The following is a 72,089-nucleotide window of genomic DNA, read 5'->3' on the forward strand; positions in this document are numbered from 1 at the left end:
AAAATGAACAAATCCCGACGATATAAACATCCCATAGAAGAAAAAATACCTATCCTAGGTGGGACCCTAAAGCGAATGAACTTGAAGGCCCTGCGCACCAAGGAGTACACATCCACTGCCTCACCATTAACGACATGTCCCGCTGAGACAGAGGCAGTTAAATGCATTCATCAACATGTAAATGTCATCTTTTTTAAACGACTCCACCAGAAGTTAACAATCTCTACAGAACTGAAAATTGAGCCACACGCTGACTAACCCAGTGGTTCCAAAGTGAAGGGCCCACTGACTTACTAGAGGTTGCCCGGAATTCCTTAATGGTACAGAAAGAGTCCTGCAAAAGCCTTTGGAAGCACGAGGAAGAGAAGAAATATTCTAATCAATAAGGGAGATGGGTCCCAGAAGGACCAGCTTGTGAGGAAAACCTGTCGGGACGGAGAGAGGCCACGGGTGGAGAGGGATGAGACAAGGAATATCCACCACCAATTCCAGAAAGGCTGGGAACCACATCTGGGAAGGCCAACCCTAGTGTTGCCGCCAGCCTGCGCATCTGAACCAGGACTCTTGTTACAATGGCAAAGGAGAAAAAAATAAGAAAGAAAATGTACCCGACCAATCCTGGAGGAAAGTGTTGGAAGGCAGCGCACTGGGATCTGGACTGCAGAGCCGGGGAACTTAGCATATAAGTCATGAGGCAAAGAGAACCACTTAATCGGACCCCAAAATACAAGATCTTGGCAAAGAGAGAACCCTGTCTAACATCCAGTTGCTCCTGACCTGGAGATGTCTGGAAAAACCAGGCCGTAACAGAGTTGCCAACTCCCAGAAAATACTCTGCCTTCAACACAATGTCTCAAACCAGACAGAAAACCAATTACCCTTGTTAGAACTGCTAGGGCCTTGGTCCTGGTCCCCCCCAGATGACTGATGTATCGCATAGTCGCATTATTGCCCATCCGGAAAAAGACGCAAAATTGCCTTGATCCTACAGAAGGTTCTTGACCGCAATAGAGATCGCTAACAGCTCCAGACAGCTGACATGCAGTTGCTTCACTAAAGTGGACCACTTTGCTTGTGGAAACTTGCCCTATCCTGGCACCCCAACCCAGTCTACTGGCATCTGACTCCGGAAGAACATCCGGAGAGGAAACGGAAAATGTGCCCTGCCATTCCAGCAATCCATGAGTCTGAGCCACTAAAGGAGCTCCAGCCTGACCTCAAAGGAACAGAACCCTAACTGCGAAGAAGAAAGATTCTAATGAAGATGTTTGGTCTTGAGGCGTTACAACACCCTGTAATGGAGAGGGGAAATATAACTTGGATGGAACTGACCACATCGCCACAACCCAGGCTAGCTGTCTGAGAGGAATCTTCCCTTTCACGGGGAGAAGATGGATTACTTCCTTATCTAGGAGAGCCTCCCGTCCGGAAGGATAAAGATGCAGAGCTTAACCCCTTGTATTTATAGCAAAACAAACCCATGGTTGTAGAAGGAACACCGCAAAGTGCCGTCAAAGAAATATTATCCGAAACACCTTGGATCTGAGGTGATTTATCACCAGCTTCATTAACTTGGAGAAGCACCAGGGGGCTGATGGGAATGACAAAACCGAAAGGAGGGACATTGGTAAGTGCAAGCCCATCGGTGGAACTGAAGAAAAAACTCCTGATAATGAGGAAACACAGGAACCAACCGGCACTCATCCTTGAGGTCTAACTTGATCAAACAATCTGCCGGGAGAAGGGAGCGAATGAGAAGAAGAATCCCTTCCATTTTGAAGTTATTACAAATAGATGTTAGAACTTATAAGTTAATGACTGGGCGGAAAAGAAAAAAAAAACACCTCATGCAACGGGACCAGAGCTATCGTGTTCAAAATTGAGAACCTGTGAAGGACGCTTGTACCGCTGTTCCTTCAAAAATGAGGCCACTGACCTCCACAACTATGAAATTCTGCTTGACTTTAATGGACACTAGGGGAGGAGGTAAGGGAAAAACGGACAAAAGAGGGAAAATACTCAAAATGAACTCCCTTAAACTGACTGCAACCCCTGGGGATCTGAGGTGAATGTCTCTCAAGAAAAAACCTGGTCAGCACATGCAGCATTACTGGAGGTACCCTAGGTCTAGCAGGACCCCTGCTAGCACCACCTCACCAATGGAGTCAAAAAACTGTGTTTGTGCCCCTCGAGCAGAGGAGTAATTGTGCACACCTCTTCATGCTCCTTGTCGGGAATGGGTAAATCCAGAGGAGCGGGCTCTATTCCCCTGAGGGGCAAAGATCTTAATAATAGCAACCTTACCTAATGACAATTTGGGATGAATTCACATGAGAAGGGACTTACACCATTCTGTAGAAATGTAGGCGTTAGTGTTGCTGAGCAGGCAAACCGTTCTCAAAGTCCAGCCCCACATGACTTGCACATCAACAGGCAATCAGTCAGCTCCAAAATCTGGGTGACCTGAAACAACACATTCAATAAGTTGCCTTGGCAACTCCTCAAGGCCTTATCTATCCTCTTTTTGGGGCCTGCCCCTTTGTTTGGGACCAAAAGGATACCATGAAGTGGTTGATTCCTGAAAAGAGAGCCACCTTTATATATCATCTGGTGTTTGCAGTGGGCGTATGATGCAAGACAGCAGCAGAAAGAGGAGTTGAGATTAGAGTAAAGGACATATATAGAGGAGGGTCCCAGCTCATTGGTCATCTGCAGGACAAGACCTGTCCTCCATGTTGGATTGGGGAGTCCCCCCTTGCATTGACTTTGAACTCTATTTAGTTCTGTTATTCAAACATTTTGTTTGTAAACGTGTTTTCTTTGCTGCTGTGGTTTCAGAAGTAAAGATTGAAATGCATAATATGAAGCCTACTGTCTTGACATAGAATTAGCCCCACGGAGTTACTCAACTGCCCTTACCAGCACTCGGAAGCTAGTAGTAATTCAGCCAGACCAAGTGGCAGTAACGTTAATACCGTTTGGTGGTATCCCGGCAGGATTACCAAACTTGTAATGAGGCCCAGTGTTTTCCAAGTGCAATAGTTACTATTTTCATTACCTTCATATTTTTCAAAATCAGCATGAAAAACAAATGCTCATGAATACCAATTTACTCATTCGCTTTGCACGGAGGGCTGATTGTAATTGGCCTTCAGCGGCTGACCTCGCATCACACTCCCAAGAAATAGTGTGGAATGAACAGCGAGTGACATGTTTAGTTTCATGTAATTATATCACTGCTGGAAGATAAATGCCCATTGCTTTCACTGTTCAGTAGACTGTAATATAGCAGTGCTGTGTCTCTTCTTGTGTGAAGCGTTATGGAGCCCGCCCTAATTGCCTTGTTTGGTTGCGGCTAATTCTAGATGACCTTAGATTAACAAAGGCCACACCCGTGAGACACACACACGCACTTAGTATTTCCCCCCACATGCTGCTGCCTAGCAATTGGTATTTAAAATGTGTTTCTAATAGTTATTCTAGTTCATTGTGCTCTGCTCACTGGTCTCGATAAAAACAAAACATGAAACAAATGAAATGGGTTTGAATGGTGTGTTGGAACAATTCAAACTGCGTCACAGCTGCTCAAATTAATGGCACTTGGTAAACACATCCAAATTAGCTTCTGGTACAAATCATGTGGAGTAGACCAAACAATATGTTTGATGTTGATAAGAAATGTTTTCTTTGCACATAATTAGATTTTTATCTTTACGTAATTACCTTTTTTCAGATAATTCTGCCTCGGCTCAAATAAGGTAGCACTTTACAATTTCTTTTCGAAACAATAGAAAAAGGGTGCGCTTAGGAAATCATGCACCTCGCCGCTTTGCGCAGAGCGTGGTCTCGCAAGAGAGGCCTGCAGTGCTGAATGCACCCACAGATTACCTTTGCTTGGACATTAAGGAGCAAATGGAAGAATCATCACTTGTACGAATTGGAAAGTCTTCTTCCTCACTCACTGTTGTCCTACATCCTGTGGTTGATTTGCAGTTCACACTCCAATAGAACAACTTTGGGGCTGAACTGGTTTCATTAGTATTTCAGCCACTCCCTTCTCCATTAGGACTTGTGGTCCTGATGCTTTTACAGCCGCCGCAGAACCCGCACCTTGCATCTGGTCTATGCAGGGTCAGAGGAAGTTTAAGTGTTCTTCGAGGTGCGGGGAGTAGCTATTCCCAGAATGCATTGTGCCACTGTACATTGGGAGCTCAGACACCGCACAAAAGAGCAATTTGATGCAGTAAGACTCACAATGAAAGAAGGACAGGCAAGGCCACTACTTTGTTAATGTGTACTTATGTACGTGCACAGTGTATGACGGTTGTTCCATGCAGGTTGTGGATTGCTTTGTAGCTTCCATTTGTAAAACATGACTCGGGCAGCTGCACGGGGAATTGAGATGTTGTATGTGTAGTCCTACTCGATAGTGCAGGATGCCTTACTTTGACTAGTTGGGCATTACAATCACTGGAACCAATTATTTTACTTTTGCTTCCAGGAATATGCTAATACCATTGTAGTTGGAACGTGAGGCTGTTTGAAAAATCGGAAACTTAAGACCATGGTAGGCATGAAACCTTAGACTCTGCATGGAAGATGTGAAAAAGAATATTTTTTCTTTCACAAACTATGTGCCTTTGAATCTAACGTTTTGGAATTTCTTTACAGTAGCATCACTGCTTTTTTTCATACTGGGTCCCACTTATTAGACTTGTGCTTAGGTATTTGACACAAAAAAATTACATGTAATGCAAAACATTGGGTGAACAACGTGGTTATGCTGCAATTGTAATTTCTGAACGATAAGAACTGTTTGACAGGTTTTGAGTATGTGCTCTGTTTCATTGACCGCTAACACGCAGGGTGATATGATATGATAGTTCATTTATATAGCACCTATAAACAATGTGTTTCAAATCGCTTCAAAACAAGGGCGGGAACAAGGGAAAATACAATGACATTCTTACAGGCAATGAACAGTAAGAATGTGAAATTAACTATCATACTTGGCCTGACAACATTTCAGATAGTGCAAGAGCTAAAACAGAGATAAGGAAAGGAGGGGGAGAGTGGGAAGGAAATGGAAACAGACAGGCGACTACCATACTAGGCCTGACAACATTTCTGGTAGAGCCAGAGAAAAACAAAATGTGAGGGTATGGGGTGCAGAAAAGGAGGGGAGACACCACACAAGCGACTATCGTACTAGACCTGACGACATTTCAGATAGTGCTGGGGGGTGGAGACAGACACGGTTGCTATCATACTAGGTCCAGGGAAGAATCTGATAGAGTACGTGTATAGAAGAAAGTAAGGGGAAGAGGGCAGGAGATGGGAAACAGGAGAAAGGGAGAGGAGGAGAAAACAGAGAGTAAGCAGGCAAACGAGTGGAGAAGCAAGAAGGGAGAGTGAATACAATTGCAGAAATTAGAATTAACACATAATGTTGCAAGCCATGATAAAAGATGAAGATGGGAACTGCATGATTCATGGCCAGCATGAATACAAGATGCAAAGGAAGTCCAGCATGAAAGTTGAGAAAGGGTGACACACCGTGAATCAATGAAGTCCATTAAAGTCAAATCCAGCATTGGCCACAAGATGGTGATGGTGAAACCAGAATGTATCAGGACAGACTCCTGCAGAAGTAGACTGGGGCGGGGGGGGTAGAGAGCAGGGTAAAAGAATCAAGCAAAACAGGGAAAACCTGTGTGCGTGAAGGGGGGCACAAGGGAACATCACGGGGTGGGAAGGCCTGTGGGGATAGAGGAAGTAAACACATGTTGGTGCATGCTTACCTGCTGTCTGAGCAGGGGACCAGGCCCTGGATCCTCCTAGTCCGAACAGGTCCAAACAGGAATTGGCCTTTTCTTCGTCTGTCCTTTGCTGTGGACGCCCTGGCAAGAGATACCCTTGATCTAAGAGTTAAGAGCAGGAAGGAAGAGGCAGGGAAAAGAAGGTGGGTGGTGCTTAGGGCAGGTGACCTAGATCCACTTGCACCTGCTCCCCATCTGCAAAGGAAAAGAGGCTGAAGGACTCCTTAAGTAGGGAAAAAAGAGCAGCAACCAGGAAGGCACTAGGTGGGTGGGGCTTAGGCCAGGTGACCTAGATCCACTTGCACTGCTCCCCATCTGCAAAGGAAATGAGGCTGGAGGGCTCCTTAAGTTTGGAAAAAGAGCAGCAAATAGCAAGGCACCAGATGGGTGGGGCTGAAGCCAGGTGACCTAGATCTACTTGCACCTGCTCCCCATCTGCAAAGGAAAAAACGCTGGAACACTCCTTAAGTGGGGAAAAAGAGCAGCAACCAGGAAGACACCAGGTGGGTGGGGGTTGCCAAGTGTGGGAAAAAGAGCAGCAGTCAGGAAGGCACCAGGTGGGCGGGGCTTAGGCCAGGTGACCTAGATCCACTTGCACTTGCTCCCCATCTGCAAAGGAAAAGAGGCTGGAGGGCTCCTTAAGTGGGGAAAAGAGAGACAAACAGGAAGGCAACAGATGGGCGGGGCTTAGGCCAAGTGACCTATATCCACTTGCACCTGCTCCCCATCTGTAAAGGAAAAACGCTTTAGGGCTCCTTAAGTGGGGAAAAAGAGCAGCAGTCAGGAAGGCAGAAGATGGGTGGGGCTTAAGCCAGGTGACCTAGATCCACTTGAACCTGCTCCTCATCTGCAAAGGAAAAGAGGCAGGAGGGCTCCTTGAGTAGAGAAAAAAGTGGCAACCAGGAAGGCACCAGGTGGGCGGGGCTTGCTAAGTGGGGAAAACGAGCGGCAGCCAGGAAGGCACCAGGTGGGTGGAGTTTAGGCCAGGTGACCTAGATCAACTTGCACCTGCTCTCCATCTGCCGTTGTAACTCCTTGCCTACTTCTCCCTGCCTCCAACAGAGTCAAAAGTAGGAGAATCCCTTATCTTTTTTTCTTTCCATGTAAAAGTGATGTCAAGCTCTGTGGGTGATTTTCATTATTTCTCATTTATAGTGAGACCACTATCTGATGAAAAGTGTCTGGAACGTCGAAAGCTAATTAAACTACCATAAAAGTAGAATATTTTCAGTTAGTCCAACAAAAGATATCACAACTTGTATTTTCTGAGATCTTTAGAAGACAATTCTTCGCCTCATGCTAGTCAGTATTTATATTATAGCCTATAAGGGTACATTTTGCCCCTCCCCAAGAATAACATCTACAGGAGATTTTCCACAACATTTTATCTTATCTAGTCAGTAGAGAGAATAAGCAACAGGCAAGACATTTCTGTCTCTAGAGTTTTGGGACCTTGGGATTGTTAGGTAATATTTTCTTTTAAGTGATACATCTTCCTGAACTTTGTCAACCACAGGACCCTTTGCTGGGCTATGATTATTGTTCCCTTATTCCTAGGTTAGTGGGCATCTTTTTGTCCTTTTACTCGTTTTATGGGTACTCCTTTTATGGGTGACCTTTGTTTGTCTCTCTGTAGTGTTGGATTGGACTCATAGTTTCCTATAATTTGTTGGGCTTAGGCTAGGTTGCCCATTTGAGTTTTCCTTTTTAATTATCTTATTGTTTCTTGGGTGTACTACTGTTCCCAATAAGTAAAGTGGGATTCCCATACTCTTTACACTCTTTTTAGTGTGCCAGCACATCCCACCTCATGTGGAGTGCTGGGAGATACAATGCATACCCTTGCTTACTTCCCTGGTAACATTTGTGTTACAATTACAAGTTAACTGGAATGGTTGGTGGCAGTGTAACTAATGTTATGCCTTTTAGTCATTATTACTAAAAACTATAAAGTAATGCACAGGAGGGCCACCATTCTGCTAGAATTGTGGGTTCCTTATTTTTTCACCATTTCTCATTTTCTTCTTATTTCTGAGGTGTTCTTCTGCCATTTTAGGTGGGAACGTCCTTGGTTGAGGTTTTGCTTCAGCAGGAATCCTTTGTATTCTCTGCCAAGGCTCCAGAGTGGTTAAGAAGGCAGGACATGAGGGAGGAGTCCTTTGTATTTCACCTTGCCTGAAAGGAACCAGTTTCCACTGGGGGGGGACTGGCTGTCCTGATTGGACAGTCAGACCGCCCCTTTCTGTAAACTAGAGGGAGAGTTTGCAGACATTGTGTTGTAGTTCCTTATATACAATCTGATTCTGGAAGCAGCTGACAAGTCGCCACTGTAGCTCAATCCATAGAGGAAAATGAAGAAAAGACTGTTGCGCCTCCAGAGCCTGATGCAACCCTTCCTTCCAATCGACCTGGGCGTCCTGAACATAATGACTCCTACCCAGTGGCTGATGAGATCCAATAGTCTCAACAGGTCCTGCAAAACGAGCCATCTCTTGACATGCTGTAACCTTCCTGGGCTGCAAACCACCCATACCATGCCTCGCACAACGGCACTCCACTCCCAATCCTCAAGTATCCTTCACCCATGTGATCCCCCCTCACTTCTCCACCCCCAGGGTCTGGATCCAAAAGAGCAATGGCCTTTCCTTTGCCACTTGCGCAGAGGACCCAAGGGGAGTAGGAGTGAGAATACCCTTAGGTTTCTCACATAGCTTCCCCAATGCGGGCTGGACTGGGATGCTTCACAGGGAAACCAGGAAAGGAAGTCCACGTTACCTTGCTCTTGGCCTTTCCGGTGTTCAACTGTGTAGCAATACAGCTGAAGGTCCAAGAACCACTGCATTACTCAAGGATTGCACTCCTTCCTCTAACCAATCCAAAATAGAGGAGAGTGATCTGTCACAACAAAACCTACAATTTAAGAGGTAATACTTACAATTAATTATGGCCCATTCGAATCCCAGTGCCCATAGCTCAATGACTGAATAATTATTTTTTTCTCTCTGGGGAAGAGCTTTCTGCTGATATATGGAATGGGATGTTGAAACCCACCATAGTTTTGTGACAGAACAGCTCGAAATCCCATTAAGGAAGCATCGGTCTGGGGCATGAATTCTTTGGAGAAGTCAGCCACGCCCGAAATGGGGCTCTGGCATAGGGCCTGTTTCAAGGTCGTATTTCAAATTTCATCCTCTTCTTCTGACCCGATCTTTTAGGGCTCAGCATTTTTCAGTTTGTCTGTCTCTGTCAATCTGGATGTCTTTCTAGAGAAATTAGGAATACATCTGCGGTAGTACCCAATTAGTCCCAAAAAGGCCCTCAGATCTTTCTTAGTTTTTGGAGGGGGGCATCCAGGACGGCTCTCACCTTCTCCTTTTGTGGTTGGACTGTGCCATTACCCACCAAAAAAATCATATATTTAACCGTGATTGGGCTAGTTTGCCATATATGTGATTAGCGGTTGACTGCACTGTTCTTAATACTCTCATGATGATATAGAGGTGGTACAAATGATAGTCCCATGTCTTTCTGTGTATCACAACGTCAGCTTTATAGGCTCTGCAAAAATCCAAGTACGGTGGTAGGATTTTATGCATGAGTCTCTGAAATGTTGCAGGAGCATGTAGACCAAAGGGTCGGACTTTGAAATGAAACAAACCTATGGGAGTGGCGAAGGCAGTTTTTTCTTTATCAGGCCCATTTAAAGGAACTTGCCAATATCCCTTTGTTAGATCGAGTGTTGACCGGTAGATAGGATTACCAAGCCGATCTATCAGATTGTCGATATGGGGCATTGGGTAAGCCTCAAAGGCAGAGGTGGCATTTAGTTTATGAAAAATCTATACAAAATGTCAAACTCCAATCAGGTTTTCCCACCAACACGATGGGGGAGGACCAAGGGATATCAGAAGGTTCAATGATGTTAGCCTGTAGCATGGTTTTGATTTACTGAATTATGGTTTCTTTTCTAGCCTCAGGCAACCGATATGGTTTTAGTTGTACCACTTTACCCACGAGCATGCGGATATGATGATAAATACCTTTTACTCTTCCAGGATCTTCCCAAAACACATTAGTTTAGGGCCTTATAAACTCATATAGATCTTGTTTCTGATTGTTATTGAGGTCATATGGAATTAGGGCCTTAATTCTGTGTCTACTGACAAGAGACAAGATAGTATTATGACCGGGGGGATCAGTAGGATTTTCCTTCCACTCCTTTAATACATGTATATGTAAGATTTGTGTTTTAATGCGGTGGTCTAGTTGTGAGAACTTATAATTACATGGACTTGTTTGCTCTATTACTTCATATGGTCCATGCTACTTGGACACAATTTTATTTTCTGAAGTATGCAACAAGACCTATTGTGGTCTGTGAGAGGGGTATTGGAGCTTCCTCTCTATCTTCCCAAGTTTCTAACAACATATTCAGGACATCCCAGTGTACTGGTCTATAAAGAACTTCAAACAGGGAAAATCCTGTTGAAGCTTGAGGGGTTTTCTAAACTGGAAGCAAGGCCCAGGGTACGTTCAACCAACTTTCGGAGTATGTTCCTAAGAGTCTTATTACATAGTTCCACCAGGCCATCCGCCTGCTGATGATACACTGATGTTCTGAGGGTGACAATGTGCAATAGTTCTTTAACTTCCCTCATAACGCTTGCTCATGAAAGTCGAGCCCTGGTCCATCAATATCTCCTTCAGAAACCACTTTTTGGGACGGAAAAGTGAGCCAGTGTTTCAGGAACTGCTGCGTCATGTTGGCTCTCAGGGGAAGACCTTTGGGATAACGTCTGGTGTAATCTACAATAACTAGATTGTATTTATTCCCCAATTTGGAAGTTTCCAGGGGCCTCACAATATCCATACCAATCTGGGAAAATGGAACCTCATTTATTGGTAATGGATTTAAGGGGACTGGCGAGGGTATAGGTGGGCTAGTTTTCTGGAAGACTCTGCATACTTGAATAAAGGTTTTAATGTCAGTGTGAATTCCAGGCCAGTAGAATCTGTTTGAGTCTGAGACTGCCCCAGATGGCCTGCCTTCAGATGGGAATGGGATATCTCTAGGACCACCCGCTTGTGACTTTAAGGGATCACCAATTGGGTTTTTACTAGACCCTCTGAAGTGGTATGTCCTCTATAAAGAAGCACATGTTCCAGAAAGAAAAAGAGTCCCCTTTTTCCACAACACTCTTATTCTGATAACACTTGCAAAAATGCTTCAGTGCCAGCCTAATGTATGTTTCAGGGGGTGGAATCAATATGAAATTAGTGGTTATCAATCTTCTATCACCTGTAGGAATTGTCTCATCCCAGATACTACTACAGATATCAAACCCAATAGAGCCGTTAGTAGCTACTGAGGGGTCTGACGCTCTGGCACTTAGTTTTTCAAACTTTAGGGTCCCCTAACTTGTATCGGTTGAGCAGCATTCCCACTAGTGACACCATTTGTGAAGGAATCATGAATTAAAACACAGGCAACAGACTGAAAGTTCAAACAAAATATATTTATTTACTTAAATGTCACGACCGTTAAAGGATTAACTTACCCTATACTAAGGTGGGATTTCCCTACCTGAACAAAACTAAGGAAAGTCTGAGTCAAAACGTTCAACTTAAAAGTATATCTGTGCCCGAAACCTATCCTTGCCCTCACAACTAAAACCAATAAATGTGTAGGGATGTCAAAGTTAAAACAAACAGTGTTCAATTCAAAGTTCTGAGCTTCATATAGCTCCCAGCTTTCTCCAAGCTCCCCTTTCCCAAGTACAACAAAGTTCCATGAAAACATCTCAAAGTTTACCTTTCCCTTGTTCAAGACGTTATAGTTCAGAACCAATTTCTGGAGTTCCCTTCCCAAAGTTTCTAGTAACACAATTCAAAGAAAATGTGTCTTGAGACTCTGTTCCCAAAACAACAAGTGTGGTCCTTCAGGTCACAAATTTCTCTTCCCCAAGACTTCACATTCACCACATACACTTGTTTTAGTCTTTCAAAACGTTTTAACACAACACCTAGATCACCTTGACCTCATTCTGGCTTCCCTTGCAAGTTCATATGCAGTTGTGACATGGGCTGCTTCACAGTGTCCTTATCTTGCAACATTGAGGGCTCTCTGGTCTAGGCGCAGTTATCTGACTGCATGGTCCACTCATCACAGGTGACATAACCAGGAACCCTGGCCTCTTCAGCCCAGACAGGTTCCTTGGCACCTCCTCCTCTGCAGCAAGTCACCTTCATGTGTCACACACCTCTTGCCAAACTGTGGCCTTGCTGCACTGCATTTACTCTTTAAAAATCACTGTTCTTCTCCCTTCAGCCTTTAATGTACTTGACTTCAAGGTTTGAGTAAAATCATTGTGCAACATATATTCAATATGATTTACTTTCAGTTTGTTGTTCATTGTATACTTATGTCATCAATTATATAGAGTATTCAATATGCACTTGTTTGCCTCAGTGTTCAGTTTTCATTTAGTTTGGTATTCAATATGCATTTGCTTAGTTCAATGTTAAGTGTCCACCTGGTTCTTCATTAAATATGCATTTGTTTAGTTCAATATTAGGTTTGCACATGGTACGGTATTCAATAAGTATTTTTTTGCTTACGTTCAAGGACCATTGTTCCCCTGTGGTCCTTCAGAAATGCCCTGGTGCTGGAGCTTCTCCCTGACATTCGCCAGCTGTCTGTGCCTCCGCCTGGTGGTTCCTGCCCCTTCCTCTCAGCTTTGGAAGCCCGGACATCTACCGGTGTGAACTCTGCTTGCTCGTCGTGTGATTGCATTCTCACACCGGCACCTCTGATGCTTTTAGATTGACGTGGGCAGCGTCCTCTGTGCTCAGGGGTCCCGAGCAGCTCCTGCTGCTCATGCTGGGCTATGGTGGCTCCCAGGCTTGTGGGAAATACACAGCCCACTCAGTTCAGGTCTGACAAGTCTACTAGGATAATGGCTGGCATTCTGGTTTTTTCCCCAGTCCCACCATGGCTGCCTCCTCACAAGGGTCTCCTGCTGTTCTCCCAGACACAAGTCTCCCTGTTGCTTTCCCAGTTGCTCTCCCGTCGCTCTCTCACTTGCTGAGAGGTCTCTTTTTATACACCTGCAGCCCCTTGACAGGCGGTAGGTGTGCATGCTTCATTAGACCTGTCTGACCATAATTAAAGGTACATGCCTGGCTCTCATAGCTCTTTTCAAACATCCTCCTCATCCCAGTACCAAACTGGTCAAAAGTTATCTTCATCACTCTCAGTCACCTCTTCTACATCCCAGTACAGGGAAGGGTCACATGTGGGAAAATGAGGGGAGCTGGTGTATAATAGCCCACATAGGTTAGGGGAGGGGTAGGTTGGTTGTCAGTACAGTACAAAAGGGGGGATACCATGTTTTAAGCAAGGCCACCCCACTTCTAAACCTCAAGGACCATCCACCCACGTGATCCTCCCTCACTTCTCCACCCCCAGGGTCAGGATCCAAGAGTGATGACCTTTTCCTGGCCCCCTGAGCAGAGGACCTAAGGGAAGTAGGAGTGGGAATACCCTCAAGTTTATCACATGCCATTTATTTTCCACCTCTGAAATCACTCGTGGTTAGACAAGGGAAGGGTTACAAAAGATAAGGCTTCTGTTTGAAAGGTATAATAAGTGTTAAAGTATTTACTTATAAATGAGTTCGTGTTGTAACTGTATTTCTGGAAGAGAATACGTTACAAATTGCCACACAAAAGTTATTAGTCACCTTTAAGTTGCGTGTTGCTCCTTTAAAAAAGTATATGAGGATTTGGCCACCAGGGGGCGCACGGATGAGTATCCCTCCTGTGTGAGCTCCGTCCCTGCGGTTCCGAAAAGCGGTATGAGCCCCCGCTGATGGACCCCTCCCACGAAAGTTTGAAATTCTGTGACCTGAACGGACCCCCCCTGCGGCTGAGAAAAAACCCGACAAAAATCGGGCCCGTTTTGACCGAGAACTCGGCAGTTCCAGAAGTGCCTCTCCGCTGCACCACGTGAAGTGCGAATCCTGGCGTAGTGTGGCCCGTGCGATAGGCGTCACCCGCGATGAACATCCATGCCCCAGGCGTGTGGTGGTGATCCCTCGCTCGCGTGAGACAGCGAGCCCAAAGACTCCCAAGGATACCGGGCGGCTGCACGGGGTGAGTGAGAGACTTCTACGTGAAACTCCGCGGTACCAGAGCCCGCGCTCGGCGGTGCCGCGTAATACGCGTGACCCCCAACCCTGCCGCGGAGCTCATGCGGTGAACCGTACCCCGGGGGCTGTGCGCTACCCGACCCTCCCCGCAGCGGCACTGCACATGACCCCCCTGAATGCTGAGAGGGGAGAAGGACATTGGGTACCACGTGGATTAGAGGACACATTGCATAATGCAGTTTTGAGGAGATGCCGATCCCCACACTGGCTTTCCGCTCCCTGCCTAACTAGGCCATACGCTCCCTGCACAACATACTACGCCAGAGGAATAAGAGTGGTCTGTTGGACTCCCACCAATTGCAGTGTAGCCCCTCTGCCCACGCACACTCCTGAACCACACATAGCCCACGTTGGGGGCCCGCGTTACAGACACCCATGACCCCCCCGCGGAGCTGAACCGAGAAGTTGACACGCATCACACGAAGTGCTGGAGACCGGAGACAATACTGATCCCGCAATCCGACCATCCCCATAGAGGGTAGGGCCCCCTACTCAGGGGCGTGTGCCTCCTCTAACCCGGATTTCGTCGCATGGACCTACGCCACAAACTAGCCAGATTTGCCTACGAACCGTACCTCCCGCCCTGTGGATCTACAGGTGCAATGACCACGGACCCATCGGAAGCAGGTGCCGCTGCCACCAAAGGAGACATTGCCACGCTATTGAACAAAATAAAAAACATGGGAGCCAAACTCAGCGGCAAAATCGACAAAATCACCCAGAGGATGGACAGATTTGAAAAGTGGAAAGTTTGGAAAATAACCAGGCTTCGATTGATATCCTTGAAGCTCATATGGATGTACGGATCCAAAACATCGAAAAAAGAGAAGTCGAGGCGAGGCTCAAGATGGATGACTTAGAAAACAGAGAGAGGAGGAATAACCTCCGCTTTTTTGGCATTCCGGAACGCAAAGGTGAAACTGAAAAAGATCTCAAAGACACCATCCACGACATCATTAGAATATTGACCGCCGATGAAGACATCGATGAACCTAAGACCGAACGCATACATAGAGCTGGTGGGCCACCCAGCGGTCCACGGTCTGTCCTGGCCAAATTTCATCGATATCAAGACAAAACCAGAATTCTTGAGAAGGCCAGGTCTGGAGGCCCGCTCACAATGGGAGGCGCTCAAATCACCATCTTTCAAGATTTATCCTTGCTAACACTAGCCCTGAGACACCTTTGCAGCCCCCTGACGAAATTGCTTAAGGACCAGGGCATAAGGTACAGATGGGGATACCCTTTTTCGCTTACCTTTGAGCACGGCAGCAGGAAAATAGTCCTACGCTCTGAAGACGAAATCAAAGACTGCATCGTCGATCTCCTTGGTGCAGACCCGCGGGGCAAGGAAGGTGGCGACGATGGACGACCGAGATCGCAGTGGGAGCTCCAGGGCCCCAGGCGCAAGAGGGTAAAGGGATCGAGAAAATTTAGACGCCCCAACAACACCCCCGACCATGACTAAGCAAGAGAAGCCGCGTCAGAATCGTGCTGGCTACAGTCATATCTAAAACACGAGGCACTGTCTCCCGCGGAGGATGCAACATGGCAAACTCAGCCACTTTCGTGCTGCTGCGAGCAGGGCACCCCCCGGAAATGGGAGACGACGTGAAATCCTGCGGAAAGACCTGAGAGCCACACGTAACGTTGAAACTTTCACATGTTTGTTGTTATTACTGTTGAAATCGCATAATGTTTGGAGGAGGTTGGAAAGAGATGGGGGCTCACCCTTAAGTTACGATGGTAAATTTGCTCGGGACCGTAGGCCAACGGTCCCTACTGATGGTCCGCCGACGGACTGCATACTCTCATCCAGTCTGTCCCGGACGCCGTCAACAGCTGCCGATGCAGCATCCCCTGTTCGTAAGCTCAAGCGAGCACCATCAATTATGGTGGAACACAGGAAAAGGGGAGAGAGGTAACGGACACTTGGGATACGTACAGATAACAATACGTTTGCTCCAAAGTACCACAGTCAAGATGGAACAGGGTACCCACTTGTCTTCCTGGCCGCTGATGGCGAGACATCCTAGGCTGCAAACACTGATGGAATCACATGAGAAGCCTAAGGGCAAGGGTCTCCTCAGAATTGGGACTATCACTGTGTAGGGATTGAATTCCCCTACTAAGAGATCGCTAGTACACAGAGAATTCCGAAGATCTGACATTGACATTCTCCTCCTCCAAGAAACGAAATTTGCCAGAGGTGAGGAGCGAACGGTCCTGGGGAATCGGGGAGGTATGGAATTCTGGGGATCTGGCCCGCTCAGGAAAGGAGGGGTCGGAATTCTCATCAAAAAGGAGTTGGCTTTGAGCTAGAGAAGACCTGGCCGGATGTGAGCAGACGGGCCCTCCTGCTAGTGGGGAAAATCGCAAGAGTTCAGGTCACGATTGCTACAATATACTCGCCTAATAGCGGACAAGCTGCATTCCTTCGGAAAACGATTCCCAAAATAGTACTAGAGACTGCAGGCCACCTCATCATAGGAGGCGACTTTAATCAGTGGGTGGACCCATCTGTTGACTGGAGGCCAGGCAACCCCGACACGCGGGCCCAGCATAGAGGGAACCGTACTGAATTCGCCGTCATGATGGAGCTTTACGATCTACGAGATGTGTGGAGAATACAACACCCTGACGAAGGGGGCTTCACCTTCTACTCGAACCCCCATCGCACATTCTCTCGCATAGACTATATATTCCTCGCACCTGACCTTGCAAGATCAACAAGTCATACCAATATTTTCCCGACAACATGGACAGACCATGACATGGTCCTAGCAGACGTCAATTGGGCCGACCTACCTACCGCTGGAGGATCCTGGCGATGCAATGAGTCCCTCTGGACTGATGCGGTGTTCAGAAATGAAATGGAGACCGAGATCGAAGAATATTTCAAGACGAATGACAACGGGGAGGTCTCCAAGCAAGTGATCTGTGAAGCGGGGAAGGCCACTTGGAGAGGTATATTAATACTTGAGGGCTCCTCCAAAAAGAGAGAGCGTAAAATTGTAGAAAACAAGCTCTGCAAATAAATACACCAGCTGGAGGCGGCAATAAGAGACAAAACGATGGTGGATTCCACCAAACTAGACATGGCCCAACCTAAAAGAGAGGAACTACGGCTGTTAGAACACGGCCAGGTGGTGCGGAAATTACAATTCCTGAAACAGACATACTATGAGAAGGGGGACAAGGCTGATGCACTCTTAGCCGCCAGGCTCAGGGAAAGGAGGGAAGAACGCAAGGTGAAAGAGATAATTGAGCCCACCAACCCTGCGATGCACCCACCCCACTCGATACCCGAGAGCTTGGCCAACTTTTACGAAAACCTATATACCTCCGAGCTGCTTGCGGCTCATTCCGACATATCCTCTTTCCTGTCCCCAATTACTATGCCTACAATAACACACACAGAGACCAAACTCCTTGATAGCCCAATAACCGAACACGAGACATGAGAGGCGATCAAACGGCTTACACTGGGGAAGTCTCCGGGCGAGGACGGTTACACGGCCGGCTTCTATAAGACCTTCACCGATCAACTGTCACCTTTTCTCACGGAACTCTTTAATGAGATAATGAGCTCTGGGATCGCACCTGATTCCTTTAAGAAAGCCCTCATAACTGTCATCCCTAAAGAGGGTAGAGACCCCAAATTATGCGGGTCATACCGCCCCATTTCCCTCCTCAATCTCGATGCGAAGATTTATGCTCGAGTATTGGCGGCCAGACTGGAAACTTTAATGCCCAACCTAGTCCACTCTGACCAGGTGGGGTTTATCCTTGCGAGGCAGGGTGCCGACACCATGCGTAAAACCCTACATCTATTCCACGTGGGGCACAGTCTACCAGACAATCCAGCCCTCCTATCGATTGATGTAGAAAAAGCCTTTGATAGGGTGGAATGGGATTTCCTGGGTGCAGTCCTCCAGAAAGTAGGGATTGGCTCCAAATTCCGTGATGGGGTACGAGCAATATACACCTCTCCCAAAGCATCAATATTTGTGAACGGGGAATATTCCAGGTGGTTTGAACTGCAACGGGGGACCCGACAGGGATGCCCACTCTCTGCGATCCTGTTTGCACTCTCCCTCGAGCCCTTAGCCCAAAAAATAAGGAACGACCCCCGAATAGATGGAATAGGGCTGGGATGGACAGAATACAAGGCAGGGTTGTACGCTGATGATATCCTTCTACACCTAACTAAACCTATGACCTCCATCCCCCATGCCCTAACTCTAATAGAAGAATATGGCCAGTTCTCTGGGTTTAAAGTAAACATGTCAAAATCCATACTCTTTCCACTCCAAGGTACCTCAGATGATAATAACACCTTAGGGCTCAAAGTAGAACACACAACATTACGATACCTGGGCATACAGATCACCAAAACCCTAGACGACCTTTACGAGGCTAACTTCCCCCTGCTCCTTCGATGCTTCGAGGGAGACCTCAAGAAATGGAGCAAACTGACGATCTCTTGGCTGGGGCGCATCAATGCCGTCAAGATGGTGTGCCTCCCCCATTTCCTCTACCCCTTTCAGATGTTACCAATAGAGATACCCCAACAATTCTTTGTGGATGCCCGAAAGATCATGTTGCGGTTCATCTGGCAGGGGAAAAGACCGAGGATCTCTTACGACACACTTATTCTCCCCAAGGATAGGGGAGGATTAGGCCTTCCCGTCCTGGGAAAATACTATAAAGCCGCCCAGTTGCGTGTCCTAATTCCACATTTCAGGGACCACAAACACCTGCAATGGGTCCAGATGGACAACCACTACATGTCCCCCGCCACAGTGGCAGAGTAGCTGTGGTCACCATACCAATAGGTCCAGAGGAGAATTAAGCGCCACCCCATACTGACCACCATATGGGCTATATGGCGCACTGGGAAAGAGATGCAAGAAGTTACCACCTGGCCATCCCCGCTCAGTCACTTGTGGTCAGACCTGCTGAGGCAGTGAAACCATGCCTTCAAGAGGCCAAATGTCTGCTCAATCACCACACGGGTTTGTGTATGGGCACGATTATAGTCCTCCTCGTGCCTGTTCTGTGGGTTCCAGACTGGGGTAAGGAGCCACCTCTTCAAGGGATAGCCTGCATCACCTGCATGTGGGCAACAATGTATGTGTAAGTTATCACATCATATTTGACCTCATTAAGTGACACCATGGCATGCATTTATTTCTTAATTCCAACCCCATTTTCATGCATGAATGGAGACACACGATGTGACTGCTATGTGTGTATTCCTCTTATGGACTGGTTTGCATGCCATCAACTAGTGGGCGCAGGGGGGGCCCATGCACTGTGTTAGTCCACAGCGGTTCTTTCTGTGATCTGGCAGATGTCCAGTAATTTGTATGCTTTCATCCTGGCACCGTTGATGTCAGTGTCATGATGATCTCACTACGCACAACAAATTGTGTCATGCAATTCGTTTGGGCCTCTGTGTCAGTGTAGTGGTGTATTGATGTATTTGACCCTCATGTGACTCCTTTGGACGCAGTAATGGGGGACTGACCTTTCGTGTTGATGGTGTTTGGTGCTGTGTATTGGCTATAGTCATTGCTTGTAGCTGCATTTTGTTGAGGGGGTGCGGTCTGGTTTGGTACAGTGCACATGCAGATGGCTGTGGAATGGTTGTGACACTGCTTCATTTACATGGTAGGGCTGCTTACATCTTGCATTATGTGGTCCGGTGTCAGCTCCAGCCTGGGCTGTTTTGGGGTATGAGCATGCTCCATTCCCTCTGGCACTCGCAGCCAGGTGAAGAATGCATCCCCCGCCCCATCTCAGCCAGGTGAAGTATGCCCCCGCCCCCCATCTCAGCCCGGTGAAGTATGCCCCCCGCGCCCCATCTCAGCCAGGTGAAGTATGCATCTCTCCCCCCCACCATCTCAGCCAGGTGAAGTATGCATCTATACCTCAATCAACTACCCACATCACATGTCCATGGGCATAACATGCCACTCACCGAGAAGCCAGGATATCTGCCCTGCATGTCGCTCCATGTAGCGTGGTATCGTGGAGTTCCGCAGGAACATTGAATCATGGGTTGATCCGGGGAATCGGGCACAACAATGTGTGATGATCCTGTTCGAGTCACATACCATTTGTTAATTACGGTGCTGCTAATAGCGCTTTATCGGGTCAGAATCCGCCGGAGCTGTAAACGATACCAGTAATTCATTACCAGCATCGTTTTTCACTTACCGCCAGGGCCGTAATGAGGGCCCTTGTATTTGCAATGGTTGGCTTGTTTATAAACCATACCCAAGCTATAGTTTGAAAGATTTCGAAATGTTTTGTAAACCATTAACAAAAGATTTAAAACAGTTTACAACAATGCTGCATTGCTGCATACCATTTGTTTTAATTTAAATGACGTGTAAATGTAAGTAAACATTAGGTTCATGAAATGTTTAAAGGAGCTTTGTAAACTGTTGCAAAGCTGAGGATATGCAATGGTTTACACATCTGATGACTTTGGCAAACTAGTTTTCATTGATCGCTATGTCCTTTTCTATAGTTTTAACTTAAATCAACTGCCAAAGAGTGGCATCATTCACATGCTAACATATGCCACAGTGTCTGGCAGTAGATCTCTCATTTGTGTACTTTGCAGTACTCATAAGCCTTAGAAAACAAAGAAGAAACTCTTTTGATATGGGAAAAACAGTAATTAATACAACGGCTATATGTTTATGGGGCTGTTTATGCATTTTCAGGTGTTACCAGAGCAGTGCAGGTCACTTTTGCACTTTCCTTAGATATTGTCCACAGTACAAATGGTAGACCACTACCAAAGGAAGTCCTTTGTAAGCAAATGGCCAATCAGACATGGTCAGGCAGGTTTTAAAATGGTGACCATGATTTTTCTTCCTACGTACAATATATACATATTGCAAAGTGTTAATGTATTCAAGTGAAGTATACCCGACTTAATCTGCACACTGTAAGACGTCCCATTGTACATTTTCCATGTACACTGACACATGCCTTATACTTGCATATGTACAATAAAGCATGCTTTCTCTATTAGAACAGTTTCTGTGTGGTTTTATTTAAATTCAGAGACAGATGGTGGTTCATTATATCAAACATGCACCATTATTATGGGGCCACAAGTCACCCCAAATGTATGTGTACAGGCACGTTATGAATGCCACATCACATCATATCACATGGTATTACAGAAACTACACTGATGCCATAACCACACGCAGAATACACAAGTATACCTCTGATCCATTGCTCAATCAGAATGACACATTTAATTAGTCAGCGATGATACAATGCACCATCTATTAAAACATAAATGTCAACCCACACCTCCCGACTTAAAACCAACAGAAAAGGTAGAAAAGGTGTGAAATAATAAAAATGGCCTAACCTAGCATAGTTAGAAAAAGCCACCCAATACGGAGTATTTTGCCATTCTCCACAATGTGTAGAACACATCTATACCGCAGGAGTGCAGAGCCATGACCAGGACCTTACAGAGGGATCCCTCAACATTAATCTAATCATAGCACAACATCATCAACAACAGAGGTTGGACTGCTAACTGTGTTAAGGTTCCATGCTAGAGGCTATTTGATGAGACTGTGGTGATACTGGGGCCCAGAGACCACCAGCTGCTCTGTGATGGTGACCTTGAACGGTCCCCCAACTGCCCAGTCTATCCTTAGCCTTATGTCCTCAGGCCCCACAAGCTTACATTTGCAGACACCCACATTAGTCAGAAACCCAAGGTTGTACTTGCTTATGAGATTGTACTTGCTTATGAGAAGAATGAGAGGCTGTTTGCAGTGTACATCTAAAATTGCAGATGAAGGTAAAATAGTCTCAGCTAGCAGGCAATTAGTATCACATATTGAATCCATAAGTCCTGTGCTCATGCCCTAACCACAATGAATACTTAGATGTCACAAATCTGAGAGTCCTTGAGTAAGCATCTGTTTAGTTATCCATTCAGAAGAGGGATACAATGAGATAGCAATCAGGAGGCAGTGTGGGAGTTAGGTATATAGATAGAGAGGCTGGGACTAGTGCATTGGGGTGCAACAAGGAAGTCAGCTGGAGTGGTGTAAGATCAGAGATGAAGGAGGGTGCTTTAACATCGATTGTCAAGCAGGGAAAGTCAAGAGCACAGGTGGAGGGGGACGTAAAGAGCAGTGGTGATGGAGGATAAGTTAAGAAAATCAGCAAAAAAAGAGTTCTTTCAGATAGTGATGATGCTGGGATTGTGAACAAGAAGTTGGATCTTTGGTACACATGCTGTGGAGTTGTGTATGTGTCTGTAGCTTTTTGGCTGAGGTGTGTGAGGCTTGTATTAAAGTTACAGGTTTAAATCTGAATCTGGACTTCAAAACAGTGATAATCAGACATGAACTAAGTTCTGCACATATGAACTGGCTTTTCAGGGGGTCGTGGCCAGGGCGCATGGCGTGAGTAAGTAAATCTGCTGGGCTCCTGTCCACGATCCTGTAATTGATCCTAAAGCAGTGAAAAATGGCATAACTTTATATAGCTGAACAGAGCTCTAGGTGAACAAACTCCTTCCTCAACTCCTCCCAAGGTTGTACTTGCTTATGAGATTGTACTTGCTTATGAGAAGAATGAGAGGCTGTTTGCAGTGTACATCTAAAATTGCAGATGAAGGTAAAATAGTCTCAGCTAGCAGGCAATTAGTATCACATATTGAATCCATAAGTCCTGTGCTCATGCCCTAACCACAATGAATACTTAGATGTCACAAATCTGAGAGTCCTTGAGTAAGCATCTGTTTAGTTATCCATTCAGAAGAGGGATACAATGAGATAGCAATCAGGAGGCAGTGTGGGAGTTAGGTATATAGATAGAGAGGCTGGGACTAGTGCATTGGGGTGCAACAAGGAAGTCAGCTGGAGTGGTGTAAGATCAGAGATGAAGGAGGGTGCTTTAACATCGATTGTCAAGCAGGGAAAGTCAAGAGCACAGGTGGAGGGGGACGTAAAGAGCAGTGGTGATGGAGGATAAGTTAAGAAAATCAGCAAAAAAAGAGTTCTTTCAGATAGTGATGATGCTGGGATTGTGAACAAGAAGTTGGATCTTTGGTACACATGCTGTGGAGTTGTGTATGTGTCTGTAGCTTTTTGGCTGAGGTGTGTGAGGCTTGTATTAAAGTTACAGGTTTAAATCTGAATCTGGACTTCAAAACAGTGATAATCAGACATGAACTAAGTTCTGCACATATGAACTGGCTTTTCAGGGGGTCGTGGCCAGGGCGCATGGCGTGAGTAAGTAAATCTGCTGGGCTCCTGTCCACGATCCTGTAATTGATCCTAAAGCAGTGAAAAATGGCATAACTTTATATAGCTGAACAGAGCTCTAGGTGAACAAACTCCTTCCTCAACTCCTGGATTGCCTCCGAACAGAAAACGGACTGGGAAAGCCGCCACAGTAGCTGTCTCGGAGGGTTCCCCTGCACCCGGCAAGATGGCACTTTTGCCTCCGAGCCCAGTCAGAACTGCGGGACAGCCTGGACGCGTCTCGGCACCAGCAAGCACAGAGTGCGCTGTACCCACACTACACAGAGTGCGGCCCTGCAACAGGTCCCCCGCCCCTTCCCAAGCTGCGGAGCTGCCCAGAGGCGCTCCCACACCGGCTCGCTGGGGAGAGAGCCACTGTGTCGCATGAAGCGACCCACGAGGGACAGACCCCCAGTGGGCAAGAAAAGGGAGTGGGGGCCCTTGATACCCCAAATAGAGGAGACCTCTGTGCCGCGGGTGAGACCTGCGGTGCTGGCCTGCGGCGGCAGAATTTCGACAGGAGCAGCAGCACCGGAGGCAAGGGGGCCGCGGATGGCCACGCAGCTGGAGGCCGACCAGGACTGCAGGTACGTGGAGACCCTAACTCACTGCTACAGGAGGGGCAGGGCGTAAAGAATAGCGGCTAGGAGCCACAGGGATCCAGCCCTTGCCGGTGTCCCCTTCTTTGGGATCCGGCTCTCCTTCAGAGATTACAGCATACTGGAGACAACCCGCGAGTTGGCCGAATATATCTCTGCCCCACTAAACACCGGTGGAGCCCAGACGCTGAACCAACAAAAAAGGGCACACCCACTACTGCAATAGAGAGCCCTGTCCAGTAACTAACCAAAACACTTCATCTCTGATGGCGGGCGGCCGCCCTCTCTCGCTTCCAGCCCGATCACCAGCACTTCAGCGCAACAGTCCCAAGAGGTGACCACTGAACGGAATTGACACCCTGCTGTGAACACCTGCAGGAGCAAACTTCCTAGTTGTGGCACCAAGCCAGCTGGGTGCATGCCAGAAACAACAGCGCATCCCACACAGGATTGTAGAGACCGTTCTTGCTGCTGTGGTCACACGGGGACGCTCGGAATGCCACTGCACCACAACTGTTACACAAATGCTCGACCGGCGCCCTTGACTGCTGGTCGTCGCCCCGCAGACCTCTGGGCATCTGGTTCACACCCGACAAGCTCAGCGAGGAGTGGGAACAGTGGGTGCTCTGCCAGCTGATCACGCACCATCACGAAGTAGACGCCCTGGCCAAGCAACTGTGAACCCATCACACCACCGGAACGACTCAGAGAGGGAAGCTACCACGGTTCCATGGAGACAGCCGGACAGACAGAGGACACGACTGGGGACCCCCTGCTCACCTGACCAGCATCTGCTGCTCGATATCTCAGAGGCGACTGGACCCCTGAGACAAGTTCAAGTTGGACTGAAGCGACTCATCACAAGGTCAGCAGGAGCATGATTAACCAGATGCACGTTCTCACGCTATCGGCTGTGTGGAGCAGACCCACACACTCTACACATCCTGCGGACTCCCTACCCATCAGACAACATTGCAACACCCCTGAAAACTCGAGTAGACATGTCCCCTTCCAAAAATAAAACTAAGCCATCAATAATGGAATCCTTCTCAGCAGCCAAACCAAAGCAGCAGCGGCAACCAGAGACCTTCATACAACAGGAGCCGCCCTCCAACACAGACAACACTAAGGACGCCCAGGTACTGCAAGCCATAGCAGCGCTCAGATTGTTTATTGACACCAAAATAGATGAGGTCAAGTCTGACATGCAGCTGATGCGCCAGGATGCTCGTAACTTAGCGGAGAGGGTGTCCACTGCTGAAGGAGGTCTGCAAGAAACCGCTGAGACCACGTCAGACCTAAAAGCCAGAGTCCAAGAACTGGAGAAAAGGGTGGCACACCTTGAGGCACCATCTGAAGAAGCGAACGAGCATGCTCGCTGAAACAATGTTCACATTTTAGGAATCCCGGAGGACATGGGGGGCCTGAACCCAACCGATTTTGTTGAAACCTTACTGCAAGCGGTTGGAGCAAGCAACGTATCCCAAGGCTTTTCAGTGGAGAGGGCCCATAGGTCCTTGCAGAAGTGGCCCCCGCCTGGCTCACACCCACGCCCGATGATCGAAAAAATCCAGAATTTCCGGGACAGGGAAATTATACTTAGGTACTCCAGAGAAGGAGGGGAAATCAAGCGAGGAGACTCCAAGATTGCCATTTACCTGGATTATACGCTGGTAGTACAACGAGCCAGGAACTCTTTTGTGCCAGTAAAACCGAGACTCTGAAAACTCAACCTCAAATACATGCTGCTTTATCCATCTCGCCTCAAGGTGCTCTATAAAGGGAAGGCAATTTTTCTAGAAACACCTGACACAGCCAACATGTGGCTGGAACATAACAATTTAGCCAGAGACGATGAACCCATCACTTGAATGAGAGGGGATCAGGGAGGAGGGAGGATGGGGATGTATTAGAATGCATTATTTTAAGAAGCTGAAACAAGTCATCCACCATATCTCATTATCACTGCATTGTCAATTTAATTCTTGGTTTGGACAGAAAGCCCATTGAGCCACAAGCACAGCGCACCAGCACCCACCCCATAGAACGTTCAGTGCGGGCCAGTTGCCAGCACTTTCCCTGTGCCAAATGGCCTGGACAGGTTCAGATGGCCGGGTGCACCTGAGAGTCACCTTTTTACGGTGGCAGCTGGGAGCAGTTGTTTATTGTTAATGTCTGTTTTCCCGCCTACAACGACGGCGGTTTAGATAATTGCGGAATCTCCATGAGAAATTGTGTGTGGTGCGGGAGGGTTGCTGTTAGGGGACCTAGGGGGAACAGATCCCACCATTCAGGCTGCCAGGGGTCATCGTGATACAGTCCCTCAGAGTCATTTTCAGGGTGATAGGTGGCTGACCTCACAAAGGACTTTAATACTAACATGGCAGCGCAAGTCACAGTGTTAACCTGGAGCGTCTGGGATTTGGGCACCTACATCTGTAGGAACAGAATTAAATCATATCTAAACGGAAAGCAGGTGGGGGTAGCCCTACTGCAAGAAACTCATCTCACAAGGGAGACCATGGCTAAGCTACAGGAGTGTTGGGGAGGCCAAGGGTTTGGAGCAACCTATTCCAAATTCGCACAAGGGGTGTTCACGTGGATTAGCCCCCAGATCCCTTTTAAGTTGCCCAAGGAGGAATCAGACCCAGAGGGCCAATATGTGATAGTGCAGGGCTACATTGAACAGGTAGAGGTGTGTCTAGTGAATTCTTATTTTCCCAATTCAAGCATTGCAGCCCACCTAGAGCTGCTGTACACCAAAGTAACTCACTATAGGAAAGGCTTTTTCATCTCGGGGCTCGGGGGGCTTTAATTCTGTCCACGACCTAGATTGGACAGATCTTCTCCTCCTCTAAATCGTGCAATGGCAGCCTCCTCTGCGCTGAACTCAGCATTAGATAGACTAGATCTTATAGATGTCTGGCGGGTATTACATCTGGAGAGGCAGGGCTACTCCTATTACTCATCCCTGCATAACCTATACACCAGGATAGATCATATATTCACTGGCAGGAGTTTTTAGCCCACATGGACTCGGCACAATATTTAGGCCGATCCATATCTGACCACTCGCCACTACAGGTACATTGGAGTGTGACTGGACCCAGACCCCCCATTCCATTGTGGAGAATGCCCACCGAGACCCTGGAAGATCTGGCATTTAAACCTCCAGGACTCCTTGGAGAAATATGTAGAGGACAATGAGGGCAGTGTGGAAAGGGTGGGCACAGAATGGGAGGCCCTTAAAGTACTAATTTGCGGGTAAGTTATTGCAAAAGCCGGCGTCATCGGAAACTACTGTGAAATGAACTAGAACAGCTGGAAGATGAAATTAAAAAGGTGGAAAGCACCCTCCCATAGCACACCGCAAGACAAGGAGGCATTGTGTCAGCTACGGGGCAAATGCAACGATACAAGGGGCAGACTGGCCAAGTTCGACTACACGGCCAGAACCACAAGGGCACACACTGCTGGCCTGGCTCTGCAAAAGGGAGCATCCCAAACACCTCATGACTACATTGAAGGGGACGGATGGTACACCACTCCAGACACAGCAAGACTTCAAAGATACGTCTCTTTACACCCAACTTTATACACACAACTCCCCCATACCACGGGAGAAAATCCTAGGCACACCTGAGGAAATCGGTTTACCCGAATTGCCACCCGCACAAAGAGATGCCCTGGATGCAGAAATCACGCCTGAAGACATCACAGAGGCCATACAATCTTTAGCCACCTCTAAAACTCATGTACTGACCTGCTTCCTCCAGAGTTTTACAAATCTTATGAAACATCCCTCACGCCACTGCTACTTAAAGTATTTCAGGAAGCAAACAAACTAGGGACCCTGCCAGGGATCATGAGGGCAACACTAATTATCTTGAGGCTTAAACCCAGAAAACCAACTGATGAGTGTGATTCCTACCGCCCACTTGCAATGCTTAATTATGATGTTAAGATATGGACCACAATACTGGCCTCCAGGCTCTCTAGACACATTGGTGAGTTACTGCACAACGACCAGAAGGGCTGTATACCCGGCGTAACACCACGACAAACCTTCGTAGGTTCCAACACATTATAGCCCAGACTGACCAACATGGAGACCCTTACGCGCTGCTATCACTGGATACCATAAAGGTGTTTGACTCCATCTATTGGGAATGGTTACTGGCCACACTCAGGGAATTCCGGTTTCGGGCCGGCTTTATCAAATGGGCGAAAATTCTGTACACTAATCCCAAAGCAAGAGTGCAGTCGGGTAGGCTTGTGTCCTCGATATGGGATCTATGTAGGGGTACCAGGCAGGGCTGCCCGCTGTCCCCTATGCTTTATATATTAGGCCTGGAACCAATCGCTATATACTTTAGGAAGCAATTATTTTATGCTGTCATTCGGCTGGGTGGGTATATCACATAATTGCACTTTACACTGATGATGTGCGATACGTCAGAGACCCACATTTAAATGTGCCTTGCATGTTGGAGGTTTTGGATAATTGTTCTGCTGTCTCAGGTACACGGTTTAGTAGACAAAAATCCTGTATTTTCCCATTAGCAGGTCTCAGGGGTGTAAAGGTGGAAGATCTTCCGAAGGTGGGTGTCCAGTGGCAACTTACTTAATTTAGGTACCTGGGCGTCACTGTGATGCACACCCCAGAACTGATGCACGAACATAACACTGGAGCTGCACTGAAGGCCTTACGCAAGTCAATTGGCTTCTTGTCCAAACTCCCCCTATCAGTAATGTGCAGGGTGTCAATTATTAAAATGATAATCCTTCCCAGATTTCTTTACCACTTTCAAAACGTTTACTACTACATCAAGCCCTCATTATTTTGCTTACTTGAGACTATTTTCAGAGGCTTTTTGTGGGGGACCGGTTGGCACAGGTTGGCACTGTCCACACTAACACTACCCAACAGGGCAGGTGGAATCCAACTGCCAGACTTGGAGAGGCACTACTTGGCCGCACAACTTAGCTTTGTGGCCCGATGGTTGTCAGATAACATCACAGCAGAAACCAGACTACTTCAGCATCTAATTGGTCCTCTATGCTTGAGAAAACTTATCTGGGCACCACGAATATGCCTAAGTAACCCACCCATGCTGGTGCTCCTAGACCGGCGAATATGGCTCAGAACTAGGGCACTACTACATCTAAAACACTCATACTCTCCAGAGGTCCCGATGATTTCGGACTTATGCAAATCTAGCACTGACCTGACACAGATCAGGTTCTGGGAAAGGAAGGGGGTCTACACATGGGGGGACCTATATGAAGAAGGCAACTTCAGGGAATTCACATCGCTTCAAACAGCAGATGGCATGCCGAGTGGGCAAATATTGTGGTACCAGTGAGTCAGGTGGACTGCACGCATGAAATGGGGTGAGTGGCCTGAAGAGCCCAAGGCACACCCCTTTCTGATGTTGCTGTACAACCTGGGGGATGGCTGGAGACTGGTATCCCGGATATATAGTCAATTCACGGATAGACCCCACCCCGCAGAACAGATCTGAAAATCAGATTGGAACAGGATACAGGGCAGGAGATCACAGACAAAGAATGGGAGAGAGCTTTAGCATTCCCCAGGGAAGTATCCAGAAATGCCAGGTTCAGGCTGATACAACTTAACATTCTATATCACACATATATGACTCCATACAGAATAGCCCAGTTCAGCAGGCAGGCCCTCCACAGATGTATGTGGTGCAACACGAAAAACACTGACCTATGGCACATGTTCTGGAGGTGCCCCAGGGTATGCTACCTCTGTTCCAAAGTGGAGAAACCCGCAGGACAGCTGGCATAACCAGGTACGACTGGTCACCCAAGGAATTCCTGTTGGGCACATACCCTCGTCTGGCCAAGGTAAAACATGTAACAAAACTTATGGATATGGCTTGCGTGTTAACGAAAATGACTATTGCAATGGCCTGGAAGCAGTCGAATGGGCCGCAATACCTAAAATGGCACAGGGAAATGAAATGCTGGGTGGAAGCAGAAACCCGGGCCTGGGAGGACGGAGTCCTCATATCCCCAGACAAGGCAAGTGTGTCGCTGGATGCATGGAAAACCCTAACATGGGACGTATTTCATCCATAGGATGATAACCCGCCTTGAACAAATAATATTGCTGATAACCAGCGTCCCAACCTCAGGGTAGCTCTCCTGGGAACGGCGGCATATGGACCAATGTCACTTCACCATTTACCCCCCCACCCCCACTCCCCAATATTTCATTTGCACCCACCAGGCACCCACTGCATTTACCCAGATGGATTAAGTAATCTACACCGGAGACCACCACAGTTTACTTGTGTTGTTTAGTTGTATTCTGTGTTCAAATGTTATTATTGGTGTGTTATTCCGATAAGATGCTGTGAATGTAACAGTAAGAAATGGCAATAAACTAATTTAAAAATAAATGAACTGGCTTTTCAGGGGTACTATTGTGGGCAAGCGCCTAGTTCTTCGTGGATGTAACACAAATTGCTCCATCATTTGATGAATGGGTGGATGAGATGCACAAGCTTTCCAAGATGGAAAGGATGATTTACACATTGAAAAACAAACAGTCCACTTTTGAAAGGATCTGGGGAGAATGTATCAATTTCTATTAATTTCAAGTACTGTGTGGGGTTTTTGGGTGGGTCTGGGTGGGATGTTGTTCATATGTTTTACTGTTTTCTGCATTCTTGTACATTATTTCATTGAATGGATTGTATTCTCGTGATTTGAAAAGTCAAAGTTAGTATATTAAATGTAAATAAATAAATGAAAAAAAAAGAAAATCAGTAAAGTAAGGTGAGTTAAGAGTGGATGTCAAGTGGGTCAATTCAAGAATAGAGGTGGAGGATACAGAGTTAAGAACAGAGGTGAGGGAGGTAGAACGTAGCAACGAGATGAAGGAGGGAGAATCAGGTGCAGAGCTGAGAGAGAGAAAGATGTGGAAAACAGAAAACACTATAGGATAGAGAGAAAATGAGAAATGAGTAGAGGAAGGGAAACATGGAGGAATAACAATAAATGGAGATTGGGAAAGGCAGTGGGGTCTTACACTGGCAGATGTAATTTGCCAACGTCATTTTAAACCTTTTTGCAAAATCCAAGAGATCTATGGACTGCTGACTGCAATGTGTTTTCAGTATTTGCCCATTAGACAAGCCTTACATAAACAGCTTCAGGGTAGATAAGATTTATCTACATGGACGCCCCTGGAAAGGGTAGTGGGGCAAGCTCTGATAATTAGGAAACCAATTACGACAATATATGAGTTCATCAGGGACAGCACCTCTAAGGAACTCAGTAAACTGAAATCTAGGTGGAAGCAGATGTAGGGGACATTGAGGAGGGGTGATAGCCAGAGACCCTCTTTGTATCAGGAGAAGTGGCTAGTAACTCAAGGCATTGCTTAATACAGCTACAAATCCTGCACAGGGTCTGTTTTTCATCAGCAGAACATGAGATGGGCGTGCTGGAAAATTTGATGTGTCCAAAATGCTGCATACAAGAGGGTTCTTATATACATATACTTGGCAATCCCATAAACACATTACTGTGGGACGATTGTCACAAGCCTACAGCGTGATCTGGTATGGTCACTGAAGTTGGTGTCCAAATTAGCACTTTTAGGATTTTGTGATGATATGGCCGGTTTCTGCCAAAACAAGCTGGTACTCGACACAGGCCTTATAACGGCCAAATGCGACATTGCTAGACTTTGGGGACCTTCTGAACCTTCCAAAAATAGAGATTGGAAGAGGGACATGGACAAACGCGAAGACTTAGGGCATTAGTCTTGCTTTAAACTACAACCCCTTTATTTAAATTTGCTTTTTTAAACAGAAACGTACAAGAGCAATTATTATTATTAATTATTATTATTAAGAGCAAAAATGAAGAACAATGTTACTTAATACAAAGCAAAGTCCATGGATTCTAATACATTGTGCACAGACAAAACTCACAGGCGGAAACACAATGAGTGCCTTTCACCCCTTTAATCTACCACTGATAAAAGCACAGGCCAGAAGCATTTTGGTAAATACTTTACTTGCTGTAAAGTGTCCTGAAACTGTTTCCCCAACCACCATAGCCTTTGCTGCTGGCACATTCTAAGCGCAAAGTCAATATTCTATTAATTAAGGTAGTGTGCAAGAGCAGTGACTTAATAGTAGAAGCAGCCGTGGAACACCCCCACACATTGGGGACAAGCTTCTGCAGATATCAGAAATGAGGTTAAACTGTTCTATCCCAATGACATCCTGCAGCATCGGCAGTTGCTTCCCTTTGGTGTGAAATCCAAAGCAAAACATTTTCGGCTGAATTCCTGGCCTTTGCATTATGCAAAAACACTGGGAAAGGTACATTTAGAGTGTGTGACAGTGTCAGAGCAGGCGAAAGCAGGTCCACGGATTTGACAAGAGCCAGGCATAGGCTGCAGAATGAAGCTCACAACAGAAAAAAACAAGGTAAAACATATGAGGAGAGAAAGGCAACTTGGAGAGGTTGAGAACGAATATATTTTTTAAGTAACTTCTGTTTTATCTTATTCTTCAAATAACATTTCCTGGGCAAATATGGGTGTGATGTGGCTTTCAACGGGCCTCCGTTTTTTGGCATGAAGCGTGAGCCTCGAGTCTTTGCGGCGCTGCAGTGATGCAGCCAATCAGGCGTTGACTTCCCATATACAAGAATGTCATCACTGACGTTGGTCATGCCAGGAAGGTCTTGGAGCGCCTTTCTGATTCCATTTTGGAACACCTCGGCAGCGGATGATATTCCAAAGTGTTGAGTCACATATACCTTGCAGGCCCATGTGGGATGAAAATGTCCTGATGTATCTTGAGTCTTTCGCAAGCTTGATCTGGTCGTAGCCAGATCACAGATCCAGTTTACTAAAGAACTTGGCCCCCGTTAGGTCAACAATGAGTTTGTCGAATGTGGGTGTGATGTGTCATTACCTGCTGATTGCCATTTTGGGTAGCCGCATGTCGATGCATATGGCTGTTTCTGTTTGGCAGTAACTACCATGGGAGACCCCCACGTGGTGGGGCCTGCTGTCTTTTCGATAATGTGAAAATCATCCAGTTTATTGAATTCTGCCTCCACTGCTGCACTCATGTGGAACGGGGCTCTCCTGTGCCTCACTGCTCGAGGTTCCACTGTTGGGTCGATGTGTAACTTGAGAGTGCAATTCTTCAGGCACCTGATGCCCTGGAATAGTTTGGAGTGATTCTCTATCAGGCCTTCAACCTCAAGGGTGTGTATGGTGAACACAAGTGAATCAACGTTAGGTGCTTAGCTGTTTTGCAGCTGAGGAGCGTTTCTATGCCGGCATCTACCATGGAGTCGCGGGTGTTCACAAGTAATGGCTTCTTGTCTCTGAAGGCGTACAGTTGCACTGCCTTCTGCTACAGCTGTGGTCAAGGGCACAGTCTCTCATAGCATGTTGCTGGCATCACATTCATGGTGGCGCCTGTATCGATCATCATTTTTGCTGGGGTGTCATCTGCTAAAATTATGCATGTTGGTTGGGAATTTCCCCCAGACTTTAATTCCTGTGTCGGGGCCTTTAGGCTTATATGAGGGGTACTCTCTCACTTCTTGTTTTCTGATGACTTGACAGCTGCTCTGGGGAGGAGTTGTTCTCCAACTGCATGTGTTCTTCACTGTTGCTCTCTCTCAGTCTCGTCTTTGGTATGATTGTGCAGTGTTCTTGCCCGGACATACGTTACATTCACTATTAGCCCATAAATTGTTGGTGTTCCTCCTCTCTAGCTGCCCTGGGTACTTATTCTCTAGGTATCCTTGTGGTGTTGAGCTGACACAGACTGAAGCACAGTGGTTCAATTTGCCACATGTCTGAAACACGACCCTTAACGCTTGGCATGGGTCTTTCTTGTGCCAGTTGCCAGACTCCTGCCATGTAGGTGCTGAAATTACCTCCTCCAAACCCTTGTTTTGGGTTTTTACCACTGCAATGGTGCTTTTGGCCTTTTCTGAGTCCAGTGTTATCTTGCCTTGACTATCTCCCTGGCTGCGACTTGGGCATTTGCCCACTCTGTCTGGCATCCCATGGTCAGTATATGCTCCAGCACCAGATTGCTCTATGGTAATATGTCAGTTTCCCTGGAGAGAGTTCATGGATCAAGTGTTGGCGCACTGCATATACCTCATCTGGAAAGTCGCATCCTATGGCCATTTCTCTTAGTCTGGCGTGAAAATCATCAATTTTCTCATTTGGACGCTGGCATGCTTGACTCATATGGAAGCGTTCGAAGTCGGGATTCAGTTGCAGTTTTAAATGTGTTGGTTATGGATGATTTTAGCAGTCTCATGGGCATCTTCTGTTCCCCATTGGGTAGTGCGTTAAACAGCCTGAGCGCTAGTGTCCCCAAGTTGAGCATCCGCTATTTTCTGCAGCTGTAACATTTTATGACTTGATGTTCAGCAAAAAGTATTCTATCCACAGTTCCAAATGTGCGCTGCCCCAAGCCCATACGGGTAGAATGGTTTCATAAATGTCCCCTGGGAGGAGTCTAACCACATGGCACCCTCAGGAACTGGGACTTGAGTGCATGCTCTCGCTGGCGATGCCAGGGGAATCATTTGCCATGTTGGACTGGTTGCCTTCTTAGGGTGTGCTTTGAAGTGACTCTCCCTGCTGGGAGGACAATTGTCACCAAATGGTGGGGTGGCTCAGGGTACTGTAATGAATCCTGCTGAGTCCTCACAAAAACCCTACCTAAAGACTTCTCCCAGGTGGCCTGGGGAAGGCAGCTGCTTCCTGATCTTGACCTTGGGGGTGGTATTAGCCGGGAGATAACCTGGGAGGAGAAGGGCCCCAGGGGAACAGGAGGACTCTGTTGTGTGAGATGATATATTTGTATTCTTCAGAAACAGAAGTATCAGTGATACTGGAATATGTAATGGCTTGCTGTCAAAGAGAGCTTTTACTTCCCGTGATGTTGGTGAAAACAATCATAACAAGTCATGCCCTGGGAGCAAGAAATCCCCTTTCAAAGTCACTCACATTTATAGAGGTGAAAGCTTTTATGACCCCAAGGGGAACAGTAAAGATGAACAATTCAGATTCTGACAACCCTAATTTCCATGTAGAGGAAAATCATTCCTCATAATACGCCTTTAGGGAATATAATTAAGGATAGAAATTAATTTGGTAATGATATTTCCATTACAAGAGTTAATTTGAACTTTGGGAACTTCAAGTCCCACAATGCTCAAAGTACTGGGATGAAGAAGAGGTCTGTAGAGACACGAGACTGCAAGTTGCAGCCCAATAGTGTTAATGACCCACAACTGAGGGAGACTGGGAGGCATAAAAGGTCCCCTCAGTTACAGGCCATAGAGAGATGTAGTAGAAGGTGGAGTAACTGTGACAACTCTATGTTGCAGTGGAAGCAGAATCTGGAGGAGAGTAGAGATGCCAGGGCCTTCGTCATGATTCAATCGGATGCCAGTCCTGAGAGGGTACCATCGTCCATAGACCTGGATTGCAGAGGTTGCACTGCAGGAAGTTTGACAGCTGTTCGCATGAAGAAAGTAGCTGCAGAGGTCACGCAGCAGGAAGGAGTACATTTAAAAGCTTCCCCCAGAGTTAGTCAGGCTCTGGTGGCAGGCAAGCACTGGAGAGCCTTTCGAGCGCGGGAGCGCTACTTTTCTGACTGACATGGGCCATGGAAAGCTGGCAGAAGCAGTTTGCCAGGATGCGTAGAGCAGCAGAAGCAGCAGAAGCAGAAGACCTGGAGGCATCGGAGCGAGCAGAAGCACACGTCAGAGCCGGTGAGTTTGCTACAGTATTGTGAGATCGGAGCACTCCATGATCACCCGCTGGCCAAGTCTGGGTGCATTAAATTCCGAAATAATCCAAAGAAAGTGAAGGGACAAAACATACATTATTTCGAATTCCGAACTAATGTAAAGCAGCATAATAATACTTTTGAAAATCAAGCTGACTCAAATAGGAGAAAGTGACCGAATAGGAAGTTGATAAGCAGACCAGAAGGGTGTGATTGTATTTATGTGGGTCAGAATAATTGCCAGCAACAAGAAAGGCCATATTCCTAGAAAGCAATACAAACAACTACTGCCAAAGCCAAAAGAGAGTAATATGAAGGCAAGTTAAACAGAACCAATATTGCCAAAGCTAAGAGTGGGCAATAAAGAATCCAAGTGTTTGTAAATCCTATTGCCAGTATGTAGAAGAAGCTATTAGAGGAACTGGTCTAAAACCACATTGTCAAAGCCAAAGAAGATTAAGAGTGAGAGAAAACAATTATCATTATTTGGTTAAAACAGAAGATTAAGAGTGAGAGAAAACAATTATCATTATTTGGTTAAAACAGAAGTGGGGAAACAAGTGTGGCAGGAAAGCTACCCTTCTGATAGAAGATATTCAGAACAAGAGAAGTATACCCTGCATTGCGTGTGGCAATCACACGTGTGTAACAAACAGCACCAATGTGTTTCTTGTCTTCCCAAAAGAAGTAGTAAAACTTGATGTTATATAAAAGCAAAAGACATTGATAAAGTATTTGAAGCAAACATTTACCACAGAAGTACTTGAAGTAGTTAGTAGTTTCATTTGTCCTGACATGGGAGTACACCAGGACAAGGGACTTTGTAGTATAGGCCTGGCAGGTGAGTGGACCAGGTAGAAATGATTGAAGAACTGTGGTGTGGTGAAAAGTATTGCTGATGAAGTATCAGAGATAAAGAAATGTGGACATATTCTGGTTCTATGAGAAGTTGAATTGAACTCTTCATCACAAGTGGAAAGATGAAAACTTGTTGAACATTTTGAACTGTTGGTAGAGTTCAAGTTGGAACAAAAATAACGTTATTGGAACTTTGTTGCAAGACAGGATTTCCTTATCCATTTGGAACTATTGATCAAGATCCTGTTTGAATCTGAGGAAGGGGAATTCGCCCAGGTTAGAGGGAGAAAAAGTGTGAGGGACATAAAGCTTTTGTTAGAGTGTTTTCTTTAGTTTATTTTGATGGGCAGGGAAATCCTCATCGGGGTTGGGACATTGAGGCATTTATCAAACCTTTTGAGTTAATAAAATGACATCTTTTGAAAAACCTGCACAACATTGTCTGCCTCACATGTCTGACCCTTCACAGTACTCACTGTTGATGGATCTCTGGGCCCACTGCTGTCGGCTGCTGCCGGTGGTGGTGACAGTTCTGAGAGCCTCTCTGTTCAGTGCTCAGAGGATCGTGTGCACTGTTAATTTCACACTCAGTCACTGTTCATGCCAGGGACCCGTCTCTTTTGTGAGGTCTGTTCTTCTTGGTCGCCGGTGGCCTGTTCCGCTCAACAGCAGGGCCTGCTCCTGCCGTTGGAGGTTATTGGGGCGTGTTGCTTGTTTACCAGTGGGGGCCTCAGGTGTAAGCTCCCTCTTTGTCGGTGGGTGCTGCGGTGATCGTCGGCTTGCTTCCACTGTTGTGATCTTCTTTCACTTCATTGTAGGCTCCCCAGATGCCTGTATTCCACAGGTGCTGATTTGCTCGCTCACTGCACCTTGCGATGTGTGCCTGTGCAGGACTGGATGTTGTGTCGCCTCCCCTGCTGTCAGTACGGTGATCGCCGGACACGATTGCGCAGCAGTGTTTGGCAACATCGGATCTGGCTGTGGTTGTGTGGTGGAGGGCATGTGTCACACTGCCACCTTGTCGCCAGTGTGATGCGGCGCTCAGCGGGTCTGGCTGAGCCCCAAAAGTAATGACGAGGCACAAAGAGTGTTAGGTCGCTGGAAGTCCCAAAGTGCCTTCCCCGGCTTTTTCAACCTTATTTATTGCCTTTGGTTTTTACACATATCATTGCTCTCCCTGTCATGACGCTCACAGTCATTCACATGACTACATCACAATGGGCACACTGAAGTGGAAAGAATCTCCTCTGTGATAGTGAGGGAGAAGATTCTGGCCCCTTTGACTGGCCTAGGAAGCAGAGGACTGTTTCTCATTCCCCAAACCCCACACAGCCCAAGGTATCTGCTCAATATATACAAGCATTTTAGAAAATAAAATAAGTACGCTTGTAAAGCTCTCTGATCTATTTCAATAATCATTGCTTGTTTAGAACGTAACAAATGTATTTGTTACGTTCGAAATGCTGAAGATATCTGGCATTAAACAGCAAGCTGTGTGCTTGTGTCAAAGAACTTTTAAAGACTAACTCCTTTGTAGTACATTTTTGTCTTTAAATTCTCAGGAGAGTGTAGAGAGACCCCTGTTGTGTCCTTTATCTGGTGTAAGCTGTTTGTATAATGTTACTTTTAGACATTATACTTTAGTTCCACTTACAAGATGAAACTATTGTCAAAGCGCACAGCTAGAAGGGAGAAGGCATGTCAGACAGGACGCACACATATGTAAGTGTTTGCTTTTTATCTACCCATTGACCACCCATGTTAACGTTAAGCTCTATGGCCTGTCCCATCTGCTACCTGGCCCCAAGCGTAAATCACACCCTCCTGCGATCTCTTTGAGCTAGCTCTATCATGCAATAATATCAAGGTGTTTGCTGTACAAGGCCATGTGTGTGTTAATGGCACAATTGCAACTGCAGGTTAGCTACTTGTATCAGCTGCTTCATTTAGAAGCAATGTGTGTGTCCTCCCATCTGTTCAGTGCACTGAAGTCCAGTATTGAAAGAATCATTGCAAAGAAAACAGTTTTGGTTGTTTTTTTTGGTGTTAGATGGGTATTTGTTAAGCACTGATGCCATATGTCCAGGTACTGCCCCTATTTTCCAGCCGCTTTCATCCCTAGGGCCAGTGAGTACCATTATTTCAGTGCTAGGCAAATGCCTATCCCATGTCTACAGAAAAGCTAAAAATGCTGAATTTGCCATTGCTTGTTTCTGAAGTGCGGACAGCATTTACGCTAGCTATAAAGGATCCACGTGGTCCTGAATCATTCTGTCAAGTGGTAGGTGGAAGATTGCCACTGTGTCCGCTGCATCACGTTACATGTGTTTACCTACCAAGGTTCTGTTAATAATGGTGCATATTTCAGATACCCTGATCAAAATTTCCATCAATTTGCACCTGCAGTGGGTGCAGGAGCCAATCAAACTGCCCAGAACGCAGGCATTTAATATGTGTTACAAGCAGTCAGCAAATAGCTTACAAACCTATCAGTGGATCTTCCTCTCCTTTCAGCTACACATCCCCCACAATAAAAAACATAAATACAAATAAACGTACTTGACACCTCCGTGTCCCACCTCTGTATATTTTCGATCTTCTATAGGCAAGTGCTAAGTGTCTGTTCCCTCTTTGGTGGACATTTTGTTTTGTATGCTTTTTGGGTAGGAAAGATTATAGTACCTGTGGGGGTTTTGCCCTGCCTACACTATTTTTGCTGGGGTGCCAATGGTTATAATTACCTAGATGACTGGTTGTCCCGTCCGCTATCTGTGGAATGCACGAAGTTGGCACTAAGCAGGTTGAAGAAGCGCATAGCGCACATTGCCTGTCCCATTGCAATATCTCACCGTAACATTGGTTTCATTGTGGCCACTTGTCAACACAATGTTTACCTCACGCACCAGCACACTGATTCAACAGGACTGCTACAAGTAGAGACTTTAAAAAGTAACATTACCCCCTCCCTCCAAGAGTACATCCTCTGGAAATAGAGGGACACGAGGTAGGAGGCATCAGAAACAGGCTGCTGCCCTTTTACATTTCATTTTAGATGTGCATTTGAACACCATACGTGGTGGTGAAAGGCTCTCCCAAAGGTCACAGTCTTAGTGAACATAAATCGAAAGTGGATGGAATTGTTTTTCTACAGGGAAAAAAGACACAGAGCAGAAGGATATTCTACTCCAATAGATGATTCTGACTATTTTGATAGCATGAGGGAGTAGATGTTTGTCTGTGATGGATGGATAGGTAAACTGGGGGACCTCGATTATCATGGGACTAAATTCAGTGGGGCGCTTCATCATAGATATCTAAATTTAGAATGAGATCTGGATTTCTGATGGCTAATGCCATGCCAATGTCTGTGTCATCATCAATTAGTCTTCCGGATTATGCCTCCTCTAGAGTCCCACTAACTGGCACTAAACTCCTAAACACAGTCACTAAAAGGCTCAATCATAACCATTCAGATTGAGAGCCCCATGGCCCTCAATCATAACCATTCAGATTGAGAGCCCCAGGACCCCCATAGTTTGCTTTTGATTAGCCTCACAGTCGGTCCAGCACTATATATCAGTGCCTTATATATTTGATGTCTGGACCTTGGCTGCAACATGGCAGTATTGCATAAACATAATGCCAGTTAATATAAGAGATTTTCTTTTTCACTTCAATAGGTTAATATGGCAATGTATCTGTTGATCATTTCTGCTTAGGCAGAGGTGAACCAGTCAGCATTCTCTCATATAAGTTACTATTCTCTCTCCTGGATTTTCACTGCATTGCTATGTTACTGCTTGTGTACAACATGCACTGATGCACAGGAATAGCTGTTCTTTACTTATGTCCCATGGAGGTTATTATGTAGTTTTATGGCACTTGAATAAATTGCTGAATTTAACATGGCCCAATTCTTGAGGCGCTCTTTCCAAAATGTAAATACTGTGGGTATTGCAATTAAGGCAGTATGAGCCATCACAACTAACAACCCTGAAGACAGTTGTCCACTCAGCTTTCCATCTATCATTTCATTGTCATGCCTCCATCCTCAAGAAAGATCATTCTCCCACACAGCAATGCGGGCTAGCACTCACTTCAATCATTCTTCTTCACACTATGAGAAACCTGAAGGCACTCATACACCTACTCCCCTGGGATCTTCTGTTCAGGTGGCCAGCGAAGGACCATTGCTTTTGGATTCCAACCCTCGGGGTGGACTAGCGAGGCAGGATAACACGGGTGGATGGTCCTTGGAGATTAAAGAGAGAGTGCCAGAGGTTGAGACAAGGAATCCTCCCTTTGTCATGATTCCTGCCCCTCATGTCCCCAGCCCTCCACGATGTCAGACTGGAGCCAGGCCACGATCACCTACATGGCCCTCAAGGGACTCTCCATCCCTCCAAAGACCCACTTGGAGTCAGACTTGGTGGTTGTGGCACCAGACTCAATCACCTCCATAGGATAACATTGGGGATTGGACTTGTAGTGCTTTGATGGGGACAAGATGGATGCCCCCACATATTTCGGTTCCCAGAACTGCATGTGCAGTCTAGTCTTTTGGGTGTGGTTCAGCCCAGAGACACCTGGGATATCCAGAGACTATTTAAGCCACGCCCAAGTTGAGAAACATGCTTTGTGTTTTCTGCACCTGCAGCGTGACACTCACCGTGTTCGGATTGGTCTCGAGTAGGCCTGCATCTTTCTTCTGCGCTCAGCTCCTGCAAGAACAAGAACACCGTTAGGAACAGCCTTATCTTGCAGCGCTTCTGCCCATCAGTCATCGCTCCTTCTGTTCTGCGGGCATCTTCGGCGGTGTCATTCCCATCCCGGCAAGCCGCTTCCTAAGGAAAAGGGAAAAGAACAGAAAAAAGGCATTAGTAAGCATTCAGCAAATCTTCACTTATTTTTAAAGACTGTACGAGCTTCAGACGCTTACCTGAATCCCAGCCGCTCTGGGGGAACTCTGTCTCCGGAACTTCTCATCCATCTGCAAGAGGTAAAAGACACTCCAGGTTGGCGTGGAAACATCTAGAGGCGCAGCATACCGCGCTTACTCACCGCATTTCTTCTTCATAACCGGCATCCACGCTGAAAACTTTGCGGCACCTAAAAGACACAGAAAAATATCTCAGTTCAATACAAATACGAAAGGGTTGCATCGCGCATCGCACTCTCACTTACCTTCAGCGCTACTCATCTCAGCAGCACGTCGCCATCCCCAGACGCCGGCCATCATCTAAGGATGGAAAGGCACGAAGTTAGAGAACTGTTCAAAAGATACATTATACTTACCTGTCGGACTCTTGAAGTGAAGTAACTAAGCAGCAATGAGCCTGCATCTATCAACGCGCCCCTGCACTGAAAGCAGGACGGAGAGCACACTTTCCAAGAAAACAAGGTGAGCTGTGGATCAAAGGGAAGGGTTGGACGCTGAGGAAGAAGGGGTTCAAGCACACAGAGACAACAGGGAGTTAAACTCTACCAATCCTGTGTTTCAGGCCCAGTCTTCAGTCGAGTAGACTCCAGGGAAGGGTTTGAGGTCGTAAGAGGTCAGAAAAGGCTGAGTGACGTTCCCGTGGATACCAGGTGAGCGTTACACCCTTTCCTGACAGGGACTTACCCAACACTCCCTCAGCCTTTGGAACATACTGTTGTTCATATCCTAATGTTGCCACTGAAGTTACCCAAAGTACTGTGAAGACAAAGATGCCCCAGAGAGCAGGACAGAATTCCTAAAGGAAAGACAAATATAGTAGTGGGATGAACAAGAGGGCTTTTAAAGACTACAGGGCTGAAGGTCAGGCAAGTCCTGTTAATTGGAGTGATTGTGGTCAGGCAAATTAACTTGAGACTATGCACCTGCAGTCTCTTAGAGGCCCACAGGTTTATAAAAGGTGGAGTTCACAAGCAAGATGGAGAGACCGGGAAGCCTGGATGAGAAAGAGAAGCCTGTGTGAGGAGAGAACAGTGGTAGCGCCACCCAGCTCAAGTGAAGCTGGAGTAGAATGGGACACTGAGACGCTGAAGGACGGCACGATGAGAGAAGCTGTCATTGCGTGGCAGGAGAGCTGTGTCTCCAAGGAGCCGAAGAAGGTGGGAGAAGGGTACCATGGAAGGCACCAGTCCCTTTCATGTTGCCAAGAACTGTTTGTTCCCATGAATGTCAGTGACCATCCAGGGGTGTCTGAGGGGCAGGAGGTGAGACCCTGACCTAAAATTCCAAAAAACATCTTACAGAGAAAACCGAAGAAAAGTATGTTGCAGCTGGTGAGTTTCATGAGAATGCAAGGAAATTCTGTGCGCCTATGAAAGTGAAGGAATTACACTGCAGCAGGGTGGTTGTATGTACATTCTCAAAAGTCTCAGAGTGAAATAAAAGAACAAATTAAAACAAATGCAATACTTGAATTGGATTTTGCAGAAACCTTGTGTCAGAGTGGTCATGGCTGAGAAATATGTGTTCAAAAGCAGTGAATGAGCAACCCGAGGGGAGAAAGTGAAGTGTGAGCAAAATGCAGAGCAGGCAAAACAAAGTTGTAAATTAAAGTCAACAAGTACATTATAGAAAGTAGAACTAAAGAATTATTAATAAAGAAAAACCCTCAATCTAAGAATTTGTGAGACCATTGCCCTCATTACGACTTTGACAGTAGCCGTGGCAGTAATTACCGGCACGTCTGCCACCGGAGTTGTTTTTTTACTGGCGCCTGGTAATGGGCAATTACCGGGTCATTACGGCCTTGCCGGACACTAATTGCCCATTCCCTGGCACCGGTGAAAAATGCTCCCCATTCCCATTTGAGCCATATAGGGCTCAATGGGAATGGGGTGGCCGGATGCACCAGCACCATTCAGAATGATCCCGGTGCATCCGGCATGGTCTGCGGGCGGGTACCGTTCCGCCCACAAGGTCGGACCTGGCGTGTGGGTGTGCACCCGCATGCAGTACTCGGAGTATGCCGGTCCGGAAACAACGGTACCGGCAAGCTTACCGGTACTGTTGTTTCCAGACCGGTATACTTGTAATGAGGGGCCAATGTAATTTGCAAAGGTGGTAGAAACCTGTGTAATGGCAACTGGTTGTGTGACATGTAATGGGTAGGCTGTGTGGCCTGATAACTGCACCTAGACTAGGTCGCCCAAACAAATCCAAAAGAAGAACTTTGATATACAATGAAGCTAAACACTGTTGTTTAGGAAATCAATGCTTGAAGCTAGGGGAAGGCAACCCCTGAGCTCCTTTGTAACATTGTTGATTTGTGAAACAGTGCTTAAGCTTGGGCAAAGGAACCTTACACATCTTTTTGAACTTTATTTCTGGAACTGTATCCTGAACTTGTGTAGGGGCTAGAGAGTGCTCCAGACTTTATGGTGAACACTCTTCATGTTAGAACATCCCTAGACTACCTTTCTATATTAGACATAAGGGCAAGTATAGGTTTTGACAAAGAAAGACTTTTGAGTTGGACTTAAGGACCTAGACTGTTCCTTAGTATCTTTAGGTAGGGCTGTTCCCACCATAGTTATAGTGCTAGTTAGGCATTGCACCAATCCTGACATTTTAATAAAGTTTTTCAAATCTATTACAAATGTTGTCTGTTTAATCTCTTGATCCATGCAATTTGTTGAATTTGTCTGTGCAACTCGTGTGCAGCAACTTGCTCTGCCTCAGCTCTGATTCAAAATTGTATTGACATAACCCTGTTCAAAACTGTTGTGCCGCATTTTTGACTGAAATTGATTTTTTTGAAAGTGTTTATGCAATTGTGCGATGAGTGACCTTTTTACATTTTTGCCAAACCCTGCATCTTGATTGTAATGTATTGCACCCTAGCTCTGACTCAAAGATGCATTGCTACAACCCTGTTTAAAACTGGTGTGCCGCATCACTGATTGCAACTTATTGTATCCTAGCCCTGACTCAAAATTGCACTGCCACCATCTTGATTGAATGTGCTCTACCTCATCCATTTATTGGATCCGGTTCTGCCAAAGCCCTGACTGTAAACTGATTGTGTTGCTCACCCTAACGCATGCTTACGGCGCTGCATCCCTGCTAACTCCACTGCTATTGCCCTCTCAGTGTTGTAATCCTGCCTTGAGCCATTTCTACCACTTATTATTTCTGCAAACGTTGTTCTTTATTACTGTCTGTAAATTGTTCATGCCACCTTGCAAGCCACTGCTTGGTTCTACCAGGCGCCTGTTATCCGACACTGTTGCCCACTTCTCCATCCCAGGCACACCATGCTGCCTAAAGTCACTATCAAGCACCATAGCCATATCACAACCACTGTGCTCACACTCTGACTTACCCTCACTGAACTTTTTCCCACGACCAACAACACCAAACCCACTTGCGTGCCTCTAACACTGCACCTGACCACCTCAGCTCTCTCTCCCCATGCCACCCTCTCCACCTCGACCATCACACAACCTCCTCACTACTCGCACACAGTCATGACTCATCTGCTGCCCTGCCCCATCATAGCCAGTAGGCTCAACAGGCTCAGAGCCCGGACCCCTTAGATCTCAAGTGTCTTCCCACACCTAACACACTCAGGAATCTTCAATTAGGCTCCCGCCCCAACTTTAGATACCCTACACACACCAAACGCACTACTGTACGCATGTCCACACCTACTCACTCAAGCACACCACCCATTAAGCCTACACAGTCTACCTCAGATTCAACCAATACACCCATCTCCACAGAAATCAAAAAGAGTCCTACACCTCTTATCAAATGTGCCCATCTCAACATTTGTTCCCTCCCAGCACACGCCCTAGAAATACATGACCTACTAACCAATCTCAACCTTGACATTCTAGCCATCACAGAAACCTGGCTTCATGAGGCATCCGGCCCACCCGTCGCCCTTTCTCTCCCTCCAGGCTATACCATCCTCAGACAGGACAGACCAGGTCGCCTAGGAGACGGAGTAGCCCTCATTTGCTAAGACACCCTCCCTCTCAGACTCATTAGTCACCCACCGGCTAGCAACTCTGACATTCTGTTTGCCAAGCTCACGCTGTCCCCTAACAGCCCCGTCAATATCCACGTGCTCTACCGCTCCCCAACATTTCCCTTCAGACTTTCAGGGACACCTTATCCACCTACCCAGTGACAATCTAAAAAGCTCCACTAAAACGATTTTACTTGAGACCTAAACCTAGGATTCAATGACGCCAAAGACAAAGCTGCTGCGTCCCTCGCCAAAGAACTCCTTGACCTAGGCTTCACACAAAAAGTCTCGAGTTCCACTCACACCAAAGGCCATACCCTGGATTGGGTTGCTGACCATAATTGTCTCACCACCATCACTTCCAATACAGCCATGCCATGGACAGACCACAATTGTACTGAATTTTCCCTTCCCAACACTGCTAACTCAAATACACCCACCCCTGCCCCCGCAGCTAAAGCTAGAAGCTCTAAGAAACTGACACAGGAGAACCTGCGCCCACACTTAAATGTCCCGACACTGGCCCCCCCTTTCTCCAGTGACCCCAACACCCTAGCAGACATTTACAAACACATTCTCACCAAAGCCACAATGCTATAGCACCACTTGAAAGCAACAACAAAAAAAAGTTGCTGCACACCAACTCCTGGTTCACAGAAGAACTGCAGACCATCCACTCCCACAAAAGGGAAGCACTAAAAAACTGGCTATCAAAACCCTACCGTCACTACCAAAAATTGCTTTGATATAATCTCTAGCCAATACAAAACCACCATCACCAAAGCCAAAGCTAACTCCTTCAATGCCCGCATCTCAAATGCCAACTCTCATTCCAAGGAAATCTTCGCCATCTTCAATGAGCTCATTTCGCCTCCCAACTCCCCAGACGAGATCATCAAAGATGAAGCATGGTGTGCCAGTATTCATCGGCCATGCTAGACAAAATGCATCTACAAAAAAAAATCCAGGACCATTGTAAAACCCTACCTCACCACCCTGGACCCAAACAAACAGTCTCCATACCCCTCACCCACCCCCACCAACCTCACCCAACCGCTTTTCTCCTTCAGAGACATCACTGAAACAGAAGTTATGAACCTCCTCAAAAACCTAAAACCGTCCACATGCAAAGGAGACATATGTCCACTGAAGCTCATCAAGGAATGCGCTGACATTCTCGCACCACTCCTTACAGCCTTCATCAATGCCGCATTCAGATCAGGCATTATCCCAGCAAGCCTGAAAGAGGTGTGGGTTTGCCCCCTCCTGAAAAAGCCCACTCTAGACCCACTTCAGCCCAACAAGTAGAGACCCATAACCACTGTGCCCATCCTCCTCAAGATCTTGCTGCACATATTCAGATCCAACACTTCCTTGAAGCCCATTCCATCCTTGGAACTAGACAATCTGGCATCCACAAAGGACATGGCACTGAAACAGCTCTGGTGGATCTAAAAAATCAGATCACCCAACTCATGGACAAAGGCAAACCAGCCCTGTGGCTACTCCTTGACCTCTCAGCTGCTTTCGATTTAGTGGTACACAAGACTCTCACTTCGCACCTTACCCATTCTGTTAACTTCTCTAAAGAAGCAGCCCTCTGGATCACCTCTTTCTTGGAAGGCGGGGCAATGAAAGTATTTTCCAACACAGCCAACACAACCCCCCCAACCATCCACTGCGGAGTCCCGCAGGGCTCCTGCACAGCACCTACACTGTACAACTTGTTCACAAAGTCCCTCTTCAACAATCTTGACGCACTTGGTATCGCGTACACTAATTACGCTGATGATACAAAGGTACTTCTCACACTCACCGGAATCTACAACAAAGATTCTGAAGCACTTCACCTAATATACTCCACCATCCAGGCCTGAATTGCAATGAACGGCCTCTGCCTCAATGGGGAAAATACATAATTCTAGGTCTAAAAATTACACTAGCCCAACTCGACGGACATTACGCCAACTTCACAATTGACAATACCATTATCACTGTCTCCACATCCGTGAAGACTCTAGGGGTATACATAGACGTCACAGTATCCATGACTAGACAGGGCAGCACCATCACCTCCGCCTCAGCACATACCACAAAGCTAATAAATGCCAATAAACCTTACTTAGCTAAGCCCAACTGTCTATCAATAGCCAGAGCCACCATTGGTGCTAAATTAGACTACTGTAATGCCCTTCTAGCAGGTACATCTGAAAAAACCTCCATCGACTCCAAATCACACAGAATAATAGCACTTCGAGCAGCCTTAAGCATCCCCAAAAAGGAACATATCTCTCAGGCTACGCAGGCAGCTCACTGGCTCCCGGTTAAAGAGCGCATCACGTTCAAAATCCTAACCCTCACATACAAATAATTCCCCCTCTCAGCGCCATCCTATCTATTAGAGACTATAAAGAAAGTCACATCAACGCGGCCCATCAGATCTCAATACACCTCAAAATTACTTAGGGTGTGACACAACAGCCATAGAAGCACCCAATAGGAACAAGCTTAAATAATATTCCACCCTAAGGGATGTCTTTTTCAAAGATCAAAACAATCACAGAAAAACATGCCACAACCTTGGCATTTAACGCAGAAGAGGCCACACGAATTTTAGGCCTTCTGAAAGAAATCGAAACCGCTACACCGACAGCAACTAGTCTGGAGAAACTAATAACACAATTGGAGAGAGTCATTAGAAGGGAAATAGCGCAAAAACTACATGCAACCACACTAGCACAATACTATCGTGCACAAAGAATCCCAAGGGGTTTGAGAGTATATTTGAGACCCACTCTGTGCAAAGATAACCCAGATTTTGTTAAGTAATGGGAGCAGATCTTAAACAAATGTTTGTTAGATCTTGTACTATTCACTATTGAAGAATTATCGAAGTCAGTCAACACACTTGACAAAGAAATAGAGGACCTGACAGAACGGCTTTCCAAATTCAAAAATAAGGAGGAGCTAACAACCATCATAGAGGAAGTGAACAAAACACTAGAAGACTACAAAAAGGACATAGAACAACGCAAAGTTCGAAAGTTCAGGAGAGATACCCTGGACTACCTACAGGATATAGTTTACTCCTGGCAGGAATATTACGCACAGAATAAGGCAGCAGCGGATAGAAGACCACATCAGAATAGGAAATCTGCAACACCAAGTCAAGAAGCAAGTGGTTCAAGTAGCGAAATACCTACAAGTGGAGACGGAGTCATCAATTCAGAGAACAGAGGGGCAGGACCAACGATACATTCATCACAAGAAGCAACAACATCTAAAACACTTCCAACTCCATCTGCTTTTTTAGAAAAAAGACAACGCAAAGAGGCAATAAGAAACCTAAGACCACAAAACAAACCAAACAACTAGTTGTTAATATTTCATCCAAACAGCTAACCAAAGACCAAATTGATACACTGAATTTAGGCTTAACATTCATACCGACTCAGAATTCCAATTTACTGGAAGAAAAAATTAACCTACACAGACTAGCACGAAAAATGCGATTGAAGGTCTTTTTCGACTCACAAATGGGAGCAAACATTGCTCAAGAACCTCATGAGTATTTAGAAATTAAACCGAAGAGCCACTTTGACCCTCAGATCAATAAGATAACCATCAAAATGTTTGAAGAACAGATGATGAAGGACCTGAATAGGGTTAATTTCACCAGGTCCAGAAACTACAACACCAGGAGAAGGCAGAATGAAATAAAAAAAAAATCTAGCTGACGATAGAAGTCTAACTCTTAAACCAGCGGACAAAGGAGGAGCCATTGCGGTTATGGACACTACTTATTGTGAGGAAAAGATCTTGGAACTTTTATCAGACGATAACACATACATAAAAATTGAACGAGACCCTGTTTGACAAATATCTGACATCATCGAAACAATACTTGATAAAGCTCAATATCTAGGATGGATATCCAACAAGACCAAGCAATTCCTGACTAAGGAACACCCTATCACCCCGATTTTTTACGGGTTGCCTAAAATACACAAAAATCTGATGAACCCACCCCTCAGACCAATAGTAGCAGGGACGGACAGCATCTTTAACCCTTTAGCAATCTATGTGGACAAAGCTCTACAAACCCATAGTACAAACAACATCTATGTACCTAAATGACACCACAGACTTCCTTAATCATCTGGACACCTTAACAAACATTAATGGTGACTATTTATTAGTCTCATTTGATGTACAAAGCCGGTATACATGCATTCCGCATCAAGACGGTTTGGAAGCACTTGAATGGTCTCTACTACAAAGTGAATGCAAAGCCAACAAGACCTTTTAACTGGAGTTATGCAAGATCATATTAGTCAACAATTACTTCAGATATAAAACTCAATTCTATCTGCAAGCATCAGGGACCTCAATGGGGTCAGCCATGGCCCCCGTCTATACCAACCTATTCATGTACCATCTGGAGAAGAAATGGATATTAACACCAACGAAATATAGTGACAAAATCGTCACCTGGAAGAGATATATCGATGACATTTTTTGTCGTCTGGAGAGGAGAACGCGCTGAATTGGAAGAATTCTTACTATACATCAATGAAGGCCATGAACAAATTAAATTCACAATGGAAGTGGGAAGCCCGAAATTACACTTTGTGGATGTGGATTTACAGATCGGACAAGGAGGAATCGTCACAAATATCTACCACAAACCCACCAATGTCAATAATACACTACATTTTATGAGTCATCATCCAGAACATTTAAAGAACAATTTGCCCTACAGTCAATTTCTTCGATTGAAAAGGATTATTTCAACCCCAGACACCCTTAAGGATGAGAATCTATGCATGGCAGAAAGGTACAAAGAAAGAGGTTACCCCGAAACCGTCATTAAGAAGGCAGAGGAGAAAACACATAACTTGGAAAGAAAGGATCTTTGTACACCTAAGAATAAATCAAAAGAAATCCCATTTCTCTATGCACTGAGATACTCAGCACAGAGCCACCACATAACAAGGATGATTAAAAAGAATTGGAGGATAATTAACTTGGATCCCCAATTAAAGAGACTATTTCAAGAACCACCAATTATTGCCTACAAGAGAGGCTGGAACTTTAGGGAAAGTCTAGTGAAAGCCGAAAGAACCCAAGCTGAGAGCCAGCGCGCACTCACAAAGAGGAAAACAGGCACTTATGCCTGCCTGAGTTGTGGTAATTGTAACAACATAATGAAGGGGAGTTATGTGAGACACCCATCCAACGGACAGAAAATCCCCCTAAAGGATTTCGAACATGTGACACAATATCTGTTATTTACGGTTTAAGTTGCCCATGTGGCATCTACTATGTCGGACAGACACAAAGGAAAGCCAAGGAGTGCTGGAATGAGCCCAAAAGCAACATAAGAACTAATAACAACAACTCACCAGTAGCCAGACACTTTGCCCAAAAGAAACACAATATTGCCCAACTAAAAGTGGTGATCTTGGTCTTGGAGATTGTAAAGAAAGGTCAAAGATGGGGGAATCATGCCAGGCGCATGAACCAGAGGAAGATCTTCTAGATAGAAAAATTGAACAGCCTAACTCCCAACGGGATGAACGAAGACTATAGTCTTGCTGCATTCTTATAGATAAGAGGCCAGGGTGATATCCAATGAATAATCTTGCACATAAGTCAATAGATTTGAACCCAACTCACACACTTGGGGTACACGAAACCTCTGTGATGATAACTCATATAGAGATGTTTTCGCCCGTGAGAATTATTTAATAAGGTTCAAGGATAACATAATGGAGAATGTGAGCATGTTCTGTTTGGAGTAATAAGTACATGGATGGTCAATATCACTCCCCCATGGACTCGCACATACATGACGCCTAGCTCTGCTAATTTTAGGCAGATCCAGGTGTGTTTTTTAACACCTACCTCTAGAAATCAATATGATATATCACACATTGGGCTTAGTTAGTGATGAGTTGATTTATCAACTCACGAATACTTATATTTAACCAGTACGCGCATCAACAGACCGTGTTTACATGAGTAGGCATGACAATTTTCACGTCACACGTTGACGGTGTAAACACAATGACGTCAGCACGCTCGTACGTTATAACATCACTACATAAACAGCATCCATTTTTGAGTGTTACTCGCGAGGAGCTACGCGAAAAGCAGCACCTAATCCTGGAACGTCCATTCGTAGAGTAAGGTAAGACAGATGCCTCAAGCATACATACTGTGTCTATATATGTCAGCAGATAGACACCATGTGAATATTAGCTATTTTATCGACCGACCCGTTTAACATGGGATGTGACCGTGCTAGACAACATAGACCCACTGCTTCCATAGACGCAGTTGTTTACAATCAATGCCCATACGTTTCATAAACCATTTTCTAACTATTATCCATGGTTTAATTTAGGCTCTAGATGGCTATACTTTGACCATCTATTACAACACATGTATATGTGTTTTACAGGCACATCTTGGAAAATCATCCAACCAAATTACTTCTCCCCCACGGGAATTCCTTGGCGTCCAACAGTGACACTAACCAGCTTACTGTGTGGCACCACAGATGAAGATATGGCAGGTACATTTTGATGCACATGTTGCATGATAAGAACTAACTAGAATTCAGGACTCATTCTCCGATTTTAATTTAGTTTTTCTCTACTGTTTTTCTATTATTTCTACAGGTTGCATACCAACCATGCTCTAAATACAACTATTTGGTTATTTTTTAAAAGAACCCCATCATTATCAAGATAGGAGATTTGACATTGAACATCCAGGTGATTATTATTACAGATATGGTCAACAAAAAGAACATGACAGAGACCAATTAAGATGAAACTGAATGTTGTACTGAATATTGAATTATATATTATAGGTGAAGAACAAAAGGAGGAATCGAAAGAGGGCAAACAACTCTTGAAGAAGGGGACAAAACCAACCCCGAAACGCGTCGAGTAATATGTGTTAACGATCTCTATGATTAATAGAAAATGTGTTAAACATACTGTGTGCCCACGAAGAATATTGCGCCTAAATTGAGTGTGACAGATAAATGTGTATGTCCACGCTTAATAAGTAAAGTTGAAATCGCATCAGTATAGATGATAAACATCTAATGAATCAATATGCAAATGTGTAGCTTGTATTTGATAGCAACATTAAATTTATGGTTATTTTTTAACATAATCATTGTCTTAAATTGTTTTTTACAAACATTTTTCAAAAGCAAATTGTTACAATCGTTAAATTATTGATTGTTTTCACAATTGATTGGGTGTGCAGGGGACGGGAGAGTTCCACAAGAGTGTGGACATCTGTTGGTTTTACATAGGTTAACACAACCCAGTGTCAAGGTTGTTTTTCTCCCCGGCACCCCACTAATCGATCACCAACGTCTTGAAATAACTTAACTAAGAGGTGTGCGCTATGCCATAGATATATTGGATTCTCAATACGCCAACCAACTTCACACCCCTCGCATCAACAGGTCTAAAGCTGGTGGGCTAGGCTTCCCATACATTGCAACCAGATTATGGAACACACTACCCACTGACATCAGAACAGAAAACTCACTCTTGGCTTTCCGCAAAAAAATCAAAACTTCCCTCTTTGCCTAAACCTTTGATTGCCTTGCTCTTTACTATGCCTGTATTATATACTGTTTTCTGATTTCCCTCTCTAAATAAAAAAATCTGTCTATGACAAGCACCAAGATGCCACACTATCTCTCATGCGTGTACTGTAATATGTCTGTGTCGCTTCTCATATTTTTTGTATCTAAGAAACCTGTCTGTAACAAGCGCCACGATGCTCCCAGGCTGTTGCATGCTCTACAAATTTGAATAAATAAATCCATGCCTGTCTCACACCACCCACGCACAGCCCATCTGGTCCCAATTATTTGGTCAGCCAAACAGGACATGATAGCCTGGTTTTGGATTATTGCCTCAGTGTGACTATATGTGTCTCTATTTACATGAATGCAGGCATAGTGTTGGGTGAGTATTGTCTGTTGCCTGTTTGGGAGTATGGTCTTGTGTGAGGTGCCTGTGTGTATGGTGGTACTAGATCTCTGTGCCCTCATATAGTCAGTGGGCCACAAAACAGGACCTGTTAGGTTGACCAGCTGTGGTGAGGTTTTCTTGGCAAGTGGTTGAATTTCTGTGCTAATAAATTTTGCAACACACGTTATATTATCATTAATTCGATTTTGTGCTAAAGTAGGAGACTGGACCTCATCATAAGGCCTGAGGAAGGTACTAGGGAACAAGAAAGCCAGCCTACCTAACCCTTTGGGTCAAAGGCATGTGGTGCATGGAGGTATTTAAGTGAGGGACTCCCAATTTCATTCCTCCAAGTCCTATTGCTCTAAGAACAAATGAAGCAAGACCATTCTCAGAGTAAAGATTTGTATCAATTTTTCCCCTGCTCCTCCTTCTGAAAATAGTTTGTCATTTTTTGAAGTAGGTGCAAATCACTCCAAGCTCCATTTGTGGTGATGATGGAAGGGAGATTTGTTTAAATTGCCGATGAGCCTTACCTCTACATGACAACACTCTGGGAAAACAGCCATTGTGACTGGAGCATCACTCTTGTTCCGTTGAGGACACTCGCCAGTTCCAGTGTGAACACCAATGAGGAATCGGCCTACAGAAGCATCCTGGGCAGCAGTAGTCCCGGGAGCTGCCAACATATAACCCAGCCCAAACGGGTAGCCGTACTCTAGAGGAGAGAATTTGCCTGATGTCAAGATGTCTGGCAGCCCAGTTAACGACTTGAAGACTCTAAACCGACTTACCACTTCAAATGATAACCAATTCAAGGCAATCAAATAACCTCAAGGAGCAAGAGAAATGGCATCTGTGCCGAGCTAATCCAAGACCTTGTTAAACAGCATAGTCACATGGAGCTCCATTAAAGTGAAAAGGGGAACTACTCTGCTTTAAATTGCAAAAGAGACACTGTATAGCAGTTGTCATTCCTATAAACAGAAGTGCCTAAAAAAGCAAACCAGACTTAAAATGTTTCCATTTAAAATAAGTTTTCACTTTTCAAAATGCTAATTGTTTCAGAGATATTGGGCCTCATCAGGAGTGTGGTGGTGCAGTAAAAATGCAGTGGTAATAGTGTTACTGCTGTATTACTGCAGTGTGCAATCAAGGGCCTGGGGGAAAGTTGAAGGATTCACCTCCAGCTCTGATCTGGAGGTGAATGCAACCACTAAGAAAAAATGGGGACTTACACCACCACTGCCACCTATGATCCAGCGCTTATACCGCTGGACCGAGTGACAGTAACAGTAATTATGTTGGGTGGTATTCCAGCGCAAGGCCCATTGCATTTTATGGTGAGCCCTATACTACTCAATCGAGGCAGTTATCATGGGCACATGAAATGGTTCTGAGGATATGCTTTGCTAAGATGCTACTACTTAGTGAATGGAACATTATGTTCAACATCTTTTTTATAAACTGCCGATTTGTGGCATAATATCACTGCAATGTGAGTTGCTTGTTCACACAGCAGCACTTTGAAAAAAACGGTATGTCGCCTTTAAAGACCAAGCAGTGGAATAAGCAGTCAATAAGGTATTGTAGAGGCTCCCATTAAAGGGGTCCCAACTCTGTAGCGGTCGCTGTGGTATAGGATGTGTGGAAGGCTGCCACGAAGCTGTGGCTGAAGTGGTCGAGGAAGCTGTCCCAAAGCTGTAGGGATAGCTGTGATATAGGATGTGTCAAGGTTGTCACTAAGCTGTGGCTAATTCATATATAATGGATGTGATAAGGGTGTGAATAGCAGTACTTTAGCTGTAATATAGGCTTCAAATTAACATGTATTGTTTGTTTGGCAGCCCTACTACAGCTCCATGGTCATGCTACAGCCCCTGCATAGCTATTCTACAGCTAGAGGGCACAATTGAAAATGAAATCGCTGTACATCTTAATCATGCAGCAACTTTGCATTCTTCATGGCAGCTAAATGGAAGCCTTCAACATTTCTACATGGGAAACACACTACCAAAATAAAGTGTTTCTTGGCATTGAAAACCTAGCAACATATGACACTAGATGTTGCTTTCATTTGCTCTTGTGAGGCCAGGCACAGAGTATTCATCTGTCCAGCCTGTATTTTGAATTTCTCTGGCACTGTTTATTTGTGTGCTATGTTTTGTGTTTCATTGTCCTGCACAAATGGATTCTCTTAGTTTTTACTTTTCATAGATGATTGCCAAGTGTTTGCTATTGTGTCCCTGGATTCAGTCAATCACATATTCACCTTATTGTAAGTCATATATCTTTAATCAGGGCTTTAAGTGGCGTAAGAAATTGAGAGGTGGCCCTAAAAGTACACAGACCATAGTAAGGTACGTAAACAAATATAATAAATGTATGTACGCATTTATATATTTGCAAGCGTACCTTACTATGGTTTGTGTAATTTGCAAGCCATCTTTTATAAATGCAGGAATAGGTTGCATATCTCTATGTTTATAAAAGATGGCTTGCATTGTACACCGCCCATAAGAAGGTGCGCACATAAATATATAAATGTTCATATGTATGTATTTGTTTGCGTGCCTTAATATAGTTTGTGCACTTTTCAAGCCTTCTTTTTTAAATAGAAATATGTAACATATTTCGAGCTTTATAAAAGATGGCTTGAAAAGTACACAATTCAATCGATCTTTAATAAAGCTTTGACTACGGACAAAGGTGTCTTTGTACGTTTGCAAAGCTTTATAAAAGATGGCTTGAATAGTTTACTTTTCAAGCCATATTTTAAAAACCTCAACATATGTCACGTTCGACGTGTGTTAAAGGCGCCTCGGAAACCTGGGAGGGGGAAAAAAGACACCAACTTCGTCTGGTGACCCCTCGCTCAAGGGGTCACCAAAATAAGTTTCAGTGACTGACAGAAGTGCCAGACATGATATAGCTATTTGAGCTACAAAGGGGACCCCTTTTTTTAGTTAGGGGCTTGTGGGATGTGGTCAGAACTATAAGCACACAGAAAAAGTCCCAGAAAAACAAGCTACCTATTAGTGTCACACTATTTGGGCTAGTGATGGCTTGAGATAAAGCACAAGTGAATTACAATCTTGTATTAGGAACAAATATAACAAGATATGTGCGTCAACTCATAATTAGATTATATATAAAGTTTTATTCAACACATACATAATAAATTGAACTAGATATGTTCAATTGCTAAAAAAACACAGGACTAAGCCCAGAGAGAAATCACAATACTGTTGGAAAAACCATGTAGTTCATAGAAATGACATCAAATGAACAACGTGATGTCAGTAATAGCAGCGGTGACTTTACATTGTAAACAAAAACATATTGGTATTCATTGCCAGTATGTACATCAAAACTAAGGGCATCAGCCCATCTTAAATTTGTATGTCGTCGACAGGATGGCTCTGTTTCTAGCCTTATATGGGACAGTTCTTCTGAGTTTTTTATAGATGACTGCTGTCCCTTATATCACAATAGGACCATATAGGGCTTTCATCAGGACACATAAGGGTGGTAATGGTAACCCGGACATCATATTCTTCACGATGGAGATAAGGTGTCTAATGCTGTCTCTGTATAAACCAAAACAGACGAATCAATTAAAATAAAAATAAAAAATGAATACCTATACTATCAAAACATTTGTGACTAGTTCCTCTATCAGTATCACTATCACCAGCCCTATTTACCTTATTTGCTCAGTGTGCACCTACACAATTCTCTGTGACTGATCAATTCAATCTCAGTCATACTCCATTTCATATGACCAGCATGTACACATCATTTGCTTTTGCCGTTTCATATGTATCGCCAGAACTGCTCGCACATCTTCCGACATTATTTTAGACCAACATCTATTATTTGTGTTCTTACACTATTGCTTGGTGTAATACCATCTCGTTAGGCATTGAATCGAGCGTTATTACATTTTAGCTAATACACGTAAACAGTTCAATTAATTGTTTCAACGCTCCATGGAGAAAACATGCCAATATTAGTCACACACTTACTCAGTGACCATCCACAAAAGCATGCCATCAATTCATGTCAATGTTTTATCAAATGGTTTCAACAACTCACACATATTTCTAAAGAAAAGTGTTCGTACCTGTAATTACTAGAGAGTACAATTGAAATCAGGAGTGTACTAATTTGGAGGCGAAGGACACACAAAAAACTGCTCTGTCGCTTCCTGACTGTGCTTCAACAATGCACGTTTGAACGTAAGTTCATGTCTAACATTGATGTGCTGCAAAACACAAAAGACAAACGCGAGCGCGATCAAGTAAAAGCTTCATAGTGTGTGCTGTGAAAATATATTATTCTGTATACACAATAGCAGAAAAAACGTACTCATGCACGATTTTAACGAACACTTCTTCCCGCATTTGCACCCTCGCGTATCGTCAAAGGATGTAACACATTGATCATGTGATTGCTGTGCCATTTACATATTAACGTGCGTAACACATCGTAATGATCATGTGATTGATATGCCGTTTGGATGTTCACGTGCATAACGCAACGTGATGACAAACTACTCTAAAAAACGCCCCAAATGAGCTATGAAAAAAAGGTTTGCCATCTTTAAAAGGATCACAAACCGATATACTATATGGATAATAAGGATAATAATATATAACCATATATCTAACGTGCACGTAGTTGTTGTTAGTATTGATGTCAAATGCTGTATTTCTGTTAGTATCGCAAAATTGTTCAAACTACACTTGTGACTAACTATTAGGCATCCCATATTGCTTGGTGTAAAGTTTATGCATGGTTACACACAAAAGCCGTTAAAACTACGACTAGTAGGTTATGAAATTATTATGATCTTTTAATCATAGCAGACGTGTAAAAGTGTGGTGACGATGTTGTTTTTACACAGGAAATTTACATTGAGGAAAAAGACAGTCATCTTAATCGAGGACCGATAGACATCTCCATATTGCCAGGTCTATAGTAGAACAAATAAAAGAACAGAAAAAAAAATATTTGTGTAGGAACAAATTCCATTCACTATATAGATTTAATCCTCATTTCACTGAGTCCTGTTTATAAATCCATTTTTGTTCTAATTTACGCAAGTTCAGATCGCTATCTCCACCACGAGGGTGTGCATCCAAAGTTTCTAAACAAACCGAGTAAGATCATTATAAGAATGCTTCATTTTGCTAGTGTTCTACTAATGGTTTGTCTTTGATATTGTTTTTAATACATGAACGATGTTCCCCTATTCTTGTCCTAACGGTGCGTTTAGATTTTCCAATTTCGATGGGGGGAAATATAGGTCATATATTATTGGGAGGGTTACATGATTTCTTTACTCTATTTTCAGGAAGTGGATGCTTTCCCAAACGAAGATGGAGGAAGGGTTCTCAATTCAGCTTAAATCCCAGGTGGAGTGGAAAAACGTTGACATTCCACTGCTGCCTTTAATCCTGAGTGGTCACATCTGTTAGAATCTGCATGAGCTCCTGAATCCCAACATAATTTGTCATGGATTCCTCTGGGTTTATCTTGGGTACTCTAGAAAAGATTCTGAGGATCTCAGAGACGAAAGGAGAAGAGTTGTTCAGGCAAAGAATACTCAGAATCAGAAGGTGTAGGATTTCCATCAGAGGGCTGTGTAACACTCCAGGAGCCGTTCAGTATTATATAAACAAAATCCTTAGCGAGTATATGAACATCTACTTAGTGTCTACATCAATGCCATGCTCTTCTATACACAAGATCAAGCACTCACTATCAGGATCACTTTGCACGCATTCTTCAGAAGTTAAGAGAGAACCACTCATCTGTAAAGCTTAAAAAGATAAATTTTCATACTGAGGTTGTAGATTTCCTGGGATTTGCGATTTCACAAAAGTACAAGCTATTCACAATTGGTCATTGCCCACTAGTGTGAAGTAGATACAGAGTTACTTCAGGTATGCCAACTTTTATAGGATATTTGTTTGAGATTTTTCACTGAAGTGGGCACCTATCACTCTATTGGTCAAGAAAGGGTGAACATTATCTGGACATATTATACAGAGGCAACGTTTCTGCAGGCATACAGCAGCTTTATTTCTATCCCATTGTGTTCCATGCGGATACACATCCCTTCTTTGTAGAGGCCGACTTTTCCAGTCTTGAATTGGGAGTAGTCGTTTTGCAGAGATATCAGCAAACAGGGCAGCTTCATCCCGTAGCCTTCTTTTCCAAAAAGCGTTTGTCTATAAAAAAACGCCTTTAAGGAAGGAATGCATTATCTTTTGGGGACAGGCACAAGGTCACGTGTTTGACAAATCACAGAAATCAGCTGTTCTTGAAGTCAGCCAACACAAAAACGCTTTGACAGCATCACTTGTCTCTATTGTTTTACTTAGTTTGATTTTGCCATTATTTTTAAATCAGGGCAGCAGAAACTCATGTCCAATGCCCTGTATCACAGGTTTCCTGGCAGTTTCAAGGTGGACATCAGAGAACAAGCGCCTTTGATTTCTAACTGCCAAACAGAACATCTAATCAAGACTTGGTGAAAAGTATTCGATTTGTTATTTGCCGCCAGATAGTATGAAGATAATTATTACAACACATACCTTTTTTTCTGCAAACCAGTATTTCACTCTCATTTTATGTGGTCAGAGGCAGGAAAGGAAGTTGCAGACCAACATGTGGCAAATAGACTACAAGTGATGAGTGTAAATCTGCAGAGGGCAATTATTCCTTTCCAGCAAAGTAAACATGGATGAAACACTTTGCAAATTGCTCCAAATACAAGGAAACAGAGCATCAGGTGTGGCGGGGTAGGCGGGGGGGGGAGTCTGGTTGTCCTCTAAATACCTGAAGCTGAAGGGAAGAAACAGGTTTATTCCCAGGTATATTGGATAATTTGAGCTAGAAAGGAAGATGAACTGTGGGATTAGGCTGCCTACCAAATTGAAGATTCAACCTTCTTTTCATGTCAGTTTGCTGACAATGCTGCACAGGGAGGGTATTGGATAGGAAGGGGTCCTTCCTCCGGTAATCATTTAAGGGACTCAGAAGAATATGAGGACAGGATCATCTTATATTTGCATATGAGAAGAGGGAGATTACAATATTTGGAAGATTGAAAGAGTTATGGTTCAGATGAGAGACCCTGTGAATCAGCCTTGATTGAACAAGCTCCTTGTCTAGTGGCAGGGTTTCCTCATAATCAACCTTCTAAACCTGGCCACATGACAGAAACCTGGGCAGCTAATGTCAGGTCATGCAGATTTGAAGCAGCTGTTCACAGGAGAATGTTTGTGGGATGAAATATAGGTTGTTAAATTATGTTTTTTCTGCAACTTGGAGTTTTTCTTGGCACTTTGTTCCCAAGATGGAGGAAGGATTACGGATTCAGCTTGATTCAGAATTCTCCGGCAAATTAGACCTAAGGTCCTTCAGCAAGCATGTACTGAGACCAGTGGGTCATATCAGAGGGTTTAGATTTAGGACACAGAATCCGGAGGACACAATGTCAGATTAAGTTGTGCTGGACTCTAGAGGACTTTGGAAAAGCAGTTAGAGCATAGCACTTACATTTGTTGGGGAGATAAGACTTGCATCAGGAAATTTTTAATTGTTGAACATAGCAAGGCTTGAAGGCTTGCCACAGACTTAGGTTGCAGTGTTGAACTTTAATTTTATTGAACCAATGCCAGCCCTCCCTTAGATCGCAGAACCAGGGAAGCTGCCACATTAGGTCTACGAGTGCTTGCACTACAGCATAGAATCAACTCACATTTTTTCGACACAGTAACGCCGTCAGCTTCTCCAGGGGAGCACACAATTTCTGAAGTGAAACTTCATAGTTAGAGAAGGACTATGTGCATTGGATTTACATTGTGTCTCCTTGGCGTGCACGTACTCTCAGGATCAAAATAACCAGAACTGCAGAATCATAGTCCACACACCACCAGCGCTGCACATGTTCCTCTTAATTCAAGGAACAAACAAGCATTTAGGGGTTTCTGCTATTAGAGAGACCTGAGACAAATGCTAAGCACTAAGGTGTGTCATCTTGATAAAGGAATGGCTGAGTTTTAGAAGACAGCTCAAAGATTCAAACATAATACAGCATGTTTATTTTCAATAGGGAAAATATGTTAATGGTCACAATGGTCGCAGTATAAATTTTCACTGCAGTGGAAGTACTTAATCCTTTCATTCTTGTAAGGAGTGATACGATATATATCTACAAGGAGGTTCCTCAGTTTGGTATGTCAGAATCTTCCAAAGACGATCAATCTCAGCTTTTAGATGAAGATACAGGTATTTGACCTTAGAGAGAGTGGAATTTCACTGGAAAAGAAAAATGCGAAATGGATATAGACTAGTACTAACCGAGGTTTTGTTTTATGTACTCTGTTCTGCAGATCTCCACTTCCGCTCTGACCCCCCCACCCCCGTTCTATCTATTACAGTTAGCTGAATGCAGAACTCTTCAGGGGTAATTGTTCAGGTTCTCTTGAGGTTCCACTTTCTTTGTCAGCACAAATGCACTGATTTGTTTAGCAATTTTCTTCTGTTCCGTTGATTTTGTCCATGCCACACCTCTATGTCTTTAGAATGTTGAAATCATGTGTCCCACAATGCCATACTCTTCAGGTTCCTTTGAATTTTTCGCTTGGGTTATGTTTTTGGACTGTTGGAATCACAACTACAACAATTCAATGCTCTTTCCTTGGGTGTCTGGAACCATCTTTTCCCCAGATTAATCTTTCCTGTCCTATGATGTCTTAAGCATATGTTCTAACCTCCTCACCTCCTCTTCAGCTTCATCCAGCCGATCAACCCTCTTGTCGAAGTTGTCCCCGGAGGTTTGTACAAGGTTATTCTCCTCAGTCCATTTGTCACTTTCTGAGGCGAATGGTGAGATTTTGTTAGAGTATCAATATGTTTTGCACAAGTGCTTTGCTTTGTATCTGAACATCTCCCAAACATGTATGCAGTATCTGAAGTTAAATTGGCTATCCCTTTGCTCAAATTCAATTATTTCTTAAGAGATTAAATACCCAATACAGTTTTACCATCAGGACATAACTCAGGATGGGCTTGCGTTCAATGGTCTTTTGCATGGACACATAATTCCCCTGTTCACATTTTCTGCCTAGAAACATTTCTAGATGTCCTATACACCCTTGCATCTGATGTCATGATAACATGGTCAACTCGGGAAGGTGCACAGAAGAAGCAGAACCCCAAAATTACATTTTGGCTCAGCAAATACATGGCTCTATTCGCATAAAAATGACATAAACTAAAATCTAAAAAAGCTCATGTTGGATGCAAGGAACTGCCTCTGTCTCTACAAGAACACGACAAATGGAGCCTAGAAGAACTAGACATCCAACATACCCTAATTAAATACCCTAGTTAAAAGCCACAAACATATAACCATAGCACACATAGAACATGTAAGAAAAAGGTTATTCAAGTACTTTTGCCAATAAAGATACAGTACCAACAGTCATGATTATCATGGTAACAACAAACATGCATGCCGTTTGTGTGCCACAAAATCATATTACAGTTTACAAAGACCAAGAAAGGCCCAACAATGAAAGAGTTTATAAAACCCTCCTATATGCAATGACACTGCCATTTCGCTCATCTGACCTTCAATCAAACCTTGCATCTGTTGTTTCTTCAACGCACCAATGGAATCTTCCAATATGCCATTGCACATTGCTCTCAGACAAGATTAATTGCTAGGTGAAATCCACAAAGCTGACTTTGTGGTAGCACATATAGAGATGTAGGAGCTTATTGTGAGAACCACCATCTACAAAGCCATCAATGGCTGCCCAGGATTGCTCTGCCTAAAACTATCATAAAGGATACCATCAAACAATTCCATGTTACTGTCATGATGCCTGCCTCCAAGGAGCCAAACCAGGCCCGGAACCCTCAGAGACAGACACCATGCATTTAAGGGACGTCCCAGCAGCCCCAGATGGGGGCCCTTTGGACTCAGTCCTGGCGCCGTTGGCGTCAGGCTCATAGGGGACATCAGTCCTGGCGCCATCGGCGCCAGGCTCATACAGAAGTAGGTTGGGAGTAGTGCTTGGTGTAAACTTACCTGTGCAGACCATGCTGCAACTTCCAAGACTGGAAGGAACTATTTTTCTAGGGACTACTTGATCTCTAGGGTGTGACCGGTGGAGGAATAGAAATTTCTGGGGGAAGAATACATACCTGGAACTACTTGAAAGGCTATTTAAGCCACACCCAAGCAGCAGACCACGCTTCACGTTGTTCTGCACTTAGCAGCTCGACGCTCACCGTGCCTGCTCCTGCCTTGGTCCTCCATCACGCCTGCCAGCATCCTGGAAACACCTAAAGAAGAAAAGGGAAGAGAACAGGTGAAAACAAGAACCTTACCTGATACATCTGCACTCCGGATTCTGCACGCCGACGATCCTGCAAAGAAGGCAAACATTTTAAACGTGCATCGCTTCGCGCGCAGCACGCTGCATTTCACTCACCTGCACGTGGCGTTTTCGAGTCCTGCGACGTCCATCCGGAGCTTCCACCGCCATCCAGCACCTATTGGAAGGAAGGAGAAAGAGAGGCGAGAAGGGAAACACGAATCTAAGTAGAATTTACCTGTGGTTCAATTCCCTCTCCGCCTTCGTGTTTGTGCCATACCTTTGGCATCTCAGCACCCCGGCCCCTAAGGGGAAAAGAAACAGACATTGTATTAGTGAGAGCATGTGAGAACATTAGCAATATGCTCACTCAAGACTGACCCATTTGCAAGAGAGACACAGCAGCTCTTTTCGGGTCGGCGCCTTACCTCCGGCATTGCCGTACCCCGGCCCCTATGGGGAAAAAGACATTGGACATTAAAGGAGATACTTAAAACTGCAAAGGAATCTCTCATTGGAATTCCTTCCAGAATTTGGCTTCATCCAAATCGCCTGCAGCCCGGAATCTTCTCCAGCACCTGCGAAAGAAAAGAACAGATGAGTGACTATAAACCCAAACTTGCCATAAACATTTGCGGTACGACGGGAATGGACAAACTAGTTTAAACTCATCAATCCAGTGAAGTAACTGGAATCACAACGCACCCCTGCATCGGAAGCAGGATGGAGAGCTCGTCATTTTGGTCCCTAAGGTGAGTCTTTGCAGGGAATCCCAAAAGGGTTTCACGGAGGGAGAGAAGGGAAGCGGGAGGTCGGAACATCACCCGCAGACTATCAACCCTTCCTTTTCACACACAGTGGGATATTCCTCCGAGCCAGAAAAGCCAGGCTGGGGAATCCAGTCCAGTCCATCTTCCGGGTCTTACGCATCTCTGCAGAAGAGGTCACAGCAGTCCCAGCCACACCCGCGCCTCCGTGGGAGCCAGGTGAGCGTTACAGAACGCAAATCCTACCCATAATTTCCCACCTAGGTGCCATGGAGACTTCCGAGACAGACCAACTGGCCCAATTATTGGGGGAATTATGGGCAGAAGTGCATGCCGCCCGCCAGGAAACTAACGCCCTTAGAAGGGAACTAATCTTATCCAAAGAACGAACTTATGATTTGGCTAAGCAGCTTTTGCAGAGTCAGGCAGGACAAACACCTTTACCCGGCTCCGGGATGAATTCCACTCAGATGGTTTCAACCAACCCGGTGCAAATTAACCTGCCAGGAAATATGCCTCTGGCCCCCCCTGAGCGTTTTACTGGGGATCCCAAGAAATACGCCGTTTTCATGAATCAATGTCGTTTACATTTCATATGCAGACCTGGGGCCTTCCCTAATGACCAAACCAAGGTGGCTTTTGTGCTATCTTATCTCAGCGGCAGTGCTGCCGATTGGTCGATTCTGTTGTTAAATCAAGACAACCCAATCCTTCAGGACTTTCAAGGCTTCCAGGCAAGCATGGAAAGATTATTCGCTCGACACGCTCAGGGTGAGGCCTTGGATAATGAACTTCTGTCCTTGCGGTAAGGAAACCAAGATCTCCTATCTTATATAGCCACATTTAACAGATTGGTCGTAGAGACTGGGTGGCCTGAGAATAAAAGTATTACATTATTCCACCGAGGTCTGCGTGGAGAACTAAAAGACGTTCTTGCTCAAATAGTGAACCCGCCTCAACTCTGCGCAGAATACATTGACTTAATGGTCCAACTTGATCATAGACTCCAGAATAGAAAAGCGGATCGGTCCAGATTTGAAACCCGAGTTCTGATCAAAACCCACACAAGCCCCAAGGGTACCGACGCTTCAGAGCCAATGCAAATTGGGGGAGTTAAAGGACCACTAACTCAGAAAGAACGAGAAAGAAGAAGACAAAAACAATTATGTCTTTACTGTGGAGCTTCTGGACACTTCCTGCGGGATTGCCCGGTAAAACCACCTAAGAAGGTGGTTGGAGCCACAGACAGTAATCTTCCAGAACCTGATTCGGGAAACGACCAAGCCCGACAAGCGTAGAGGTCCGCTTGCCGAGCGTGAAGACAGACTCTTTGACCTCGCATTTCATCATGCCTATGGTCCTCATAGATCCAAAACAGCCTCAACGGTTGCACCGAATAAAAGCCTACCTCGACAGTGGGGCTATTGGAAATTATGTTGACCTTGAATTGGCTTCCAGGATTGGTCTCCCTCTCCGTCCAAAAACCACCAAGGATGTCATTACCACGGTTGATGGAACCGAAATTGCCTCCGGGCCGGTAACACACTCTACCACAGAAATGACACTGGTTGGCCAAGATGGCCATCGGGAAACCATAGTGTTTGACGTAATCAAGGCTACACAATTTCAGGTAATCTTAGGTATCCCTTGGTTAGAAACACATAATCCTCGAATTGACTGGCGAGCAAAGAGCATAACCTTCCCTGATTGTGCACAAAAGTGTTATCCAGGAAATCCACAGATGGGTCTAGACTCAGTAACCTCCACAACAGTACCATTACCTTTTGAGTATCAAGACTTTCAAGACGTCTTCCAAAAGGAGCAGGCCAACACCTTACCTCCTCACCGGCAATATGATTGTCAGATCGACCTGGTACCCAATGCTCAACCGCCTTGTAGTAGAATCTATGCCCTTACTGAACCGGAGAACCTTCATTTGCGACAGTATTTGGATCAGTACCTTGCCAATGGTTTTATTCGCCCGTCAAAGTCACCTGCTTCCTCAGCTCTATTCTTCGTACCGAAAAAAGAACGCGACCTTAGAACTTGCATTGACTACCGCGCCTTAAATCAGATAACGGTCAAGAATCGTTATCCTCTGCCCTTGATCCCTGAGCTCCTTGACCAGGTAAAAGATGCTTGTATCTATAATAAGTTAGATTTAAGGGGAGCTTACCCCCTGGTGCGCGTCAGAGAAGGCGACGAATAGAAAACTGCCTTCCGCACCAAATATGGACTCTTTGAGTACCAGGTAATGCCTTTCGGGTTGTGCAACGCACCTGCTGCCTTTCAATATTTTATGAATGACGTTTTTCGAGAACTCATCGATGTTTGTGTCATTGTATATATTGACGACATCCTGGTGTACTCCTCGGAATCCGATCACCGAAAACATGTTAGAACTGTCTTGGAGAAACTGCGCCAGCACAAACTGTTTGCAAAACTTGAAAAATGCCTTTTTCATGTTACGGAAGTTGAGTTTCTCAGATTCGTCCTAACACCTAAAGGAGTCCGAATGGACTCACAGAAAGTGGATGCGATCCTCAAATGGCCGTCTCCTAGTTCTGTGAAAGGAGTTCAAAGTATGCTAGGTTTTGCCAATTTTTACAGAAGGTTTATCCCGGAATTTTCTCGAGTGGTTCAACCCATCACGGCGCTCCTACGAAAAAAACAGACGCTTCGAGTGGTCTAAGGAGGCAGAGCAAGCCTTTCAGGAACTAAAAACCAAATTCACCTCCGCACCTGTGTTAAAACATCCTCGTCCGGACCTACCTTATGTTGTGGAAACCGACGTTTCTAGTTAGCCATGGGTGCTGTCCTTTCTCAAAGGGATCCATTTTCAAATCAACTACATCCTGTAGCCTTTTGGTCCAGGAAATTCTCGGCTCCTGAAGTGAACTACGGAATCACAGACAAGGAACTGTTGGCTATTAAGTCAGCTTTCAAAGCTTGGCGTCACTATCTGTTCGGCGCAAGACACACCGTTACAGTGATTACAGATCACAGGAACTTGCAATACTTGAAAACGGCCAAAGCTCAATCTTCTCCTCAAATCCGTTGGGCTCTGTTCTTTGCAGAATTTGACTTTATAATCACATATCGCCCGGGTGGCAAGAATGGCAAGGCAGACGCTCTATCTCGAATTGGAATGGGTGACATTGCCTCTAGTCTAGAGCCAGTTCCGATTATTCCCGAACAGAGGATTTTGGGTGTAATCTCTTCTCAAATTATTGAGGATGTTCAAGGTAGAGTTAAATTGCTTTTCGACGCTACAGATTTACAAGAATGGAGCCAGAAAGGCTCAAACTATTCCATTAATAATGATTTACCCTATTTCCCAGGGCGGTTATTTCTGCCTCACAAGGAATTGCAAGAACTCGTTATAGCACATTATCATGATACACTAATGGAAGGACACCCGGGCATCGCTAAAACAGAGGAAAAGATCAAACAGCATTTCTGGTGGCCATCCTGGCGAAAGGATATTAAATCTTTTGTGATGACCTGCGGAGTGTGCGCCCAAAATAAAAGTCAGAAGCAAAAACCAGCCGGTCCTTTACGGCCCCTGGACATCCCTCCGGCACTGTGGCACACCTTATCGATGGACTTTATAACTGACCTGTCTCCTAGTCATGGGTATAATACTATCCTGGTGATTGTAGACCTCTTCTCCAAGATGGCTCATTTTATCCCATTGAAGGGGTTGCCTTCAGCCCCCACCTTAGCAAAGGAATTTCTTGAAAATGTTGTTCGTTTACATGGCTTCCCATCCATATTGATTTCTGATCGGGGAAGTCAATTTATTTCTCATTTCTGTAAAAGGTGTTGCCAAATGGCCCAAGTTGATGTGCGATTATCCACCAGCCACCATCCTCAAACCGATGGTCAAACCGAAAGAACAAACCAGACCCTGGAACAGTACCTGCGGTGTATGTTACCTCAATCTGAGGGTAATTGGAAGGACATTCTATGGATTGCAGAGTACGCGTACAACAATTCTGTGCATTCTGGAACGGGTCAGACTCCTTTCTATACCCTATTCGGCCATCATCCCAGGACTTCGGACCTGAATCCCCTCAAAGCCTTGAAATGCCCGCCGTGGATCATTTACATGCCACAATAACCCAAGCCTTCAAGGAAGCAAAGACTCATTTACAACAAGCCAAAGAAAGGTACAAGGAAAATAGTGATTTACTTCGAAGTAAAGTACCTCCTTACAAAGTAGGAGACCAAGTGTGGCTTGCAACTAGACATTTACCGCTTAAAGGTCCACAAACTTTTAACCCAAGATATATAGGGCCTTATCCAATCAAAGCTATCATTAACCCGGTAGACTTCAAACTCGATCTGCCACCTAATATGCAAATCCATCCCGTTTTTCACGTATCACTGTTGAAACCAGTACCACCCGGAACCAGGTTATGCAAACCACCAGAACCAATTCCAATAGATGGGGAATTGGAATTCGAAGTTAAGGGCATATTGGATTCTAAGATGTCCAAGTCAAAACTCTTTTATCTGATTGATTGGGAAGGATATGGATCTCAGGAAAGATCTTGGGAACCAAGTGAGAATGTACATGCACCTTGACTAATACAGAATTTTCACCGGAAGTTCCCAAATAAACTGAGGCCTCCAGGTTGGACACCCTTGGGAGGGGCCTTGGGGGGAGGTACTGTCATGATGCCTGCCTCCAAGGAGCCAAACCAGGCCCGGCACCCTCAGAGACAGACACCATGCATTCAAGGGAAGTCCCAGCAGCCCCAGGTGGGGGCCCTTTGGACTCAGTCCTGGCGCCGTTGGTGTCAGGCTCATAGCGGACATCAGTCCTGGCGTCATCGGCGCCAGGCACATACAGAAGTAGGTTGGGAGTAGTGCTTGGTGTAAACTTACCTGTGCAGACCATGCTGCAACTTCCAAGACTGGAAGGAACTATTTTTCTAGGGACTACTTGATCTCTAGGGTGTGACCGATGGAGGAATACAAATTTCTGGGGGAAGAATACATACCTGGAACTACTTGAAAGGCTATTTAAGCCACACCCAAGCAGCAGACCACGCTTCGCGTTGTTCTGCACTTAGCAGCTGGACGCTCACCGTGCCTGCTCCTGCCTTGGTCCTCCATCACGCCTGCCAGCATCCTGGAAACACCTAAAGAAGAAAAGGGAAGAGAACAGGTGAAAACAAGAACCTTACCTGATACATCTGCACTCCGGATTCTGCACGCTGACGATCCTGCAAAGAAGACAAACATTTTAAACGCGCATCGCTTCGCGCGCAGCACGCTGCACTTCACTCACTTGCATGTGGCGTTTTCGAGTCCTGCGACATCCATCCAGAGCTTCCACCGCCATCCAGCACCTATTGGAAGGAAGGAGAAAGAGAGGTGAGAAGGGAAACACGAATCTAAGTAGAACTTACCTGTGGTTCAATTCCCTCTCCGCCTTTGGGTTTGTGCCATACCTTCGGCATCTCAGCACCCCGGCCCCTAAGGGGAAAAGAAACAGACATTGTATTAGTGATAGCATGTGAGAACATTAGCAATACGCTCACTCAAGACTTACCCATTTGCAAGAGAGACACAGCAGCTCTTTTCGGGTCGGCGCCTTACCTCCGGCATTGCCGTACCCCGGCCCCTATGGGGAAAAAGACATTGGACATTAAAGGAGATACTTAAAACTGCAAAGGAATCTCTCATCGGAATTCTTACCAGAATTTGGCTTCATCCAAATCGCACGCAGCCCAGAATCTTCTCCAGCACCTGCGAAAGAAAAGAACAGATGAGTGACTATAAACCCAAACTTGCCATAAACATTTGCGGTACGACGGGAATGGACAAACTAGTTTAAACTCATCAATCCAGTGAAGTAACTGGAATCACAACGCGCACCTGCATCGGAAGCAGGATGGAGAGCTCGTCATTTTGTTCCCTAAGGTGAGTCTTCGCAGGGAATCCCAAAAGGGTTTCACGGAGGGAGAGAAGGGAAGCGGGAGGTCGGAACATCACCCGCAGACTATTAACCCTTCCTTTTCACACACAGTGGGATATTCCTCTGAGCCAGAAAAGCCATGTTGGGGAATCCAGTCCAGTCCATCTTCCGGGTTTTACGCATCTCTGCAGAAGAAGTCACAGCAGTCCCAGCCACGCCCGCGCCTCCGTGGGAGCCAGGTGAGTGTTACAGATACTCGGAGACACAGTCCCTGATCACTTACAATTAGAAATCTCACCCATGCCATACAGCTATTCTAGTCGCAGTGTTGGACAGTGTCCAAACAATTGTCAAGCAGAATGTTCATGCTTGGCCTAGCATCCTTTGTAGAGGAAATTATTCTATTAGTGTGAGAAATCTGAAGGTGTCTCACCCGCTAGTCCACAGAGATCTTGCATTCAGGTGGCCAGGACATGCCCATCACTTTTGGATCCAGTTCCTTGGGGTGGACCAGTGCAGGAGGATCACCTGGATGAGGGGTCTTCAGGGAGTGAAAGTGGGACACCGGAGGGGTGAGACGTGGTAACCCCTCCGTTGTAACATCTTTTCCCCATCCTACCAGGTAGGATACCTAGGATGTCAACCCTCCACCCCCTTTCCCGACACAAACACGTTTTCAAGGACAGCTCACTGTGAGAGAAAATGGACTAACACCCGAGTCGTATACCTGACATGTCTGGACAAAAGTGTCAGGCATAGACAGACAATTACGCATAATTACACACACCTGACTTCCATCACACTTCCCCACACGGATAAAAAGGGGAGCATGAAAGCACACTCTGAGCAAGGCAAAACACATGAGGAAGCAGCAGTTCTGAGATGGCAGTGTAACATTAGGAGAAAGATGGCAAGACCAGAAAGGGTTGCAAGGAGGGAATTGCCCTAGGCCCTTTCAGAAGAAGAAAACGGCTACTTTAACAAGAACGCAAGAATAAGAAACATAAGACCGGGAATTTAAGCTGAAGAAAGGTGCATTAAGTGTCAAAGGTACCCGGGGCTCTCCCACTTCGATAGCTGAGGCGGGGAGGAGAGATTACTGCCATGGTACTGTCCTTGACTCCTACAACAAATTTGCTCCAGTAAAATCAGCACAGCCGGTGAGTCAGGGAGACTGATAGCAGACCGGTCTGTGTTAAAACCAAGGTTGTAAGCAGCAACATTGTATGACAAAGTTTGCAAAGAACATAGTGAAATGCGTATGTGATGAGCGACGCAAGTACAATTGAATATCCAAGGAGTGATTGAACTTTTGAGACCAAGTTAGATGCCATATACAGAGCGGTCTGGCACTTTGCGGGTATTCACTCAAAAGTCTGTTAGGCATCCA

The sequence above is a fragment of the Ambystoma mexicanum genome, chromosome 5q (assembly GCF_040938575.1).
Source record: "Ambystoma mexicanum isolate Mex_15411 chromosome 5q, UKY_AmexF1_1, whole genome shotgun sequence".
Taxonomy (NCBI): domain Eukaryota; kingdom Metazoa; phylum Chordata; class Amphibia; order Caudata; family Ambystomatidae; genus Ambystoma; species Ambystoma mexicanum.